This window comes from Lepisosteus oculatus, chromosome 13 (genome assembly GCF_040954835.1).
Source record: "Lepisosteus oculatus isolate fLepOcu1 chromosome 13, fLepOcu1.hap2, whole genome shotgun sequence".
Classification (NCBI taxonomy): Eukaryota; Metazoa; Chordata; class Actinopteri; order Semionotiformes; family Lepisosteidae; genus Lepisosteus; species Lepisosteus oculatus.
In genome coordinates, this window is record NC_090708.1 from 30,292,115 (window position 1) to 30,364,203 (window position 72,089).

The window sequence follows — 72,089 nt, forward strand, 5'->3', positions numbered from 1 at the left end:
CTGACTCTCAATAAGGAATGTGAGGGAAACATATGTTTTCAGCACACTAATGGTCTGCACTTGGTTGGATGGAGTCGTTGCCAACTTACCATCGCTGCAAATATATCCACCTCTACCTTCCAAATTCCAGGATGGGATCGGCACACCCCACAATTCGGTATAAGTTTCTTATTTTCAGAGGCATGGTGAGCGCCAAACGGAACATATTTCATTTGTGGAAAACGAGCCTACCCATGGTTTCCAGCCCAGTGGTCTGGCTCATGTTATTTAGGATATGGGGTTCCTCATATCCGTGTTCAAACCCACAGCCCCTTCGGACCTAACCACAGACCACAAAGAAAATTGGCTGATTGGGAATATTATATAGGTATAATATTTCCACAAGCCGGCATGAACTTTCTGAGTCGAGAGTTAATTCAAATGGCCTCGACTTTAGAAGAATTAGCAAATTCTACCTCATCTAGTCTGAAGGCTGTTAATGATGAGATGGTAGCCCTCAGAACAGTGGCCATGCAGAACCTACTAGCTTTAGATTATGTACTGGCGGCCCAAGGAGGAACTTGTGCAGTAATTGGCACTGAATGCTGCACATATATTCCTGATAATTCTGAGCACATCTCAGATCTGGCCCAACACATTTACAATGAGGGACAGAAATATCAGGACTATTATACTGAAAATTGGGGAATTGGGTCTTGGGTAAAGTCTGTGTTTGGGGCCTGGGGTGGAACCTTTTTATAGTGTTTATCTGTAGGAGTAGTATTGTTTATATGTATAATTGTAATCATCACATTCACAAAAACATGTATCACATCTTGCTTTAACCGTGGAACGTACAATGTCATGGCAATACATACCTGTTCGCCAAGAAAGGAAAGATCTGCCCTGACATTGTATGTATAAAAATAGGCTACACTGACGTATGCCATATTTTATAAGGGGGGAATGAAGAAAGATGTGAAGACGGGGGTTTGAATTTAATCCTTTCTGTAGGGGGTTTAGACTTCCAAGTCACAAGCAGGGGTTTATGGCAGGAAAGGGGGTTAACTGATAAGGATTGCAGATGCCAGCTAGGAACCCCCCTGGGTGTAATGTTAAACTGACCATTTGCCCAGAACATCGTAAACTGGCCAAATACCATGAACCCCCCTCTTTACCATCATACCGAGTGACGTCAGAAACGGAGAAGAAAACACTATATAACCCAAAAGTTTGTAACAGTACGTTGAACAATACTTCGGTTTTGTTGTTTCTTGCGGGAAACAAGACTTCGGCTTTATTGTTCCTTGCATGCAATAAACTCATCTGTTTTACTTCATCTCGGGATCAAAAACCTTATTTCTTCTGTTACAACAACAGTATGAAATTAACACATTTTATGTTTTTAGTTTTCTTTGCAGTTTTTGCTTGCATTTAACTTTTTCATCCATAAAATTGTTTGGTTTGAACATTTGTATATTGATTGAAAAAAAGTGTAAAATTTCCATTAAAATCATCTGTGATTAAAAAAATTAGGGTATTATTGAATGGTGGTTAATATTTGTATAAAACACTGTAGATTTCCTTTAGAATCTGTTAGACTAAATTATGCCTAAAAAAGGAATAACTCAAAATACGTCAGCAAATAAAGAATTTTGTGAAGCCTCTAATATCGCAGTTGAAATTAATATTAGCCCTGGAGATGCACAACTGTGTTTTTGGCTGTAAAGATCTATTCTTTTTTCTTGCTCCCCTCAACAGACCCATATGTCCAGTGGACAGTATGTTTGTTTTATTCTATCCTTTTACTACATATGACATATGAGCATTCTGGGATTTTTAAACAGCTGCATTGGCTACATTTATATATAAGAATTTTTTGTGTTGCCTACAGGCAGTTACAAAAGGGGGCATTCAGACACTGGCATTAAAGAGACAACATACTAGTTGGTGACAAGGCCATTATAAAGATGAGCCTCTGCACTTTAGAAAATAAACAACCTCAGACGCAGAGTCTTTAGGGAACACTTATAGGCTTATTGAAAACTTATAGAACTATGATTGTAAGAGGTGACTGTTCTACCATCCAAATTCAAAACTGCTTCTTTCTCCTCACTCATAATCAATATGCGTTTTCTTGTTTCTATACTGTGATTTCTACATGTATACAGAAATGTATAGCCTGAGAAAGATTGCTCATAGTGAGGACACACTCATAACCACATCAAACTTCTCAGGCATTTCATACCATTTTATAAATGATAGACAGAAAATGTACAGTAACTACTGTGACTACTTCTGCTGAAGCTTTTGATCTTAATGCAACTCCATGAAAAGTAAGTGTATCTGTCCCATTCTGAATTCCTTATCACTACCTGGGCTGCTCACTATCCTTTCAAAGGACAGTCTTTGATCATACAAACCTGGAACTCAGCAACAGGCTTGGCAATACTGGACTGTTTTAATATACACTGGAATACTCTTAATCTACTTTTGAAAGACTGCATACAAATACAGTTTAACACTTTGTTGTTCACACAAATACACATATGAAAGGTCTCCAGAATCATATTAAGAACAACAGATATAGGTTGTAAAAGTATCTGTGTAGATATTTTGACTGTCAGATATGAAGCCACAGGTGCCAAGCTGAGGAAACATATGCTAGATGTAATTTCCAATTAGATGTTCTCACAATAAGCCAATTAACAGCCTGCAGTATTGTTTGCACTTGTTTCATTATGTTCGTACACATTTCTCCAAATGTATTTGCAAAATAAGGTATCAGCTATAATTGTTTAGGAACTGAAACATTTACTACACTACAAGATTTCTAAAGATTGTTCTTTAGATAAAAAACATTCAACCCCAACACCTGAAGCAGAATAGCTTTGTATTCTTTCTGTTCAACATTTTTCATTGTTTGCATAGGATATTGAAACATATTTCTTTATTTGTTTTTGGATATCATTTTTTTCTTTCTTCAGTATGTTCTTTCACTTTTCTTTATATCAAGTCCATATTTTATGAGAAATCCTACTCAGGAGATCCCAAGAGCTTTAGAAACCTTGAATAGTTATAAACCTATCTATCTTGATTATTTAATAAACTGCTGCTCCCCTATAGTTATCTCTTAACAGAATGATAAATTCCTCTCAGAATCAATTAATGCTTTAGGGACTGTCATATCTGGATTAAATCACAAAATTGACCTGCAAATTTCAAAATAAATATATGATGGTGGATATCCCAGAGGAGCACTGCAGCTCAAAAGAGACCTTCAGATACAGTAGATGGAATCATTTTCAACATGTTCCAGCCATGTTTTGTGGAGACGCAAAGAGACACAGTGATAAAGAGAAAGCCATGGCATTGTTGTTTAGTGCAGTCACTTGAACATATTCTTTAACATAAATGTTTAGTTTCACAAGCTATTTCTTGAATAACTTGAGCTTTCTTTTCTTTCTTATGAAAATAGTGAGGTGCCTATTATCTAAAAATGAATGCACTTTGCTAATCCTGATGAGAAAACTCATTCACATAACCTGGGCCACTGTCTTTTTATTTAACCAATTTTCTTTTTACATTTACTTAAAACTATAAGTAGAATATAATTAGAATACTAATGTCAAAAAAGCTAAAGCCTTTTCCAGTTTAAACCTTTTCCCTTTTTGTTATTTGTGTTATTAATCTATGTTGCATTACTAGATTTAATACAAAAATACATTGTCATTTGTTAATTCTATTTTCTATTAGAGATTGCACTGCAGAGATATGCCATTCTTTAGGACAGGAATCAGCAACCTATAGCACACATCATTACTGGCACACAAAGGAATTTTTAACGGCATGTGCAATGAAAGCACCAAGAAACTGAGTTATAAAAATGATTAATCTATACTTGACTGTTACGTAATTCTCTACAACATACTGCCAAATGAAAGCTCTTTGGCGTAGAAAAAAAACACAGTAAAGTTAGTTTGAAGTTCAATATTCACTCAAATGTCATATTTTGGAACATCGATAGCTTCTAAGCAAAACAACCTATAGATATCACACTTCTTGCATTTTGTTGAGTGTAAAGTATGATTTTTTTCCCACAACTTCCATTTGACCATTTAGGCACCTATTTTTTTAACTCAATGATTCAAATGTCAAATACCTTCTGAGGAAAATAGTTTCCAAAGAACTGATGTTTAAAGGATTTTAATATTTTTTAATTAAATGGGGAAGTGAACTTGAACTTTATTGCCATATGTAACCGGTACTGGTACAATGGAATTCTTACTTACAGAAAGTCTCTTGATTGTAAAACAAGTGTAAAAAACAAAACAAAGTGCAAACAGTGCATCAAGACAATGTACAAACAAACAATAGACAATGTCCAAGTTAGCATGTAGACAGTTTGAATGTAAACAATAAAGACGTGTAAACAATGACTGGAGATGTGCAATAGATAAGAAATCATAAAGAGGTAGATGGTGATGGTGTAGGTGTGGTCCGAGGGGGATGGCTAAATGTGTTCGGCAGTCTCACTGCTTGTGGATAGAAGCTATTGAAGAATCTAGTGGTAAGTGTCCGTATGCTCTTATATCTCTTGCCTGAGGGTAGTGGGGTGAAGAGCTCATGCCCGGGGTGGTGACTGTCCTCGGTGATGGCCAGAATTCTACCACGGCAGCGGTCCTCATTGAACTGTTTAATCTCGGTGAGACCGCAACCGATGATCTTCTGGGCCATATTGACCATTCTCTGCAGTGCCTTTCTTTCTCGCGAAGAGGTGTTGCCATACCACACGGTGATCCCATTGGTGAGGACGCTCGATGGTGCAGCGGTAGAAGTTCACCAACACATGTATTGGCATCCCCCATCGCTTGAGGCACCTCAAGAAATAAAGGCGCTGCTGAGCCTTCTTCATGATAGAGTCAGTGTTCACAGTCCAGGTTAGATCTTTAGAGATGTGAATTCCCAAAAACCTAAAGCTGGTGACTGTTTCCACTTCCGCTCCATCAATACTGAGAGGGCCGTGAGTGTATGGCCTGTGTCTCTGAAAGTCCACTATTAGCTCTTTCGTTTTCTTTATGTTGAAGTCCAGGTTATTGCTATGACACCACCTAAGCAGCTGTACAACTTCATCCCTGTAAGTGGACTCGTCATCATCACTGATCAGTCCTATTATAGTGGTGTCATCTGCAAACTTAATGATGCGGTTATTGCTGTGTCTTGCTGTGCAGTCGTGAGTAAATAGGGAGTACAACCTTGGACTCAGACAGCAGCCTTGTGGGGTTCCAGTGCTCAGGGTGAGTGGTGTTCATGTTTTATTGCCTATCCGCACCACCTGTGGTCTCTCGATAAGAAAATCCAGTAGCCAGTTGCAGACAGAGTTGCACAGATCTAATCCCCTGAGCTTTGTCACCAGTTGACTGGGTATGATGGAATTGAATGCTGAACTGTAGTCCACAAACAGCTTTCTCACATACGAGTTCTTAGTGTCCAGGTGTTCCAAAGTTGTATGCAGAGCCAGGGAGACAGCATCATCCACTGATCTGTTGTTCCGGTAGGCAAACTGCAAGGGGTCCAGGGACTCTGTGATGGAGGAGTTGATGTGTGACAACACCAGCTTCTCCAGGCATTTCATCACCATAGATGTTAATGCTACTGGGCGGTAATCATTCAGGCATGTCACTTTTGTCTTTTTGGGGCTTGGAACAATAGTGGTTTTTTTAAAGCAGGTGGGGACCATGGACTGTGACAGGGAGGAGTTAAAGATGTCCGTAAACACTGTGGTCAGCTGGGCTGCACATGTCCTCAGGATGCGAGGTGGTATCCCATCAGGCCCTGCAGCATTACGGATTTTCACCCTGCTCAGAGTCTTTTGCACGTCCTGCTCTGAGAGTTTCAGAACAAACTCACCCTGCACACTTGGGGTCTTCTCAGCATTGCCCGAGTTCAGAGCACTAAAGCGGGCATAGAAGTGGTTCAGCTCGTCAGGCAGGGATGCGTTGTTCGTGTCAATCTCCTGGCTGCAGCCCTTGTAGCCTGTGATTGACTGTAATCCCTGCCACAGCCTCCGGGTGTCAGCGCACTGCGTTTCAAGCTGCACTCTGTAGCTCTGTTTGGCGCGTTTTATGGCTTCTTCTAATGCATACTGTGATTTCTTGTACAGCTCTTTGTCCCCCGATTTGAACACGGTGGATCTATCTTTTATTTTATTGTGAATGTCGTTGTTGAACCACGGTTTCTGATTGGGAAATGACCTAATTTTCATTTCTGGTACACAAATGTCGGTGCAGTATTTAATATAGCTGGTGACCGCGTCCGTATACTCATTTAAATCTGTGTCGGGAGCTCTGAATGTGTCCCAGTTTGTACTATCAAAGCAGTCTATTAACTTGCTTTCCGCCTCCTCAGACCAACAACGCACTGACCTGTTCGCAATGGGGGAGGTCTTCAGCTTCTGTTTGTACTCAGGAAGCAACAGGAGAGCCATGTGGTCCAACTTACCGAAACTCGGTTTGGGAAGCGCTTTGTATGCTCCTTTTATTGTTGTGTAGCGGTGGTCCAAAATATTGCCTCCTCTTGTTGGTACAGTGACATGCTGAATGTATTTTTGCAGTACTTTCCTCAGATTGCAGTGGTTAAAGTCCCCAACTACAATTCAGACGGGTTCTGCGTGGGAGTTTTCGTGCTTGTTGATAATGTTGTGGAGTTCGCTATGTGCTGCTTCCGGATTCCGGCTTGAGGTTGAATGTAAACGGTTGTGATAATAGTGGCGGAAAACTCCCTCGGCAAATAAAAGGGTCGACATTTTATGGTCAGGTGTTCTAGATTCGGCGAGCAGGATTTAGAGATTATCTTCACGTCGGTGCACCACTTGCTGTTGACCAGGAAGCAAACGCCTCCGCCTCTGTGTTTGCCGGTTGTTTGGTGGTTTCTGTCCATGCGGTAAACGGTGAACCCCTTTGGCTGGATGGAGGTGTCCTGGACGCATGCATTCAGCCAGGTTTCAGTGAAGTACGCCGCCTCGTCTCCCCCGGCGTCTGCCCACCTGTTGTTGTTGTTGTTCGCCGCATATTTGTCCGATCCAGCAGGTGGGGTCCGGTACATGAAAAAAGTTGTTTGATGACATTAAGGAGTCTGTCCTCAGATTTAAAAGCATTTGTCTATCATAAGTAATGACAGACATTGAGCGTCCAACACAAAACAAGAGTATTAACGTATAAATAAATATTAAAACAGACACACAACGAGAGAGCTCTGTAAACCGTCGCCATCTTTCCGGCGCCGGAAGTCTAACCCATCTTTCCGGCGCCGGAAGTAGTGATATTATTGGTATTAAAAGGTATCAATTGCATGCTAGTCCATAAATACATGTGCATTAGCTAACTCTTGGAATGCCCCTCTGTTTGGTATCTCATGTGAACTATGGTCTCCAGAGTTTGTGTATACAGATGCAGCCATTCAAAGTTCGCGGCACAAACACGTACCGCAGGCATTTGGCTGCGTCATACCGCGGTACGTGATTGATTGGCCAACGTGGTGCGTTGGCCGGTTGTGGAAAGTCTTTACTGTGCACGTTTTAGTATTGAATATTTATATAGAATTTTACCACTGAAGGGAAATTTTAGTAGGTGACCATAAAAAGAACAGGAGCATAACGCATGTGAAGGCCATAAACGATATTAATTTTGGAACATAAATATACAGTATTATGTAAATGGTATACCTGTATGGCTGGTCTCGGTTTTCTAAAGACAAAATACACACAAGTATTCCATTTCTCCCTAAACATTTTAAGCATCAAAGTCTTTAACTAACATGTGAAATAACATGCGTATATAGTACTCTGTGAGAAAAGTGGTAGTTTTAAGCTTTTCTGTGAATACGCTCGATACCGGAGTAAACAAGCATACTTTTAAAATTTGATAAATAGGGAATATAATCGCTTATCTAAAGAAATTAATAATGATATAATTATATTCATGTACTGCAACACAAACAGTAGCATATACTGTACACAATGTCTATTGATATGTGTAGGGCTGTTTCACCACTTACCACGTGACCGTGTGAGTGGCGTGACCGTCTGAAGTGCCTGACTTCTAAGTGAGAGGTCGGCTGTTCAAATCGAGCTAGTGCCACTTATTTTCTTTTAACAAACATTTCTTTGAAAAAATAAAATAGCAATATTATGGACAATTAATTGACTTTTTTATATTTCTAAATATCACAACATGCTCGAATCTAAGTCATTTTTTAATAACAACAAATAGTCACCATCTTTCCCTCTGATACCGTATGGGGATCCCTTTAGAACTCCCTTCAGATTTAAAAGGTTATTAATAATATCTTCCCAGTTTAGCTGATCTTTTGCTGCCTACGCATGCTTACACAGCTTCCTGGGTAAACTATCATACTTGACTGAGAAAGTTTTATAAAATTAACATTTTTATCAACAAATTGTAAATACGACGTTTACATTGGCATTATTGATTTTTCACTCATTTTTCAGGAGTGTCAGCTGTCAATGAGAGCAGACCCCCCCTCTTAGGCTGCACAAACGATTTTTCACATTTTTATAAAGAAATGGAGGCTGTATGCATTACAATATAAACATTTACCGTCAAACTTTAAATCAACAATTGATTTAAAGATGATCTGTCAAATTGCAATGAAATACAATATCGTTGTTGTTGTTATTGTTGTTGCTGTAAAGCACTTTGAGAAGCCACCTTTAAAGGAGCTATATAAAGGTGCTGATTCTTATGGAATGTGTTTTCTTTCTTCGCTTTTTCAGCATGGAATAAACCTATTACTTGATTTTTATGGAAGCCCATTTCCGCCAGGGATTAAAAAAAAAACACACACCCTCTTGTTTAAGGCACCACTTCTCTTCCCGTTAAAAAGAGAAAACACTTTACACTTTAACTCTTCGGTTCACAACGAAATTTACCAGAGCCACTCACTAATAGTTTATGCTAACACCTAACTTTCTTAACACCTAACTTTCCCCTCGGTTTCCAGTTAGTGTGTGATTATGCATCAATGAAAAACCGGAGGTTTAAAAAAAGAGAATTAGCTCACTGATAGTTTTATGTGGATGCAGTGAGCATTTTTACAAGTCATGGTCTTCAAATTGCATTTGGTTTGAAGGCTTTCTGTTTCCCTTCCAAAGATATGGACAGAAGAATATTCGAGCGTGGTAAAAAAAATGGCTTAAACACGACATAGTGAAGGCTGTGAACAAAGCAAGTGTTTTCGTAACTCTAGGAGGTTTCGTGAAAAAGCTACAGTAGTGCCAATTGTAATCTTTTTTATTTTTAAATACATTTTAGCAAAGTCATATATACAAAAAAGTTGCATTTAATACCACTCAACAGCCGGCTGGCTGTGCCTAAAAATAGATAAAAACTGGTTTTAACAACTCTTTAGCAAACTTGTGTTTTTGTTAACACAAGTTTATCAGTGAAAAGCCCATGGGCATTCTCAGAGCCCTTGATAGTTTGGAGGCAAGGAAATTCTGACAACAGTTGATTTAAAGACGATCTGTCAAAGTTCAATGAAATGCAATACTGTTGTTGTTATATGTTGTTTTTATCCCATAAAGCACTTTGAGAAGCCACCATTAAAGGTGCTGTTGTAAAAGAAAGATAAGGTTCTGGATCCCGAGATGAAGTAAAACAGATGAGTTTATTACATGCAAGGAACAATAAAGCTGAAGTCTTGTTTCCCGCAAGAAACAAAAAAAAACAAAGTATCGTTCAATGTGCCGGTACAAACTTTTAGGTTATATAATATTTTCTTTTCCGTGGGCTGGGCTGGCAACCATGGGTAGGCTCGTTTTCCACAAATGAAGTATGTTCCATTTGGCACTCCCCATGCCTCTGAAAAAAAGAAGCTTATACCGAACTGTGGGGTGTGCCGATCCCATCCTGATATTTGAAAGGTAGAGGTTGATATATCTACAGTGATGGTAAGGTTGCAACAACTCCATCCCACCAAGTGCAGACCATTAGTGTGCTGAAAGCATATGTTTGCCTCACGTTCCTTATTTAGAGTCAGGTATAGTGGTGTATGGCTTCTGTTATATTTAGGAGTGTAAGAGCCTGTGAAACACGTGGGCTCTAAGCCTCGCTCCTGTAAATATTGCAGTGTTGTGCAGGTTAAAGTTGTGTTATGGCAACCCCCATAGTTTGTCATATTAAAATCCCCTATATCATCTCTCCAAATAATCATGCCTATGACCTCCTTGAGACGCCAAGGAATGGCCCCCATAGGAAGTCCTCCCTGTACATATTTGGGAAATGCGGCACACACCCAGCAGGCACTTTGGTTGGTTTTCTTGGCTGTCAGATATGAGAGGCCTAAAAAGGAATTAACTCCATGTTCTCCTTTGTGGGAATGATGTTCATTAATCCCTGTGAAACATAGTCCTACAGCAACCATTAACATCATTAACAGTAATGACTTTGTCCTGTGTCTGCAACTGGAGATGAGGCTCGTTGGCAGTGTGAAGCGTGGATCCAGCGATCTTTTCCTTCTACTCGAACTGCAGAATCGGTCGTCAACAGGATCTGGTAGGGTCCATCCCACCTGGGCTGGAGAACCTGTGACGGAACTTTCCTGATCCACACCCACTCTCCTGGGATGAGGTCGTGTCCTCCTTCAGGTGGTGGTCCCCACGCTTCCCGGACCTGTTCGCGGGCACCTTGGGTGGCCTCTGTCAGCAACTTGCAATACTGTAACAGAGAATCAGTTAGTATACTCAAGTCTACTCTGTCATGTCCTGGGGAGTCACTCAGTCTCATTGGGCACCCTGTGATCACCTCAAACAGGCTCAGCCCCACAGTTCGATTTGTCCCCACATGGATGCTACACAATATGGTGGGCAATGCATCCACCTAGGGGATCACTCCCAGGTGGTACTCTGTCAATTTAGCTTTCAAAGCTCGGTTCACCCATTCCACCATGCCGGAGGACTGCGGGTGATGAGAGCAATGCAGGTCTCATTTGATCCCCAGTAGGTCTGCCACCACCTGACACACTTTTCCAGTAAAATGTGTGCCCTGGTCTGAGTCTATGCGACATGGGAGTCCCCATCGGGGAATTACTTCAGTCACAAGATATTTGGCAGTTGTCTGCGCAGTCTCTTGTTTGACAGGGACAGCCTCCACCCATCTAGAAAACTGGTCCACCATCACCAGGAGGCCTGTTTTCCCTTTACAGGGTGGCAGTGAACAATAGTCTATTTGCCAGTGTCTAAAGGGTCCCTCAGGTGCAGAACATCGTAGATTAGGAGCACGAACCGGCGGCGCTCCAGAGGCTTTTTGGCACTCTCCACAGCATTGTATCAGCCGCGAAGGGTGCGAAACATGTCCTCACCCAGCTCTGAGCAAAGCGTCGAGTCATTTGGCTTTTTCCTGGGTGCCCTGTGGAGTGTATTTCTGTGCCAGGTAGGGCACTAGCTGCTTGGGGCAGGCGGGTCTGCCTGTTCGCTGGCACCTCCAGGTCCCATCCTTCTGCAGCCCCACATTGTGTTCCATCCAAGTCCATTTCTCAGTCCTTGGGCCCTGGGCTCGCTGAGCTGTTCCGTATGGAGTGCCTGTATGTTCACTGTGCAAACTGAAACAATCTGAAGAGGTCCTTCTATAGACCACTCCTCCCATTGCCCCAGGGCAGCTTGATGTGCTGTCCAATCTGCTCGTTTATTGCCCCTGGCTTCGGGAGTTTTCTCTCTGCTGTGGCCCTTACATTTGACCACAGCTACCTGCTTTGGGAGTTGGAGAGCCGCAAGCAGCTCAGACACCAAATCGGCGTTCTTTAATGGAGTGCCAGCAGAGGTTAAAAAATCTCTATTACTCCATAACCTTCCAAAGTCATGACATTCTCCAAACACATATCGTGAGTCTGTGTATATTGTGGTGGTCTTGCCTTTTGCTAATTTACAGGCTTCCACCAAAGCTTTCAGTTCAGCTCGCTGTGATGACGTGGGTAACTCAAATCTTCCCCCACATTGGATATCATGTTCTGTAGTCACAGCCCAACCCGCTTTCCTTTCCCCACTAGAATTTATGAATGAGGTTCCATCAGTGAAGAGGATGAGATCTTCATTCCCTAGTGGTTGCTCGGCTATTTTGATGCCCTCATCTTCTCCCATTGCCCAAACATCACAGCTGTGTTCTCAGAGATAGGCTTCTGAGGGGTCAGGTAACAATGTGCCTGGATTTAGAGCTTCTCTTCAAATTCAGTAGCAATATTTGGAGCCTCTAACAAGACCTGCCACTTGTTCCATCGTATCGCATTAACCTGACTGACCCGATTCAGGGACATGAGGGTGTGTACCAGATGTGGGCATCAAACAATCAGTTGCTGATCTAGCACTACTTATTAACTGCCTGCGCTGCTAGACAGATGGCCTGAACAGCACGTAGACATGGTCCCCAGCCCCTGGCTACCTCGTCGAAGGATCCAGAGTAATACCCTACCGGGCGGTACTTACCCCCATATTCCTGTGTTAGTACAGCTGTCCAAAATCCATTCTTTTCACATACGTAGAGGTAGAACGGTTGATCTGTCTGAGGAAACCCCAATGCAGGAGCCTGTAACAGAGCTTGTTTTAAAACATTAAAAGCGTGTTCAGCTTAAGGACTCCAAGCAATAGGATCAAGGTACCTCCCTCCCCCCTTTAATAGGCCTGTAAGTGGTTTGGACCTTTCAGAAAAAGCATCAACCCAATTTCTATTGAAATTGCACAGACCCAGAAATGATCGGAGCTCTCTCACCATATTGGGACTAGGGTGTGTTCGGATTGCCTGGGCCCGATCTTCTGTCAATTCCCTCTTTCCCTGACTAATCTTCTGTCCCAAGTAAATTACGGTGTCTAGGCGTAACTGTGCTTTGTCATAACTAGCTTTGTGCCCTTTTTTGACCAAATGGTTGAGAATAATTTGAAGGTCCTTCTTGTGGGTTTCCTCGTCGGGGGACGCGATTAAAATACCATCCACATACTGGATAACAATGGAGGACATTGGAGGCAACTCCCGGAGATGCCTCAGAAGTGCCATGTGATACACGGTGTGGCTGTTATGAAACCCCTGTGGTAACCTGGTCCAAGTATATTGATCTCCATCTACAACAAAACCAAACCAATCTTGTACCTCTGAAATGGACCAGAACCCATTAGCCATGTCAATTACTGAAAACACCTGGTGCTCAGGGGTCAGCAGTTGAAAAATAGCTGAGGGATCTGCTACCAAGGGGGTGAGACGGTTGATGTGTTGATTAGCTTTTGAGTAATCAACTGTGAATTACCATGCTCCGCTGGCTTTCTTTACGGGCCATATTGGACTGTTGCTTGTACTATGGGTTTTTCATACAATGCCTTGAGCCAATAGTTTTTGTATTACTGGTCGAACCCCTTCCTCCACCTCTTTGTTGATTTTATATGGTTTTGTGTATGGCAGGGAATTCCCAGTAAATGAGGCGGGTTCCATATCCAGAAGCCCGCATTTAACCTTATCAATAGTCCAAATTAAATGCCCTTTTAGTTCTTCGTTTTGGAGGGACCAAATCTTTACCTCTACCCTCTTCTCATGTGTGGTTAATGTAATCCCTTGTAGGTATTTCAGAGCATCCCATCCCAACAGATCTGGGGTCGGTCCTACCCACATGATGGCGTTAAATGTAACCTCCCCATCTCCTAGTCTAATCTCTCATTTTTTAGTTTCTTTGTCATTCGATTGCCCCCTACACCAGCGGCCTCCAGCTCCCTCCCTGTGAATATGATACCACACCGTTTGGCAGACTGTTCAGATAAACGAGATAATTGAGCCCCAGTGTCCCATAAAAGTGACATTTGAGTCCCATTAATTGTACATCATAATTTGAGTTCTTTTTCACCCAGCTCCTGCGATAGGCGTAGGGAGGCCACTTGGGGGAGTCCTAGTTTAAAAGATCCCGATAGCGCATTTCTCTGCTTCACTCAAATCCTGTAATTGTGAAAACAGGTTTTTTTGTCCCTCTCGATTCGAGGGATTGAATGGGCGATCGCAATATTTTCCAATCCTGCCTTCTCTGGCTAGTCGCTTTTTGCAATTCTTTTGTAAATGTCCAAAATGTTTACAATAATGGCACCGATTTGTAATAATTTCCCCTTTTGGACTAAGTCGGGTCTCAGGGCCGGCTCCACCCTTCAGTATGGGGGGTGTCCACCCTGTTTGTATTGCCCGCACCTTAGCTTGCATATTTCTTTCGATTTATCATACCATTTTAACTATTTCCTCGAACTGCTTGTTCGTAACTTGCCCTATTTTGGGCTCTTTTAACTGAAGGGCTTTGGCTATATCAGGCTTAAGACTGCTCAAATAAATTTGTTTAATCACAGCAGAGGTGTCGCTATTCACATCATCTTTGTCACTAAGTCCTGAGCATTCCAGCCAGACTGTGATGAAGCAGTCAGTGAAGTCAGCCACATCCTCGCTTTCTTTCTGCTGACACGAAGATATCTTTTTTCAATCTGTCTTTGGTGGATAATTTTGTTTAAGCCATCGACAAATCCATTCCCATCGCCCTCCCCTGCTGTTCTCCTCACACAATTATTTAAGTTCTCAGACACGCTTTTCTCCTGTCCTTCTGAGGATCATAGCAGCAGTCAGAGGGGTGATACCATAAGTATCTTTTAATTCCTGAAGCGCACTCCAGGTTCGCTGCATCCCTAATTTTGGGTACGGTACTTCTCTAGTCCACCTGCCAATATCTTCCGGTTTTGGATTTGATCGTATTGGGGGGTCAGGGAAGGTAGGTGTGAGAACGGACCCCCTCAGCAGGGTGCGAGACGGAGTTAGAGTAGCGCTGTCATCAACGGCGCCAGCCCATGCTACATCAAGTCCTTTCCCACTTTGGGTAAGAGTACAGATCTGCTGGTGCCCTCCCTCTAATAGGGGAGACCCTGATCCGTCTTTATCACACTCATACCAAGTGTTATCCCAATCAGACCCCCCATCTCCATATGGCCACTGTGGGAATTGATCCCAATTATTTTCATTTCCTGCCTGTCTGTTCCCCTGTGGAACATTAACCAGTGCAGCGTGACTAGGAACTAATTCCTCCTTTAGTTTCTGATTCTCCTGCACTGCCTCTTTTAGCTTTTTTTCTAGTTCTTCTTTTGCCACGAATAAATTATCTTTCCTTTCATTTAACGCTTTTATTTTTTCTGTGAACTCCTTCTCTTTTTTATCCCATTCTGATTTTTCTTTTACGCTAATCTGCCACCGCAGGTGTCGGCCTAGCACCAGGGCTGCAGCCAAATGTTCATACACTTTCTTACAGGCATCTTCGCCCCAAACTCCTTCTGACAGACTCAGCCTTTTTCTATATTTTTCTTCCTTTTCAGTTAACTTACACTTCCACCACTTTCTCAAACACCCAATTAGCACACGTTTGGTTTCTTTAAGATTTACTTTTGTCGTATGTGAGGTAACAGCTCATACATTAGGGGGATGCTTTCACCTGAAAAACCTGTGCATTCCTGCACTCATTCAGCTAAGGCGTCTGTTATCTCCAGATCTAAATGCCTCTCAGAGACTTTAGAGAGGACTTACACCGCACTGTTCACAGGCAAGGAACGAGACCTCGAAAACCCCCTTTCTTGATCAGTAATTCACCATCCCCAGAACGCCAGCATCGCTGCTTTTGCCCCGGGGTGGACTTACACACTGAGCTCAATCAAGGTGATTCTTAGGTCTCAACGGCTTTTAAATCCTGCTACTTAGTGCTTTGCTCTTTTATTATGAGGTGTGTTTATGTTAGTGTCGTGTGTGTGTATATGTATTCACAAACAAGGAAAACACCAAAAACATACATATATATCTTCTTATTCTCTCCTGTTCCCTTTAAAAAAAAAAAAAACACACCACGCCAATCTGTGCACGATCAAGACATAGCTAATCTCAGGACCCAGGGCGCAATTAAGGCCCACACCAATCCTGGATTATACGTGTATTTAATGCACCACTCAAGCTCCAGAACCCCGGGAGCAATTAAGGCCCACACCGATCCTGAGCCTCAGAACTCCGGGTGCAATTAAGGCCCACACCAGTCCTGAACTTCGCGGTAAAGGTCCAAAACCCATTCAAAAACTCCACACGCAATTAAGGGATACACCAGTTTCTAAAGCCTGTACACAATACCGCGAATCACTGCCTGCCAGACCAACTTCTGGGCTTACAGCAAACCAACCATTCCATACACCGGTGTCTTCCCCGGGCCAGAGGAATTCAGGAACTCATGTTTACTCTGTCTTCTCGGGCAATTCTCGCAGGGAGCAGAGATTTCCCAATCAGTCAGAGAGAGTCGGGACTTTTAAATAAAAAGAGTCCTTACCTCTTAGTAATGTGAGCGCTGACCGTCTCTCCTGCCGATGGGAAGTTCTGTGCCTTCTGGAGAATCCTCCGACTACGCCAAAATTGTTGTAACAGAAAGAATAAGGTTCTGGATCCTGAGATGAAGTAAAACAGATGAGTTTATTGCATGCAAGGAACAATAAAGCCGAAGTCTTGTTTACCGCAAGAAACAACAAAAAGAAGTATTGTTCAATGTGCCGGTACAAACTTTTAGGTTACATAGTATTTTCTTTTCCATTTCTGATGTCACTCGGTTTTATGGTAAAGAGGAGGGGGGGGGTCATGGTATTTAGCCAGTTAAGAGATCCTGGCCAAATGGTCAGTTTAAGATAACACCCCCAGGGGGGTTCCTTGCTTGCATCTGGAATCCTTATCAGTTAACCCCCTTTCCTGCCATAAACTCCATCTTGTGATTTAGGAGTATAAAGCTCATACAGAAAGGATTTAATTAAAACCCCTGTCTTCACATCTTTCTTCAGTGCTATATACAATAAAGTTCATTATTATTACTGTTGTTAATTTGCTGGACAGAGAGGTGAACATCATTATGCAGAAGACAAAGGTAGTGATTTACGTTGCATTGTGCATTGTGATGCTGTAATACAGTTTAAAATAATTTAAAGTCTAAACAGTATCAACTTGAATTCTTATCTCCATTAATGTAACTATCAAGTGGTATTGAATAAATACAGCTTTTCAGTATAGATTACTATATTTGGCTACAGTGAATGTGAATTCTGTCTGGCATTGCCAGATTTTGAAAAAATAACGCTTTCAGAGAAAATGTTTCAGGTGCGAAGAACACAGACCCCCAATGAAATTTGGGAACTCACATTCCCAAATGCCCCCCACCCCACTTAACAATTTTAGGAAGACTAAGGAAGGACTAAGGAAGTTGTCATTGTTGAAGCTCTGTGAGCTCGGTGACTTTGAGACCACTTGTTATCCTAAGTTACTTGAATCACCACAATTCAAATAGAGAAAAAAAAGCTGACTGACAAGATTTAAGATGTGGCTCCATAAAAAAAAAATGAATTAAAGCATGTGCAATTAAGTTTTTTTGTGCCTGAAAGATTTTCATCATCACCATTTCACTGATTCCCAGTTGTAGGTGCTATGGGATATGTTCAGACACAATCAAGTTAGTATGAGCCAGAAACCCAAAACTAATCTCTGAAGACATGTTGGCAGTGCACAAAATGTTGTAGCTAAAAATCATTTCTAGCACTCATGAGCTGAGAAGTATAACATGAAATAGGTGAGTATTTAGATCTGCATTTGTTCTGAAAGTTAATGCTAATTGGCATTAAATAAAATTTATACCTTTGTGTTTTTAGTAGCATATTCAGACATATTTAGTACAGCCTCAGAAAAAAAAACTACTTTGAGCTGTACTTAAAATCAGCACTGTTCAGATTTTGTTCACACAGGGAATCTTTATAAGAGGAAATGGCTCAGTCTTCGCATGAATGTGAGTTTTGCGTCAAGGAAAACAATACGAACCTTTTTCCCTTTGAAACTCATAAAAAAAGACACACTCACCAGAGCTTGCACAACTAAAACTAAAACAACTAAAACCTCTTCACTGTGTGAAAATACAACCTTTATAAGTTTATGCAGGTAAATAATTGTTCTTAGGAATGATTTTTTAATCTATCAATGTTAGATTAAAAAAAAACGCATTGCCTGACGTTAGAAAGCATCTTGCATTATATTGCTTGAAAAATAATTTTATTTTGAGAGACTGGATAAATAATTCAAGTGTTTTTTAACTTCCTGAAAAACAAGCCAAGCTATGAGTCATCATTACAAGACATGAGAAGAAAGAGAAGAAATCATGTTTTTGGATGTTGATGTAATGTGATTGGAAGACAGCAAGTGAGGTAAAAAATGTGGCTCTCTGACGAGCCTTGTTTTGTCAAAGAAGCAGAGATCATCTCGCTTTCAAAAAACTGCAAAGATAGACTTTCAAAAGACAGCAAAGATATGAGCAAAGGTTAATTGCACTATGAACCACTCAAAGAAATGTAAAATTGTCTTCTTTAGGTGTGAGGGCAGGAGTGGATTGCAGCAGAAATACACAGCAAATAACAGGAAAACTAAGAGCAGGTTAGGTGAGAAGAGTATCTGAACAGTGAGTGATCTGAAAAAGGAAACAATTGTTACGCTCAGCTTTTCAATGCAATTTTTTTTAACTTGCTAATGCGTCAGACACATTTCCTGGCGAATTGTGTTTTAAATAAGATGGGAGTGTCTTTCCCAGGTATTAGCTCATCAGTATAGTACTCGTTTCTCTGTGCCATACTGTATACCAGTACAGACAACACGCTGCACTACTGTATAGCTTTGGTAAGAAGATGGACTATGGCCAAAATCACGAAGACTTTCTCGCACCAAATAATGAAGATGAAAAGAAATGGGATGTCAAAATGAGACATTGTACAGAATTTGGCTTCCATGGACATCTTTGTTTGTGAAAGCACAGTGAGACAACATTATAAAGGAGAGAGGAGGCAAAGAGAATCTAAACCAAGGATGATTCAAAGGTAAAATACTTTTATTACATGTAAATACAACTACACACATTATTTTTATAACTAACTAACTGTTGATCTCTTTTTTTTTCAAGTCCTATTGTGCGAGCCATCAAGAGACTGATGGATGAAAATGATGAGCTATCGGCGATGCAAGTTCAAAGACAGCTGTGGGCTGACCTCGGTGCGAGTGTGAGTACGACATTGATAAGAAGAGTGCGCAGAAGGCTTGGATGGAGATATAAAAAAAACAACACATGCCCCATGATAAGGGTAAAAAACAAAGAGGAAAGGCTCAAACAAGTGCTTCAATGGATTGAACAGGGAGAGGCATTTCATGATGTAGTTTTCACTGATGAAACAACAGTGGCTCTGGAACAGTTTTCAATCATGTCATTTTGTAAAAAGGGGAGATATGTGGACAAGCCAAAGCCCAAACATCCATTGAAGGTTCACATCTGGGGGGGCATATCTAGAAGAGGCCAAGGACCACTTCTTATTTTTGAAGGAAATATGTAATTCTTCGAGGTAGTCGTGGTCAAACAGCATGCCTCCCCATATATCAGGGAGCACTTTGGATCAAGGCATCGTCTCTTTCAAGACAACAATCTGAAACACACATCAGCAAGGGTGAGGCTTATAGCAGAAGAATGAACTGGGTGAAAACTCCAGCCAAATCCCCAGATTTAAATCCAAAAGAGATATTATGACATTCCCTGAAAGACTATGTTCGGAAAACTGCTAAGCCCAGCACAAAGCAAGAACTTATCAATGCAATCTACAAGTTTGGGAGGAAGAACTGACAGAACAAAATTGCAACAATTTTATTAACAGACTGTTTCGTGTTCTTCCTAGGATTGTTGAGTGGGGTGGGGGGCATTCCAGAATGTAAGCCATGTGAGTCAGATTAAGAATGAATAAAAGCATTTTATTAAAAACACGTTTGCGTTTGTCTGGGTGCTGTACCAGCTGTACAGAAAATTAAAGTGCCCTTTTCCATTCAAGTGGTGTCTGAGTCGCTGTGTCATATCTTCTGACAGTCGCTGTTGTGAATGTCTGTAGAGTGTATCTTATTTTTAGTTTTTGTTTTGTTTCACGTAAATATTATAAGGGAGAGTGTCATAGATAAGACTCTCTTGCCCCCATCTTGATTAAAATACTTTTATTTTTTCAAAATCCGCCAATGCCAGACAGAATTCACATTCACTGTAGCCAAAGGGCCTTGCAGATTAGAATATCAAGGAATGAAACAATTATTGTGCCCGGATCCTCAATGGAATGGGTTTAAACCTGCTAATGCGCCGAGCACATTTCCTGGCCTGTTTTGTTTTACAAAAGATGGGACTTTTTCAAATACATTTCAGAAAAGTGTAATCTATTCTGAAAAGCTGTATTTATTCAATACCACTTGATAGTTACATTAATGGAGATAAGAATTCAGGTTGATACTGTTTAGACTTTTAATTATTTTAAACTGTATTACAGCAGCAAAATGCACAATGCAACGGAAATCGCTACCTTTGTCTTCTGCATAATGTTCACCTCTCTGTCCAGCAAATTAACAATAGTAATAATAATGAACTTTATTGTATATAGTGCCTTTAAAGGTGGCTTCTCAAAGCGCTTTACGGGATAAAAACAACAATAACAACAACAGTATTGTATTTCATTGCACTTTGACAGTGACATTGCACTTTAAATCAACCATTGTCAGAATTTCCATGCCTCCAAACTAACAAGGAATATGAGAATGCCCGTGGGCTTTGTGTTAACAAAAACACTGTCAAAAAGTCAAATAATATGCTTGAATTATCTTTTTATACTGTTGCTAAGCAAAAGGCATATGAGCTAATAAAAATAGTCACTATTTTATATACTTTATATACTATTTTTTATATACAAAAATTTGGATAACTCAAAACTTCCTTCATCTTAACTGTGACAAGACTGAAGCCATGCTTATTGGTACCCCCCATCAACTTTGTGAAGTCAGTCCTGTAACCCTATCTATAGATGGCTCTGTACTTGAGCTTCAATCAAAATTGAAAAACCTTGGGGTTATATTCGTCTCTGTCTTAACATTCGACCCACATGTGCAGCATACTGTCAAAACATCGTTTTTTCACCTTAGAAATATCGCAAGACTACGCCCTATGCTATCATTTACTGTGGCTGAAAAGCTGATCATAACCTTCGCTTCCGTATTGAAACGCCTATTTATGAGACACAATGTTTCAGATGTCAATAACTTTGTGAAAAATTACACAGAGCCTTCAAACCACAGGTATTTTAAAGATCATGATTTGTGAAAAAATTCACAGCTTTTATTTAAACAGTTTCTAGTACCTGGTTGCATTTTTAGAAACCTTAGTTTGAATAAAACAAATCCCAGGTGTGAATTCTGTCGAAGAAAAGTCTTCACTCAGGTTAGGTGTGGTCAAGAGGAGTTCTTTATTCATGCACATGAGGAGGATAGATCATGCAGATCTGAGAGCGGTCTCTCATACAGATCTACAAAAATCGAACTCCCCGAGATGATAAATGCAATGAGTTTTATACAGCAGACTCACACAGGAAAGCTCACTCTAAGTTTCCATATTAGGAGATGTCTTTTTTCTCTACAAACATTTCTTTGTAATTGACCACATTCTTCTAAAGAAGCAGTTCTACCTTGCATACAGACAAAAGGAAGTATAAAAATAAAAGGTGTGAAATAAACTAGACATTTATCATTATCTGCGGTTTCTAATATCAATGTCAAAAGGTCAAATAAAATGCTTGAATTATTCTTTTATACTGTTGCTAAGCAAAAGGCATATGAGCTAATAAAAATAGTCACTATTTTATATACTTAATAAAATAGGCAAATGCTAAACTTCTTCCTCAGTTCATAACGCGAGAATGGATTATGCTACATTTATTATGCATCAGTTGAAGTGTCATGAAGTCTCTCAAAAATGTAAAAAATGTAACAATATTGTATGACACGATGGGCAACTGATTCTTTTAATTTTTAAAGAAAATAAAAAACAATAATGTGTCCCTGCCTAAAACAAACATTGCATAACTTTAAAAGCCACAAAAAACGGGTTTAAATAATTAAAAAACAATTTTCATGCATGAAAAACAGGTGATTTTTCTTCTTCCTGATCAGGTTAGAATCTTTGTGTAAGTTGTAGTTTTTCGTTTTATTTTTTAATTTAATTTTGTAAATGCAACATGTGTTTTGTACACAAAAAATCACATTCTCCCCCGTCCCTGTGCTGTGAAAAAGATCATCGGGTCATTTAATAATAACACGAATGAATGAGCCTCTGGACCATCTCCAGGATACTTACATTATCACTCCGCAGTCAGGGGAAGGGAAGTGGGCTGTAATTTCAATCTCCATCAGTACACATTCCCAATAGTCACTGATGCAGCATTAGCCACGTAATTCCTAGTTTAAATTCCTGTTTTTAAGAAAAGGTACTTTTTTCTCGTGCAAACTCATAAAAAATATTTTTTATAATTCCAAAACTTGGATGATATGCCACAGGGACTCATTCATAGTACAATCAAAACACCCCAACCCCACCGGGTCTCACCTCCTACTGTTCCACACACGCAAACCCCATGAAGTCAGATCCACAGATATACCAAAACAGTAGCGCACACGGCAATGAACAGCATTGAGTTCATATACTGTATAAATATACTGTAGTGTAGTGCCTTGCCAGATGCTTTAGTGGCTACACTTCTGCATTAGCTATGCGCCCGCAAGACTGTCTGGGAACAGCTGCCGAGGGACTGGACTAGTGGTGTAAAAAATACTTGTAGTGTGTTACTGAGTAACCCTTGTAAATAGTTACTGGTGTGATTTGCTTTCCCCTTATGTCTCTGTTATCCACCTGTAGTGTGCTCTCTGAAGGCACCAGTTCTGAAGGGTTTGGGCATTTACTAGGACAATTTTATAATTGTAGCAGTAAATCACAAAATTGATACTTTTAATGGCCTAAGAATCCAACCATGCAATATAACTTAAACAACGCACACACAGGTACTAATACACGAGGATACATTTATTAATACATAGAATATGCATGTAAACCTAACAGATCTTATCGAGAGGGTTATCAGAATACAAAAACTATATATTCAATCAGTTACAAAGAGTTACATATATCAAGAGGACATACGTTCAGTAAATCATTCATTTAGACCGTTTCGTAATTGGACTTGGTTACAACTTCTACATTAGATACTCAAAACAAGTACATAACTCTTAGGAATTAAATTGATATCAACTGGTTGGGATAACAATTGAATTCTCGAGCTGTAATGCATTGAAGTTGAATACTCATCCAATCTCTGGGGATTCAGATCTCCTGCGGGCTCTCTGGCTCCGTGCCAGGCTGCGCTGTGCGGCTTGCGACGGTGCGCTGCTGATGCTCACTGACTGGCTAGTTAGTGTTGGCTTTAACTAGCAAAGTTTGTGCACAGGAGAAAAGATGACTGTGGGTCCCAGCAAGTCAGGAAGAGGACCGGTTCGTTCCTGATGAAGCGCTAGTTCTGAATAGTGATTCAGCTGTCCACAGTTCCGACCTGTTCATGAGGCTTGCTGCTGATGCTAACCTCGGGTGGATCCTCTGTTTACTCTCTGGCAACCTCCGCTCTAGACTCTTAGAACAGAGGAAAATTCTGGCACTCGGACACACTGGCCGTTCTGTGGTTGTCCGGGCTGAGTCTGAGGATGGTCAGGAGGCGTGCTGCGAGAATGTCCTGCCCTTGGGAGCCTTTTTGCTCCTGGCCGTCCTGCCCTGGAATTGTCTCGCACCCCTGGAATTCTCCTTAGAATTCTCCTTAGAATAGTTCTTCATGAATAGTTCTCCAGAATAGTCTTGGAGCTCTGTGTTGCCTGTTTTTACCTGGAGGAACTCGTTCATTGGCTGAAAGTTCCATGGGCATCAGAGTCCCACGTGGGTTACTCGGCCCTACCAGTCCCTGATTGGTTGATCAAGGTGAGATATGAATCACTTACTCCTGACACCTAGGAATGCAGTCCAGATGTTCCTCTGGCACTCCCTAGACAGATAGGCGCCAATGGATGACCATTGATCATGATAGCCAGGCTTAGCTAAGTGCATCCCCATTTGGGAGCTGTCCCTTATCAAAAGAAAACATCTTTAAATCAGCCTGCATGAATAGCTTCTCTGTGCCTGCACCACAGAGATGAAGAGAGAGATGGGGCCTCATTTGGGAAAGCACAGCAAGACTTAATTCTGTCTTATTAATAAGCATTGCCGCTACACGCCTTAGGCTGTCGTATCCCTTCCTAATTGTTACCCTGAGTGTGAAAACCCTATAGTTTTTGAGTTCCAAATCACTGACTGTTACATCTAACAGTTCAATAAATGTGGTGCCTGCACATCAAAGGTGTATGCTTCATTATGTGCAAACCCTCTGGTCATTACAGTACGTACAGTATGAATCCATATGGTTTCAAAGCTACTGCAGTGCAGTATGTGTGAAATATTTGTAATAGTTACATTTCTCATTTCTGAAATTTGTGTTAAGACAAAATATAGATTTTCTTAATGCAAAATGTAAACCTAAAAGAGGCACATTGCGTTCACAACAAGCTATAATTGCAAACTATTTTTACACCTCCAAACATGTAAAAAATATAGCCAAAAGGATCACTCTAAAGGTTAATTCCAAGCCAAGGTTAATGAAGACTCAGCGTGTCTTCTCTGTAACTCTTACAGCTTGTCCATGGTCATTCATTATTAATATTATTAATAATACATTCCATATTGCGCTTAAATTTAATAATTTTTACAAATATAAAAAGAGGTGATACACAATGTGTCTCCTCTATAACTCTTCAGTTTAAAGAATAATTCCCTCAGAGCCACACAACATTGTAACAACATAGTAATCAACAGTTGCTGGCTCACTTAAAGATGTAACACATCTGTCTTCACTGTCATGGTGCAGTTTCAACAAGTTCTCAGGTTACTGGCAATTGTAAATATAATCCTTCTACCCTCCTTTGTTTAATTTAAATTATTCTGTGAACAAATTCCTTAATCACAAAACCATCACTTATAATAATTCATCCAGATGCACACACTCACTCTGGAGCCATTTTTGCAAGAAACAACCTCCCAATAAGTCTTTGGAGTGCACAGTACTGTACAGTACAATATATGGTTTAAAGTTTTAAATTTAAAGTTAAATCATTTGCTGATTACTGGCTGCTAAAATATGGATTAAGACAAAATATAGATTTACTCAATTTGGATATAAACTGGAAAGAGGCACATTGCATTCACAAGCTATAATAGTGGACTATTTTACTATATTCGGCTATATAAGAAACAAACCAAAAGTAATGCTCTTATTGAGCTTTGAACTGCCTGGGTACAGTGTGCTACATTACAGTCCATGAGTGTTCTATTGTCCATTACCACTATAAAGACAATAAAATAAAAAAACAAAGGTCAAAATGTTTCCAAAACATCCACTTCTGATTTTGTTAGCTGCTTTGTTATACAATTCCATATTAATTTTACTTTTAAGTGGTATTAAATCAGTCCAATGTTTTTTTTACAATAACAGCAAGTTGTAAATGATAAAAACGTTTAACTTTTTATGAAGTACGGTATATAAAGATTATAATGTTAGAACAAACATTTTAAAACCATAACCCACTGTAAGTCACCAAGTCTAAGACTTTGATGCATAAAGTATTTATGATGAAGGTGGAATACCCTTGTGTCCTTTTTTATATTTAGCTACCACTACCATTTACAGTGTGTGCATTAGGTATGTATTACATTGAACTACTGTGTTTATTTTTCACTACCAAAATTACCTTTGGATTTTCTCTATGTGTATGTTAACCTGAAAGAGGCACATCATGTTCACAAGCTACAGTATAATAATAAACTTTTTAAATATCCAACTGAGCAATCTTGCTTTTATAAAATATACCTCCTTTTTAATTCGTTTAATATTTAACAGGCTGTAATACACAGTTTAAAATTAATGAAAGTCTAAACAGTATGAGACTTGAATTCTAGAACTGTAAAATGATTCTCCCTCAGCATTGACTGTGATTCAAAACCAAGCGTTTTCTGGAAACAGCCAAAATGCTCCACATGCAACGTTAAGCTTTCACTGCTCCAACTGGAAGTTTTACAATGTAGTGCAGTCCCACAACTGAGTATTTCTAAAAAGCTATGCTACCTCACAGACACTGAACTGCAAACTACTGCAGTATCCCCTGCACATTCTGAATGGCTGGATCTGTATATAAGACTGATTCAATCAATTCACAATAAATTGATTCTCCCTTATTCATATCAATAATTTCATAAAATTATATGAAAAGTACCATTATACCACTGATTTCAAACACCTGTTTGAAAATCATTTGAGAACAGGTTGTAAAAGAATATTTTTTTATCCAGAATTTTAACATCACTTGAGATAGTTCAAAGAGAACTTACAAGTGCAAGAGAATTTGAAAAAATGTTAATTACAATTAGTTTACTCTACTTGGCATGTCTTGCTCACTAAATATTTCAGTGTACTGTATTGTAAAATACAGTCCCTTCCTTAATCATACTCACATGAAATACTTAAAAAGAAAGTAATATCATTCTTACCTAACCTCATGGCGCTATGGCCCTTGCAGAGCCCTGGCCTCCTCCACGCATCTTGGTTCTGAGCCAGCCTTCGCCATCCTCTCACTCTCAACATTCTGAGGTCTTCTTCAACATCGTCCATCAATCTTTTGCGTGGACAACCTTGAAGCAGTCTTCCTTCTGGCTTTTGACAGAAGACCCCTGGTATCGTCTGTCCACTCTAGGTGTCCAAGCCAGCTTAGTTGTGCTGGTCTTACCTCGTGTGGTTATTGGGGATCCTCATACAGCTCGTAAAGCTTGATGTTGGTTTTTATTCGTCACTCTCCTCCTTCCTGGTCTGGCCCATAGATCTTTCGGAGGATCTTACTCTCCCACGTATTAAGGAGTTCCACATCTTGATTTGGCACCCATGTCTCCACTGCCTAGGTAACCACAGGGTGGGTAATGGTCCGATATATCATCCTCTTTACCCTCTTCAACATGGTCTGGTCTTCATCAGGTCCTGCACACTAAAGTACCATCAATTTCCTCCATTGATTCTCTCCAATTTCAAGACTGGATAATTTCTATTTTTCTCGGCGATCAGCAGACCCAGGTATTCAAAAGTACTGACTTTCTTGAACTGGTAGCCCTGGATTTCGAGCATTGCATTGGTGGTGATGGTGCCCTTCCTGGTCATCACCATTTATTTGGTCTTCACCATATTGGTGGTCAGCCCAGCCTTTGTTGATGCTTCTTCCAGCTGAATAAAGTTTTCTTTAAGTGTTCAGATGTTCCTACCCAACAAATCGATGTCATCCGCATAGGCTAAATATTGTCCCAATCTTTTCAGTAATGTTCCTCCTCTGTTGATATTGAATGTTCCATATCACTGATCCTTACCAGTTGTTTAGGTCATGGTCATCTTTACTAGCCTGATCAAATTCCGCACTACTCCTAACTGTCCTAGCGTCTGGTACAAGTATGCTCTATCAACACTATCATATGCTTCCTTGTAATATATAATGAGGTATTGATTTTGTGTAATGCTTTATGTTGAAAATTGAGGTGGATTTTGTTTATGATAAAGAGGATGAACTGGGATGGGAGGAGGGTTTGGTTTTGCATAAAGGGCGGGATTATAATAATTGGAGGGATTTGAGAGAGTTTGCGGGCTATTTTTGGTTTGTATTACCAATAATTCGTACAAGATATTGAGATTTGTTGATAATTGGAGGATGGTTTTGCTTTAATGGTTTGATATATTTGATTTTGTATTGTGGTTGTTATCTATGTTTTTGGTTGGTATTATGTTTATATGGTTGTTTTTGTTGGTTGGTCGTTATTATGGTTATTATGTTTATTGTGTCATTTTTGGTTATTGGATGTAATAATCTTTTCCGTATACCAGATTTTATGGAACCACTTCAGAGGTGTGTCAGCCTGTCAGATTCCAGGAATCGGCACTTTAAAGGAAAAATACACACTGGTATTCCATTTCTCCCTAACGATTTTAAGCATCGAAGTATTTAACTAGCATGTGAAATAGCGTGTGAAAAAGTGGTAGTTTTAAGCTTTTCTGCTAATATAATATGGAATCGCGTATCTAAAGAATTCGTGTACTGCGACAGGGCTGTGTAGGGCTGTTTCGCCTGCCTGTTCATGCGAGCTGTCTTGTAGCCTACTGGTCTAGGTGCGTGACTACTAACTGGCAGGTTGTGTGTTTGAATAAGCTGGTGCTGGACTTTTCATTTTTATTTATTAATTTTTAATCGCGTAACATAAACATATTACAGTATGCAAACTGTACTGTATACAGTATGTATATGTATATTTAATGTCTTAACTTGTGCCCGTTGAAGTATTGAATATTCATATCTAATTTTACCACTGAAGGGAAATCTTAGTAGCTGAGCATAAAAAAATAGGAGCATACTGTAACGCGTATTTGAGAGGTATGTCTTAACACCGATACTACAGTGCTTAAGTACTGCTCACGTATATGTTTCTAGGTTTATATTATGCATTTCATACGGTCAAATTACTTTTGAGCAACTAATAAGAAGCGTGAAACGGTATGCGTTTTAGTTTCGTTTTGTGCTGGGACCCGTGGATTGATTAGAGATATCAAGTACATACAAGTCATTTTTTAAATGTTGTAGTTCGTCTTGAAAAAATGTTACGAGTACATCATCTATCAACAATTACACAGGCTCTGTTTCCATATTGCGGATTTTGGATACGTAATATTATTTTCTAGATTTCACGTTGTGAATATATGATTTGGGCAAACAGAGCCGCAAAGAAGTACATTATTGGTTGGTTTTTTTTTTGCAGTTTTATCTAGAACAAGCGATACTTAAACCTTTGTCTGATTCTTGTGAAACTATCCACTCGACAGTTACAGTACCTAGGAGTTGACTTCAATGATGTCACTGATGGGATGTTTCTAAAAATCCATCCTCTGTAAAACGTCTTCTCTAGTTGTCCTGCATATGTATTCGCTAATGAAGCTGTGTGTTCTGAGCCTGGATCTCTACATTTCGGTATGAACCAGCTTAGAGGGCTAAAGACAGCTTGTGTTTAAATTGAGTGTAAGGCAATTTATGCTTCTAAAGTCATGGTCAGCATTTATTTTTGTACTGTGCTGTAAACTTGTTCTGTGCCAACTCACATTATTTTATAGCGTTTTTATAGCATTATCAAATACGGTGGCGCTGTGTGTTAATTTCCTGACTCCCATGTCACATGGTCTGTGATTGAAACCTGTAAAACCGGCTTAATTCGTCACAGCCAGCACTCTTCAGGTGTGAGGGTCTTCTGCTCAGAATGAAACGCTAAAATGTTTGTGTATATTCTAATGGTAATGGGGGCAGGGTGTGTGGGAACAGGTTTGGTTGAAATTGCATTGGAGATCTATATTCTTCACACCTGAAACATTTTCTCTGAAAGCATTTTCTTCGCAGTTTAACCTATCTTGTTACAGCATGTTACGGTTTACTATTATTAACCATATTAATTTTAAGTGCTTAATGTAAAATCTTGTAAAAATATATTTTCATTGTTCAAATATACATTAAGTCTGACTATCATATAATAAGTTAAATACAAAACTAAAGAAAAAATAGGGTTAAATATAATTCAAAATATTTTGCTAACAATGTTAACTGTTTATGAATAATAAAATGTATTAACTAAGGAGTAGGATGGCACAGTTGTTTGTATGTTTTTTGTTTTGTTTCTTTTTCATAAATACAACAGTAGTACCTGATGTCTCAGTGGCTTTCAAAATTAAATTATGCATGCAAACCTGTGAACTAGAAAGATAACTAAGATATCCATCCATTATATTCCATAATATCCATTAAATATATGGCGCTGAAATATGTGTGACGCAGTGGTGGCCTGGCACGGTGAGGTGCGCTGGCAGCTGTGTGATGCAGTGGTGGCCTGGCACGGTGAGGTGCGCTGACAGCTGTGTGATGCAGTGGTGGCCTGGCACGGTGAAGTGCGCTGGCAGGTGGGTGATGCAGTGGTGGCCTGGCACCGTGAGGTGCGCTGGCAGCTGTGTGGTGTGGCGCAGTTGTGGCCTGGCACGGTGAAGTGCGCTGGCAGCTGTGTGATGCAGTGGTGGCCTGGCACGGTGAAGTGCGCTGGCAGGTGGGTGATGCAGTGGTGGCCTGGCACCGTGAGGTGCGATGGCAGCTGTGTGGTGTGACGCAGTGGTGGCCTGGTACGGTGAGGTGTGCAGTTCATTAACCCTTGTATGTGCTGTCCGCACCCAAAATGCAATTTAAAAAAAGTCAAAAACCGTGCTCAAATGCAAGGGGGGGAGGGCGAGCGAGAGAGCCAGGACAGACAGGCAAATAAGATACACTCCACAGACATTCACAACAGCGACATATCATAAAATGTTTGCACAAATAGTTAAGTTATTACTTGGTTTTCAAAGTGCAATGAAATACAATATTGTTGTTGCTGCTGTTCTGGTTGTTTTTATCCCGTAAAGCGTTTTGAGAAGCCACCTTTAAAGGCGATATATGTTGTAGAACCGCTGATTCTTAGGGAATGTGTTCCGCAGGAGATTCAAATTTTTATTTATTTTTTAATCGGGGGGTTGTAAGGGGGGGTTGTACTTGCAGGGCATCGGCATAGACGGGAAAGCAAGAGCCGACCGCTACGCCGCCCTCGTGTTTCGAAATCTTGTGACTTTTGAAATTTACTGGGGGTGGACCACGTCTGTAAATTTCGATGGGTCCAGAAGCAAAAGTGCCTTGCCTTGCAATCTCCGGGAAACCATTAGTACGATGGTGAAGCGGAGATTCTCAACCCTTGCTGCGTACGACTGGAAAAGAATTTGTGATCGGATCAACAAAATGCTTCGTAGGAGGAGGCGGTCTTTTCCTCTTGTCTAACAGTCTGTCCACAAACAAAACATTCCTGTTAGACAAGAGGAATTGAAAAAAAAACAATTTTGTCAATGAAAACCGGTGTGTGTGTCTCTCCCTGCTGGATGTCCCGCTCACAAACTGCTGAATGAATAAAATAATTTTATTGAAAACGAGTTTGCGATTGTCTGGTCTTTAAATTCTGGAGATACGCGGTTCCATATTATATTCCCTTTTAATCAAATTCTAAAAGTATGCTTGTTGACTCCGGTATCGCGTTAGTTAAAGACTTCGATGCTTAAAATGTTTCGGGAGAAATGGAATACTGGTGTTGGTGTGTATGTTTTCTTTAAAGTACCGAGACCAGCCATATACTGTATTTTAAGTTCCAAAATTAATATAGTTTATGGACTTCACACGCGTTGCAGTATGCTCAGGCACTAAGTAAAAGGAGATGCTTCATATTGCTTGACTAATTTAAAAAACTAAGTTATAAATGCAGACGCTCCCTCGGTGCACTGCTCTGGTGCGTCGGCTCTTACACAGTGCCTGTCTACCGTAAGCGTTACAATATACGTACCCAACACTGCTTGTACCCTGCTTTTAACTTCTTGTAATTGAATTGAGGGGAGAAGGGGGGAATACTAAAGCTAATACTGGCTCAATGGGCTTTGACGTGCTAATGCGTTGGTTTAACAGTCCGGGTGTGGCAGGCTTCCAATGTCAACTCGACTCGATTGGAAGACAATGAACGTATTTTAGCCCTAAATGAATTAATAGCAAACATGGTTTACATAAAATACATTTTTCCAAGAAAGTTTATAATAATACGATCTATAGTTGAAATCTGAGCCTACTTTATCGAGCGTATTCACAGAAAAGCTTAAAACTACCACTTTTTATACACGTTATTTCACGTTAGTTAAAGACTGCGATGCTTAAAATGTTTAGGGAGAAATGGAATACTGGTGTGTATTTTTTCTTTAAAGTACCGAGACCAGCCATATACAGTTTACATACTGTATGTTTATGTTCCAAAATGAATATCGTTTATGGATTTCTTACACAGTGCCTGTCTACCGTAAGTGTTACAATATACATACCCAACACTGCTTGTACCCATCTGTCATGCAAATAAAACACCTTGAATTGAATTGAATTGAGGGGAGAAGGGGGGAATACTAAAGCCAAAACTGGCTCAATGGGCTTTGACGTGCTAATGCGTTGGTTTAACAGTCCGGGTGTGGCAGGCTTCCAATGTCAACTCGACTCGATTGGAAGACAATGAACGTATTTTAGCCCTAAATGAATTAATAGCAAACATGGTTTACATAAAATACATTTTTCCAAGAAAGTTTATAATAATACGATCTATAGTTGAAATCTGAGCCTACTTTAAAAATAAAGGAAAAGCATTTTCAGAGAGCAATCACGCTGTGTTTATGTAGAAAAAGCGATTAGGTTTATGAGCAATCTAATTACCTATTCGCTTAAAACTCTATATAAAATAAAGTTTATTTAGAGATGAATGATCAGTGTTGCAGTTTAAATAATGGGAGTCAGGAAACTAACACACAGCGCCACCGGATTTAATAACACAATAAAAACACTATAAAATAATGTGACTAGGATCAGAAAACGTTACAGCACAGTACAATAATAAATACTGACCATGACTTTAGAAGCATAAATTACCTTACACTCAATTTAAACACAAGCTGTCTTTCTGTATGAACCTCTAAGCTGGTTCATACAGAAAATGTAGAAATGCATTAGCCTGATCATGATTAAAAAACACATAATTAAACACGCGTTTGCGATTTAAATCAGAACACGATTTAAATCAGAACACGATTTAAATCAATATAAATGTTTATATTGTAACGCATACTGTCCAGCCTCCATTTCTCTATAAAAATTTACTCTGTTGCACACACACACACAATAGAAGCAGGAACCGCTGTCAGAAGGGAAGATATGTTCAAAATATCGCAAATATCGATCATGTTGCGATATTTTGAAATATAAAAGTCAAATGATTGTCCATAATATCGCTTACCTATTTTTTCGAAGAAATGTTTGTTAAAAGAAAAGTCCAGCACCAGCTGGATTCGAACACACAACCTACCAGTTGGTAGTCACGCACGTAGACCAGTAGGCTACAAGACAGCTCGCATGAACAGGCAGGCGAAACAGCCCTACACAGCCCTGTCGCAGTACACGGATATAATCATACCTTTATTAAATTCTTTAGATACGTGATTCCTTATTATATTCCCTTTTAATCAAATTCTAAAAGTATGCTTGTTGACTCCGGTATCACGTTAGTTAAAGACTTCGAAGCTTACAATGTTTAGGGAGAAATGGAATACTGGTGTGTATTTTTTTCTTTAAAGTACCAAGACCAGCTATATACTGTATCGTTTATGGCCTTCACAAGCGTTACAGTATGCTCCTATTCTTTTTATGCTCAGCTACTAAGATTTCCCTTCAGTGGTAAAATTCAATATCTACAACGGGCACAGTAAAGACGTTTACAGTAAGTCTTTCTACGACAGACCAACGGACCACGAGTGCCCCTGTCGGTCAACCAATCACGCACCGCGGTATTTTGTGTCATCGCGCGTCACGATGCACGACGCCGTAGCCAATTACCTCCGGTACGTGTCTGTACCGCGCACTTTGAATGGCTGCATCTGTATGAGTTTAAAACCATCTAAAACCGCACTCAAGATGCAATTTAGCGCTTTCTGGCAAGAGGAGACACCCAAATTAATAATGTAACATGCTACTGTTTGTGCATGAACATTGTTACTGTATACTGTTATTTCTTTAGATATGCAATTCCATGTTTTTCTTTAATCCCTGGCAGGACCGGGCGTCCATGAGAATCAAGTTATAGGTTTCATTGCGCTTTGACAGAAACCAGATTATATCGTTATTAATTTCTTTAGATACACGATTCCACATTATATTCCCTATTAATTCTAAAAGTATGCTTGTTGACTCCGGTATCGAGGGTATTCACAGAAAAGCTTAAAACTACCACTTTTTATACACGTTATTTCACGTTAGTTAAAGACTGCGATGCTTAAAATGTTAAGGGAGAAATGGAATACTGGTGTGTATTTTTTCTTTAAAGTACCGAGACCAGCCATATACAGTTTACAAACTGTATGTTTATGTTACAAAATGAATATCGTTTATGGATTTCACACACGTTATGGTAAAATTCCATATAAATATTCAATACTTAAACTGGCACAGTAAAGACATTAAATATACATATACATACTGTATACAGTATAGTATACATGTTCCTAAATCAATATATTCTATGAGCATGTGAAAGGCATGGTGAATGTGGACCAGGGCAATACTTTGAGTTTACAGCTTGTCTGAGGTCATTCATTATACTGTAAATACTATTAGTAATATCTTCGGTAAAGACTTTGATGGCGACAGCTCAAACATGAGAGGTTGAGCTTTATTAGCTCCACCTTATGGAAATTCAGGATACTATCATTTTATTTGCAGTATCATGTGGTTTCATGCGGCGCTATTCGAGAATATACGGTATTAATACCGTAACTTGCGGTATACTGCGTCAAGCGCACCAGAAAATAATGCGGTATCGCCTGCTTGTTTTGAATGGCTGCATCTGTACATCTGAGTAGCTTTTAATTTCCAGAGATTTTGCCCAAAATGAAACCCACTTGTGGGTTTCCAATATGTGATTGGTAAGTAAGTCAAAGTTGTATTTTCATGTAGGCCTGTATGACGGATTGTTTTTTTAGATATCTTTTATATAACACCATTATAATCTCCAAATTATAAAAATGCAAATATGACATTTTGTAACCTTATGCCTGTACTTTCTGTGTAACCCAGTGGTTACACCAAGTACCAATAACCTTGTATCTGCAAGTTTAAAATGCTTCTTTTGTTAACAATATGTCCTTGTGAGTCCGACATAATGCATAGACTACAGGTAGCTACAAATTAAGATTGGCAAGAAAGGGAAATCATCCAGCTGCTAGAAGAGGCAACTGCGTGGGAATGAGAAATGTAACTTCTATTATCTGGCTAAAAAGAGAGCTCTGCTGAAACTGACAGAAAGAAAAAGGATAAAAAACTTTTTCTTCCTCTCAAGGTGCTGTAGGATGCCTTAACATCAGCTGAAATAAAAGCATGATGATCTTTTTAGCTTTATATCCTGGGCTCCTGAAGAGGGGCACCTTCATCTATGTGCCTTCAGTATATCCTCTCAATATTTAAAATTCTCAATTTAATGAAAGACATCTCCATCTCTTTAGCATGTGCTAACAAACTTACCTATAGATGATTGAAAGACAAAAGGCTATGTAAAAGTAACAATTCTAATGAAGAGCAGTGTAAGATAAACACCACGTCATGATTGAAATACAAAGAGAAAGAAACATAGGAAGATCCTTATACTGTTTAAAAAAAAACATAAGCAGCATTCTAATTCAAGTTCTTGAATCCTACTTCTGTCCATGCTTCCCTCGTTCTGCCTACTTCCGTAAAAAATTAATTGGAGAAAGAAGTCTTGAATGGCATTAGAATTTCTTAGATTCAGGGATCTATTAACAAATGGTTGTAAAACCCAGCGAGTCTTGTCCATAGGGTTCTTTTTATAATAGGGTTACAGTGTGTGTTGTGTTGTCTCATTGTATCATGTTAAATGGAACAACAAATGGCACAGACAGTCCTGATTTCACATGGCTAAACCCTGGCTGTAGAATTCCTTCCAAGATACTAGAAAAACAAAAACACCATTGCTTCAACTGTATTTATTTGCAGTACCTTTTGATTTGAAATAAAATATAACAAAACAAATCATCAGTGAAACATAGTTTCTTCCTAGCATACCTTTTGTCTCTATTTGAGTTTTTATTTTTTTATTATTTGACAATGTGTTAACAAGAAGTAACTATGGATGAAAGAATCGTGTCAAATGATTCTGAATTTGTTTAGCAGTCTATTTATGCTTTTAAAAAATAGTATTTGTATTTTGAGTTGTACTGTTGAGTATTGCACTAAAACACCTCATTAATGAGAGTTGGTTGGGCTTAAAACTAGCTAAATATCGAGACTGGTGATAAAGAAAACATAGAAAGGAACTCAAATGGCTCACTTTTCCAAAGTAACAATGGAATTCATTAGAGGCTGTACTAAGTCAGTGCTCTGATGCTTACCATCTAAGATGTTCACAGCCAGACAATTATAATGATTGCTGGAAACAATTACAAGTGATTCTTTGATCCAGTCCTGGGATCTCACTTGCTACCCTTCCTGCAGACTTATCTGTGTGTGTAAGAGTGGGCTTTCTTGCAAATAAGAATGTGACAATAATGGACATAAACATCTTTTTTCTTAAGTGCCTCTTTTGTTGCTCTAACCTTTTAATTATTGTTTTTTTCAAAGGTTTCAAAGGTGTCCAGGTTTTAGGATATTCAGACTGAAATTAGTTTTCCACCTGAATTTGCCTGTACTTTTTTAAATCCCATTTTTCCTTGTCTTAGTGGTATGATGCCACTTTACCTTTTTAATTATCAACTTAACTGTGTTGAAATGGATATTCAGGATTTTTTAATATTCTTTTTCCTGATTTTTGTCCTTTGCAATGCAGTCAACTTGAAAATTCTTTTGTCTTCATGATTACATTTTTGCTTGAATTAAATTCTCAGTCACACTGAGTGAGACATTTTACATGCTATTGCAGTTATTCTGAAATCATGTGAACCACTGAGTGAAGAGGTCACTCAGTTAATTGTGTGACTTGACACATTTATAATCCATTGAAATAATGTGTGCAGCTAGACTCATTTACTTTTACTTCAGCAAAGGAGGTGAATCCATATAATTATTTCATATTTTTCTTTACAGTTCTTGCTTGGCAGTTTTACTGAAATTTTCCTTATTTCATCCATAAAATTGTTCAGTTTGAGAAATCCTCTGAAATTTAAAAAATATCTGGGGACATGGTAGTGTAGTGAGTAATTTTATGGATGCAAAACTAGTGAGCTATACTATCCAGTCCGTGCTGGAGTCACTACACTAAATGAGATGCCTTACCCCATTTACTCCACTAAATCCAGCTATATACTGTACATGGGAACACATATTGCTGGACACAGAACCCTGTTACTGGGCCAAAAGGAGAGTCACATGCTCTCTGTTTGCTAAATACCTAGAAACTAGGATAAACTCTGGTCTGACAGGTCACTATGTGTGGCTTGAATGCAATCACCTAACCTCAAAATTGGACTTAAAAAGGAAGCAGTGATTACTTTTGGAAAGCACGAAATGCCAATCTGAGCTAAGACAAAAGCTACAAGACATAAAAAACATAAAACACCCTTTGAGATTGTACAGATGCAGCCATTCAAAATGCGCGGGCGATACCGCATTACTTTGCGGTGCGCTTTACCCAGTCTACCGCGAGTTACCGGTAAATACCGCGAGTTACCATAAATTTTCCTATAATACCGCAAGCAAAATAACAGTATCCGGAATTTCCGAAGGTGGAACTAATAAAGCTCAACCTCTCATGTTTGAGCTGTCGCCATCAAAGTCTTTAATTAGATATTACTAATAGTATTAATAATGAATGACCTTGGACAAGCTGTAAACTCAAAGTATTGCCCTGGTCCACATTCTTTTTTTCATTGACCTACTTTGTAAAAGTAACACCACAGCATTTTGCAATCACGCATTTGTTTCCAATCATGCAAAGTACAGTAATTTTTGAGAATCGATACACCATGCCTTTCACATGCTCATAAAAGAGATTGATTTAGGAACATAAACATATTACCATATGCAAACTGTACTGTATACAGTATGTATATGTATATTTAATGTCTTTACTGTGCCCATTTACGTATTGATATTTATATGGAATTTTACCACTGAAGGGAAATCTTAGTTCCTAAACATAAAAAGAATAGGAGCATACTGTAACGCGTGTGAAGGCATTAACAATATTAATTTTGGAACTTAAACATACAGTATATGGCTGGTCTCGGTACTTTAAAGAAAACATACACACCAGTATTACATTTCTCCCTAAACATTTTAAGCATCGAAGTCTTTAACTAACGTGATATGGGAGTCAACAAGCATACTTTTTAGAATTTGATTAAAAGGGAATATAACATGGAATCGCGTATCTAAAGAAATTAATAACTATATAATTATATTCATGTACTGCAACACAAGAATAGTACACGCTGTACATTGTCTGTTGATAATGTTTCTGTAGTGCTTTTTCAGCAGCCTGCATGTGACCTTGCCGGTGGCGCAGTGGGTTAGGTTCCTGACTCCCATGTCATGCGGTCTGTGATTGAATCCAGCTAGAGCCATGAATTTCTTTTAACAAACATTTCTTTGAAAAAATGAATCGTTTCCCTGAGACAGAGATTAAATAAAACTTCACTCGCACCAAACAAATGTATATTTCTAAATATCACAACATGATTGAATTTAAGTCATTTTCATAACAATGAATAGTCACCTAGGCGTTACAATATAAACATTTATATTTATTTAAATCGCGTTTTGATATAAATCGCAAACGCTGGTTTAAATATATGTGTTTTTTTTTAACAATCAGACAAATGCAACATAAATTGATACTGTATCTTTGTCTTCTAAGTATCTTAATAAACTTTCAGCATAGCTTTCTCCCCATTTAGATTTCTTTTTCTTGGGATCTTGGGATCAAACGTGGAAAGATTAGATTGTAATCGTTTTTATTTTTTAAATACATTTTAGAAAAGTGTAATCTATACAAAAAGCTGTACACCACCTACTATAAAGATACATATTGTAATACTTTCGAGTTCGGATAGGACAGACACGAGAACTCAGACTTGTGGAGTTAAAGCAAGTTAAAGCCTTGATTTTATATATCACCTTTAAAAGTGGCATCTCAAAGCAAAGTAAATACCCAACACTGATTGTACCCATCTGTCATGCTAATAAAGCACCTTGAATTGAATTGAACTGAGGGAGAGAGGGGGGAGGGCGAGCGAGAGAGCCAGGACAGACAGGCAAATAAGATACACTCCACAGACATTCACAACAGCGACATATCATAAAACGTTTGCACAAATAGTTAAGTTATTACTTGGTTTTCAAAGTGCAATGAAATACAATATTGTTGCTGTTGCTGTTATTGCTGTTTTTATCCTGTAAGGCGTTTTGAGAAGCCACCTTTAAAGGCGATATATAAAAGCGTTGATTCTTATGGAATGTGTTCCGCTGGGGATTCAAAATTTGTTTATTTTTTTTAATAGCGTATCTAAGGAAATAGCAGTATAACCTTGTTCATGCACAAACAGTGGCATGTTACATTATTAATTTGGGTGTCTCCTCTTGCCAGAAAGCTCAAAATTGCATTTTGAGTGCGGTTTTTGGCTTTTTTTCAATTGCAACCCATAAATAAAGCTGATACTGTTTAGATTTTGAATTATTTTAAACTGTATTACAGCAGCACAATGGACAATGCAACGTAAATTGCAAAAATGCACTTGGAATCCGTCCAAGCCCTACTTTGTCAGGCATTTTCTTTTACTGCAACGGACATTAAAACTCCCTTGCTTTTAACAGAGCGTTTCATTTCCAACTACGAAATTTATTTAAACTGCGGCACTTATCATTCAACCAGAGCTCAAAATATCACAAGGATCCTCTAGAGCACAGCAAAGACTGTATTAAATGTATACTAGTGACAAACTAATATACTTTAGATCTTTTTATCTGAACCGGGGAAAATCTGATCATGTTCCTCTATAACAATAATAAAAAACATTATTTTACATATCACCTTTATGTGATATCACCTTAAGGACTGCACATACAAGGGTTAATTGCACAATGGACCGCACAAACAAATTTAAAATAATCTTCTTTAGGTGTGAGGGCAGGAGTGGATCGCAGAAGGCATAACAAGCAAATTAGGAAAAAAAAGAACAGGAGAGGTGAGACGTTTATCCAGATAGCAGCTGTTACGCCCAGGTTTTATGCTCTCTCTCTGCTGAATGAATAAAAGCATTTTATTAAAAACGTGTTTGCGTTTGTCTGGGTATTTACTTTGTAATCTGTGGTTTACATCTAATGTATTGCTTTGAGATGCCACTTTTAAAGGTGATATGTAAAACAAAGTTTTTTATTATTGTAATAGAGAAATATGATCAGATTTTCCCTGGTTCAGAAAAAAAGACGATTAAAATCTGTAATCTTTCCACTTGTATGTCATCAGAAAATACAAGAAGTTTCTGCTTTGTGTAAGGATGGTATCAAAAGTAATCTAAGTGATGAGAACGCTGTGCTCCTCAAAGCGCTTTACAGGATAAAATCAATTAAAACAATAGTGTTAAGCTGGGCAAACGATTTTTTTATAGAAATACAAATTGAGATATAATGATGTGTTCCGGCTAAGACATTAACGAGTACAATCCCCCTCTCTGCCGGAGTGCTGGCTGTGACGAATTAAACCGGTTTCACAGGTATTTTCAAAGTAGAAGGGGGTGAGATTTCAAGTGAAAGACACCTCCCCCCTCCAAAACCAAGGAAGTACAGTACTTACTAGTTAAGAAAGCTAGGCTCCTCAATGAAATTGCTTTAACATGCTAATGCATTGGTGTAACAGTCCGGGCGTGGCAAGCTTCTAATGTCAACTCGACTCGATTGGAAGACAATGAACATATTCTAGCCCTAAATGAATTAATAGCAAACATGATTTACATAAAAGACATTTTTCCAAGAAAATTTATAATAATACGATCTATAGTTGAAATCTGAGCCTAAATAAAAAGAAAAAGCATTTTCAGAGAGCAATTACGCTGTGTTTATGTAGAAAAAGTGATTAGGTTTATGAGCAATCTAATTACTTATTTGTTTAACACTATATAAAATAAAGTTTATTATTAATTTGCTGGACAGAGCGGTGAACATTATCATGGATAAGACAAAGATAACGATCCTGATCAGTTTAGAAATCTGTGTACGCTGTAAGGTTTTTATTTCTTAAACTTTTAAAATGCACGTTTTGAATAGAAAGAAATCATCTTCCTGGTACAGTGTGCATAGCAAACCAGCACGTCTTTTTTCTCCAATCAGAGGGGTTAGACGCTTGGTTAAAAGCAAAGGAGATTGTCTGTTATAGTGGACATAAAAACAAGAGTTCTCTGGCATTTTATCCTAGAAGACACAGACCAGCGCCAGACCGGGAGAATGCCCTAGCGTAAAAGAAAATGCCTGATGAACTAGGGGTTGGAAAATGCCTAACTAACTAGGGTTAGTTTCCAAGTGCTTGTACAATCGATGGAAATGTTCAAATAAATGTGCAAAAGAAAAAAACAAAATAATCATTTATTTCTTTATCATATTGGCTAGCTAATATCCTTTCTTTGCTAGTTATTGGCTGTTTTTCTGCGTTGGGTAGCAACGGGTGACTATGTTCTCAGGCAGAAGATGTAAACAGCTTAATTTTCGTGTTAAATATTTTTTTTTAATTAAAATTCATTCTATACAGCAATCGCATATTTTGGTACCGTTTCATAAAACTTTCATGCTTAAAATGTTTAGGGAGAAATGGAAGACTGGTGTGTATTTTTTCTTTAAACTATCAAGACCAGCCATAAACAGTACAGTTTACGTACATACATTAATGTTTATGTTCCTAAATTAATATCGTTTATGACCTTCAGATGCGTTATGCTCCTCTTCTTTTTATGCTCAGCTACAAAAATTTCCCTTTAGTGCTAAAATTCCATATAAATATTCAAACTAAGAGGATTAAAATGTGCACAGTAAAGATATTAAATGATTAAATCTTTTCACTACCAACCAATGCACCACGAGTGCCCCGGTTGGTCATTTTGGCCCGCCAATCACTTACCGTGGTGCCCTACGGTGCCCCGCGGTGGCTTGTGAGTAGATTACCGTACTGCGGGTTTGTACCGCGCATTTTGAATGGCTGCATCTGTAAGTGAAAAAAATGGATTTTGGACAGCTGTACTAACACAAGAACATGGAGGTAGGTACCGCCCAGTAGGGTATTACTCTGGATCCTTGGACGAGGTAGCAAGGGACTGGGGAGGATGTCTACACGCTGTTCTGGTCGTCTGTTTAGCAGTGCTGGCAGTTAATAACATAGTGCTAGATCAGCAACTGATTTTTCGATGCCCACATGCAGTACACACCCTCATGTCCCTGAATCGGGTCAGTCAGGTTAATGCGATACGATGGAGCAAGTGGCAGGTCTTGTTAGAGGCTCCAAACAGTGAACGTGAAGGAGCTCTAAATCAAGCCACATTGTTACCTGACCCCTCAGAAGCCTATCTGTTAGAACACAGCTGTGATGTTTGGGCAATGGAAGAAGATGAGGGCATCAAAATAGCTATTTGATTTTGAAGATCTCATCCTCTTGTAGCGGCGAGGCTTATAAATAAGAAAGAATTAAGTGTTTCTGAGCTTTCCCAAATTAGGCCTCATCTCTCTGTTTATCTCTGTGGTGCAGCCACAGAGAAACTATTCATGCAGGCTGATTTAAGGTTCCTTTGATAAAGGACAGCTCCCAAACTGGATGCACTTAGCTAAGCCTGGCTATCATGATCAATGGTCATCCATTGGCGCCTATCTGTCTAGGGAGTGCCAGATGGACATCTGGACTGCATTACTAAGTGTCAGGAATAAGTGACTCATATCTCACCTTGATCAACCAATCAGGGACTGGTAGGGCCGAGTAACCCACGTGGGACTCTGATGCCCATGGAACTTTCAGCCAATCAATGAGCTGAAGTTCCTCCAGGTAAAAACAGGCAACACAGAGAGCCTGAGAGATTCAGTGAGATTCAGAAGGGGAGATTCAGTAAGATTTAGGAGAATTCTGTGGACAATTCTAAAGGGAATTCAAAGGAGAATTCGAGGGCAGGACGGCCCAGGAGCAGAATGCTCCCAAGGGCAGGACATTCTCGCAGCGCGCCTCCTGACCATCCTGAGACTCAGCCCAGACAACCACGGAACGGCCAGTGTGTCCGAGTGCCAGAACTTTCCTTTGTTCTAAGAGTCTAGAGCGGAGGTTGCCAGAGAGTAACCAGAGGATCCACCCGAGGTTAGCACCAGCAGCAGGCCTCGTGAACAGGTCGGAACTGTGGACAGCTGAATCACTATTCAGAACTAGCTCTTCATCAGGAACGAACCGGTCCTCTTCCTGACTTGCTGGGACCCACAGTCATCTTTTCTCCTGTGCACAAACTTTGCTAGTTAAAGCCAACACTAATTAGCAGGTCAGTGAGCATCAGCAGCGCACCGTCGCAAGCCGCACAGCACAGCCTGGCACCGAGCCAGAGAGCGCGGATTAGACAGCAACAGCCTGCAACTGTTTCTTTGTGCCCGCAGGAGATCTGAATCCCCAGAGATTGGATGAGTATTCAACTTCAATGCATTACAGCTCGAGAATTCAATTGTTATCCCAACCAGTTGATATCAATTTAATTCCTAAGAGTTATGTACTTGTTTTGAGTATCTAATGTAGAAGTTATAACCAAGTTTATTTATGAAACGGTCTAAATGAATGATATACTGAACGTATGTCCTCTTGATGTGTAACTCTTTGTAACTGAATGAATATATACCTTTTGTATTCTGATAACCCTCTTGATAAGATCTGTTAGGTTTATATGCATATTTTATGTATTAATAAATCTATCCTCGTGTATTAGTACCTGTGTGTGTGCGTTGTTTGAGTTATGTCGCATGGTTGGATTCTAAAGCCATCAAAAGAATCAACTTTGTGATTTACTGCTACAATTTATAATTGTTCCAGTAAATGCCCAAACCCTACAGAACTGGTGCCTTCAGAGAGCCACTACATTACATTTTGGCTATGGCAACGTTACATATTTGGCATCCCTGAACGGCTATGATTACACTCTTCACTGATGGAACCTTATTCATAAATTCTAGTGGGGAAAGGAAAGCGGGTTCGGCTGTGACTACAGAACATGATATCCAATGTGGGGGAAGATTTGAGGTACCCACGTCAGCACAGCGAGCTGAACTGAAAGCTTTGGTTGAAGAATGTAAATTAGCAAAAGGCAAGACCACCACAATATACACAGACTCACGATATGCGTTTGGAGTATGTCATGACTTTGTAAGGTTATGGAGTAATAGAGATTTTTTAATCTCAGTTGGCACACCGGTATAGAACGCTGATTTGGTGTCTGAGCTGCTTGCGGCTCTCCAACTCAAAGCAGGTATCTGTGGTCAAATGTAAGGGCCACAGCAGAGAGAAAACTCCCGAAGCCAGGGGCAATAAACTGGCAGATTGGACAGCACGTCAAGCTTTCCTGGAGCAATGGGAGGAGTGGTCTATAGAAGGACCTCTTCAGATTGTTTCAGTTTGCACAGTGAACATACAGGCACTCTGTACGGAACAGCTCAGCGAGCTCCAGGCCCAGGCCCCAAGAACTGAGAAATGGACTTGGATGGAATAAAATGTGTGGCTGCAGAAGGATGGGACCTGGAGGCGCCAGCGAACAGGCGGATCCGCCTGCCCCAAGCAGCTAATGCCCAACCTGGCACAGCAAATACACTCCACAGGGCACCCAGGAATTAGCCAAAAGACGGGACGCTTTGCTCAGAGCTGGGTGGGGACAGGTTTCACACCCTTCGCGGCTGATGTGGTACAACGCTGTGGAGAGTGCCAAAAAGCCTCTAGAGCGCCGTCGGTTCTGGCTCCTAATCTACGACATCCTGCACCCGAGTGACCCTTTAGACACTGGCAAATAGACCATTGTTCACTGCCACCCTGTAAAGGGAAAACAGGCCTCCTGGTGATGGTGGACCAGTTTTCTAGATGGTTGGAGGCTGTCCCTGTCAAACAAGAGACTGCGCAGACAACTGCCAAATATCTTGTGACTGAAGTAATTCCCCGATGGGGACTCCCATGTCGCATAGACTCAGACCAGGGCACACATTTTACTGGAAAAGTGTGTCAGGTGGTGGCAGACCTACTGGGGATCAAATGGGACCTGTATTGCCCTCATCCCCCGCAGTCCTCTGGCATGTTGAACTGAACTTTGAAAGCTAAATTGACAAAGTACCACCTGGGAGGGATCCCCTGGGTGGATGCATTGCCCACCGTACTGTGTAGCATCCATGCGGTGACAAATCAAACTGTGGGGCTGAGCCTGTTTGAGGTGATCACGGGGCACCCCATGGGACTGAGTGACTCCCCAGGACATGACAGAGTAGACTTGAGTATACTAACTGATTCTCTGTAACAGTATTGCAAGTTGCTGACAGAGGCCACCCAAGGTGCCTGCGAGCAGGTCCTGGAGGCGTGGGGAGTACCACCTGAAGGAGGACACGACCTCATCCCAGGAGAGTGGGTGTGGATCAGAACATTTCCCTCACAGGTTCTCCAGCCTAGGTGGGATGGACCCTACCAGATCCTGCTGACGACCGATTCTGCAGTTCGAGTAGAAGGAAAAGATCGCTGGATCCATGCTTCACACTGTCGATGAGCCTCATCTCCTGTTGCAGACACAGGATGAAGTTATTACTGTTAATGATGTTAATGGTTGCTATAGGACTATGTTTCACAGGGATTAATGAACATCATTCCCACAAAGGAGAACATGGAGTTAATTCCTTTTTAGGCCTCTCATATCTGACAGCCAAGAAAACCAACCAAAGTGCCTGCTGGGTGTGTGCCGCATTTCCCAAATATGTACAGGAAGGACTTCCTGCCATTCCTTGGCATCTCGAGGAGGTCATAGGCATGATCATTTGGAGAGATGATATAGGGGATTTTAATATAACAAACTATGGGGGTTGCCATAACACAACTTTAACCTGCTCAACTTTGCAATATCTACAGGAGTGAGGCTTAGAGCCCACGAGTTTCACAGCCTCTTACGTTCCTAAATATAACAGAAGCCATACACCACCATACCTGACTCTAAATAAGGAACGTGAGGGAAACATATGTTTTCAGCACACTAATGGCCTGCACTTGGTGGGATGGAGTCGTTGCAACCTTACCATCGCTGTAGATATATCAACCTCTACCTTTCAAATTCCAGGATGGGATCGGCACATCCCACAGTTCGGTATAAGCTTCTTATTTTCAGAGGCATGGGGAGTGCCAAATGGAACATACTTCATTTGTGGAAAACGAGCCTACCCATGGTTGCCAGCCCAGTGGTCTGGCTCATGTTATTTAGAATATGTGGTTCCTCATATCCACGTTCAATCCCACAGCCCCTTCGGACCTAACCACAGACCACAAAGGAAACTGACTGATTGGGAGTATTATTTAGGTATAATATTTCCACAGTCCGGCACGAACTGAAGTCGAGAATTAATTCAAATGGCTTCGACTTTAGAGGAATTAGCAAATTCTACCTCATCTAGTCTGAAGGCTGTTAATGATGAGATGGTAGCCCTCAGAACAGTGGCCATGCAGAACCGACTAGCCATAGATTATGTACTGGTGGCCCAAGGAGGAACTTGTGCAGGAATTGGCACTGAATGCTGCACATATATTCCTGATAATTCTGAGCACATCTCAGATCTGGCCCAACACATTTACAAAGAGGGACAGAAATAGCAGGACTATTATACTGAAAATTGGGGAATTGGATCTTGGTTAAAGTCTGTGTTTGGGGCCTGGGGTGGAACTTTATTACAGTGTTTATTTGCAGGAATAGTATTGCTCATATGTATAATTGTAACCATCACGTGCACAAAAACATGTATCACATCTTGCTATAACCGTGGAACGCACAATATCATGGCAATGCATACCTGTTCACGTAGAAAGTAAAGATCTGCCCTGACATTGTTTGTGTAAAAAATAGGCTGCACTGACGTATGCCATATTTTATAAGGGGGGAATGAAGAAAGATGTCTAAACATATGTATCTATATAGCAGGTAGTGTCACTGTATTCCAGTTTCTTTGTAAACGCAGAAAAACAGATTCACAACGCGACGCTGTGTCACTGTGTAAAAAAAAGGTTTGAACACTCTATATTGTAATGAGCTGCTGCAGTGCTGAGCTACTGTAAGAATAGGGGTTCCTGCTGTAAGAAGGGCTGGAAAGTGCCCTGGGTCATTTAATTAGTATTACAATTCACACTGAATTGAACTGAATTGAACCCATTCAGAGCCTACATTACATTTTAGCATTTCATTCAGAGCAGAAATCCTCACACCTGAAGAAGGCTTGAGTTTTTTCTCTTCTCTTTTAAACGTGTGTACAATGCTGTAATACAATTTAAAATAAAAGTTTAAAGAGTATCAACTAAACTCCATTAATATAAGTATCGAGTGGAATTAAATAAATACAGCTTTTTAGTATAGATTACACTTTTCTAAAATGTATTTAAAAATAAAAATGATTACAATCTAATCTTACCACATTTGATCCCAAAATCTCAAGAATAAAATAATCTAACCAGGGAGAAAGCTATGCTGAAAGTTTATTACGATACTTAGAAGACAAAGATAACAATTTATGTTGCATTTGTCTGATTGTGAATACAATAAAAAAATACATATAATTAAAGAAGCGTTTGTGAATTAAATCAAAACGTGATTAAAATCAATGTAAGCAGGGGGGGTCTACTCTCAGTGACAGCTGACAATCCTCCATACACTCAAGTGAAAAATGAATAATGCCCCCCCCCACACACACACACACATGATAGAAGCAGGAAGCAGGAAGCAGATGCAGGAACCGTTGTCAGAAGGAAGGAAGGTGACTATTCATTGTTCTTAAAAATGACTTAAATTTGATCATGTTGTGATATTAAGAAATATAAAAAGTCAATTAATTGTCCATAATATTGCTATTCTATTTTTTCAAAGAAATGTTTGTTTAAAGAAAAGTCACGGTGCCGGCTGGATTTGTACACACTTTGTAAACTGCGGGTTACTTATCCGACACATAGACCACCAGGCTACTGGGAAGGTCACATGAGCAGAGGTGAAACAGCCCTACACATACAGAATCAACAGACATTGTATGCGTGTATTACTGTGTTGCAGTACACGAATATAATAATATCGTTATTAATTTCTTTAGATACGCGATTCCATATTATATTAGCAGAAAAGCTTAAATCTACCACTTTTTATACACGCTATTTCACATGTTAGTTAAAGACTTCGATGCTTAAAATGTTTAGGGAGAAATAGAATACCGGTGTGTATTTTTTCTTTAAAGTACCGAGACCAGCCATATACTGTATCTTTATGTTTCAAAATAAATCTTGTTTATGGCCTTCACACCCGTTACAGTATGCTCCTATTCTTTTTATGCTCAGCTACTAAGATTTCCCTTCAGTGGTAAAATTGCATATAAATATTCAATACTAAATGGGCACAGTAAAGACATTTAAATCACGTACCGCGGTATTGCGCGAGGACGTAGCCAATTACCCACGGTACGTGTCTGTGCTGCACAACTTGAATGACTGCATCTGTATTACATATGTTAAGTAACATTGTTATTTAAATTATCATTAAGAAAATATATAAATTATGTTAATTTGTTTATAAACTTGAAAAGAACACATTATATTCAAAACGGAGAATACATTTTTTTCACATAACTACCTAAGTTATATCTTTTTGTGAAACAGACTCAGGGTGTCACATTTGCTACAGTAAATGTGTTATTGCAGATCTTAATTTAATATTTAACATAGTGTGAAATATCAAAATAATTAAAATTTCAATATAGTATAAATGTTATTTATTATAGTTTATTATTAGAGAAAAAGTCTTGATTATCCTTAGGGGACAATTTGTTAAAAGTACATTTTGCATATTGGCTGGAATCAAATCCGAAACTCTTCTGCATGGTAGGCAAGAATTCTACCACTGAACCACCAATATAGCATCCAGCATGGATGAGCTAAATTAAAGTCTTGCATATTCTATACTGCATACAGTGTAGAATATATAACTATATATAAATATCAAATCATTAAAATTGTTAAAATTGCTTGCAAAAGAAGTCAAAACAAAATAATATGTTTTGGATAAAGAAATGCAGAATGAAAACTCACATGGAATTACTGAGAAACCCACTAAAAACAGCATATTATAAATCAAAAACAATTTTATCATTATTTTTCCAGCATTGTTGTGACAAAAGTGTGGCTTACGTAAAAAGACCTTGATACAAGTCATTCAGGCCACTACTAGTCTCTTCTTTTTTATGTGCTTATTTGCTTTGAATATTATATATTTTTAAAGCTACTATGTATAATATAGTTTCAACAATCAAAATCTAAAATAAAAAATCTGTTTTCTATTTAATGTTTAATCACAATTACTAATAATTCTGTATGCTGTATGTAATTTAAAAGAAAACTAAAAAAAAGTGTTAGTGCTACTATATGGTATGATTAGAACAGGAAACCACTAATGGGCTAGTACATAGTTAAATGGAGTTTTACGTAATGAATGTTCAGGAGGGATGAAAACCACCACGCTCAATCATTCCCAACCGTCAGTAATTAGCAATCCTTTCCTTTGTCTTCTCCACCGAACAATATAAATACCAAATGCGATATCCCTCTTCCTCATGTCCGACTTTTGCATCCCACCTCCACCCCAACTCTACCTCTGCAGCTACCCCTTGGTTACCTTGCTGGGGGGTCCTGACCTCCTCATCCTATGGCCAGGAGGTTGGCCCTCACCCAAGTGGGTTAAGCCAAATATTCACTCCACTGCAGTTCAGTACGCTTTGATCTTGGGCGTTGTCTTTCCTCATGAATTTCTATTATTAACATAAGATTTCCTATATGTGACAGAAACACTCACACAGCACATTAAGGGTTCAGTGCCCCACCTGGCAGTTTTACAGAGTAGTGCTATCCTGCATCCAATTATTTGAAACAATAAAAAAATGTGTACCTTGTGTACCCTGTAGCATACTGTGGCAAGCGTTGCGGTATGCCTCATTACACCTTTTGCATTCTGATTAGCTACATCTGTATGTTGACACTTTATGTACATCTTTTAAATAAGTTCAAGTAGCTAGCTTTGTCAGCATGTGTGTTAACCAAAGAAGACTCCACAGCTGAAACATTGTTTTTTTTTTCTCTTTTCAGCAAGGAATAAACCTTTACTTGATCTTTTAAATTACGTGGGGAAACAATTAAAAAGAAAAACATCATGGAGAATGTTTAGATATAAAAAGTAGAATTTAAATCAAGGGGTGTTATGTTAAAATTGTTTAATTGAATAGTAAGTGTCACAGAGTGAAAAGAATGGGTGTTTGTGCACCAGGTACGGGGAGCTGTATGGATGTTAAGTGTAGTGATGGGCCAGGGATTGATGCAGTTTTATACCTTATACTCTGCATTCCCTACCCTGATCCTACCCTCTTAGCACTGGGCAATTACCACACCATTCAAGGCTAACATGTGGGGTTACTAAGCAGATTTGACATTGAGTGTGATTTACAGGTAAGGGGCCTAAGGATAGGATGCAGTGGAACAGTGCATCATTACACCTGGCCATTTGTTTACAGCTATATCTTGAATGAGCCTGGATGAACCTGATGTAAGTCTGCAAAGGTATAAACAAAGTTAACCGTGCAGATTGCTTCAGAATAAACAGTGAAACATGAAACAGAGGATAAAAGTTGAAATTATGGGAAAGTAACATTTAAAATCAAGAACAGATATCTTCACAAATATTTAAACAGAAATACAATGATTTGTTTGTTTGTTTAAGGTTGACAAAACCTAATCAAAAAACAAGAAGTACACAATGAATTTGAAGTTTTGCAGCATCTTCTATAGCAAAACATCACAATTTTAGTGACAGCAAATTGACTTGTTGTTGTAATTTGCCTGTTTTTTTATTGTACTGTAAATACTGGTTCTTAAAGTACAAACTACTCAATTCAAGCTGGAAAATCTAGGTAACGAGGTAGGTATATTCTTCATCTTTTAACTCACAAAATTAGATTGTAACAAAATCAGGGAGTTTTGCATCTTGTGTAAGAAAATAACTGTCAATTTGTCTTGCAGTGATACATAGATAATTAATAAGTATCCCCAAATCACAATACTTTCCTGATAGATTCATGGAAATGTTGCTTTCTGCCTGCTGAATGTGTCCAATCATTGTGGTCATCTCATAGCAAAACAGATTAATTATTACTGTATTCCTTGCAACTTAAACCTGCTATACATTCCCAGAAATGTTTCACCTTTTAGATTAATTTTAATTATGATATATTAACATGATTTATTGGCAGTAAACTATAGTTTTGGTTTTCCCAAATGTGGACATGTTCATTCAAAAAACTCTGTCCCTTCTGAGAAAACTTCTTTTCCCAGACTTACCAACTTCTTTTCATAAACAGAACATGTTTTCAAATATTGATTTCATTATATACCAGTCTTATTCAGCATATTTTGTCCTTTTTCTTATGAGGTATTATTATTGTTGCATGTCAGGTTAAATGCTCTTTTAAGTATAGTAGGCTTTCATTTAGTTGATTCTGAGTACATTTTTCCTCTTATTGTGTTCTGACCAACTGCATGAAAGGCGTGTTCTCATTGGGATTGCCTGTGCAGGCCTCCAACTAACTGGTCAGAGTCTAAGCAAAATCTGTAGAATTTACACATAAATATATCTTTGAACTACATCACAACCAAGTAAAGAAAGACGTGAAATAGCTACAATAAATGCACAGGTTATAACCATTGATAACCCTTTCCATGGACACTATTATCAGTGTATAGGCAATTTCTTGATGCTTGTCACGTACAGTGCAGTCCGTACAGTGACGTATTTTGTTGTTTTTGCCCTGTACGCCAGCACATTGGATTTGACATGAAACAATGACTATGAGGTTAAATTGCAGAATGTCAGCTTTAATTGGAGGGTATTTACAGATGCAGCCATTCAAAATGCACGGTACAAACCCATACTGCGGGCAACTACGTGTGGGTCACCGCGCCGTACCGCTGGCCAAAATGACCGACAGGGGCACTTGTGGTGCACTGGTCGGTTTTGAAAAGATTTAATCATTTAATCTCTTTACTGTGCACATTTTAATCTGCTTAATTGAATAATTTATATTTTTGGAATATTTATATGAAATTTTACCACTAAGGGGAAATTTAAGTAGCTGAGCATAAAAAGAAGAGGAGCATAACGCATCTGAAGGTAAAAAATGACATTAATTTAGGAACATAAACATATAACTGTATGTAAACTGTATTGTATATGGATGGTCTTGGTAGTTTAAAGAAAAAATACACACCAGTCTTCCATTTCTCCCTTAACATTTTAAACATCAAAGTTTTATGAAACAGTCCCAAAATATGCGATTGCTGTATAGAATGAATTTTAATTTAAATTAAAAATTGAAAATTAAGCTGTTTATGTTCCTCCGCCTGAGAATATAGTCACTCGTTGCGACGCAGAGACATAGCCACAAGTAACTAGCAAAGAGGACATTAGCTAGCCAATATGATAAAGGAATAAACGAAGTAAGACGGGTTCCTTTCGCCAAAGTCGGGAGACATAAGAAGCTTGCCACACCCGGAGTGTTACACCAACACATTAGCAAGTTAAAGCAATTCCATTGAGGAATGTGAATTCTGTCTGGCATTGCCAGATTGTGAAAAAAATAACAAAAAGTAAAAACACGTATTTTAATCAAGATGGGGGGTAAGGGAGTCGTCTCTATGACACTCTCCCTTATAAAATTAACGTGAAACAAAACAAAAACTAAAAATAAGATACAGTCTACAGACATTCACAACATAGACATATCTTAAAACATTTACATATATTGTTAAATGATTACTTTAAATATATACTTTAAGTTACTGAAACAGCCAGTTAATAAAATTGTTGCAATTTTGTTGGTTTGGAGGACAATTGATTAAAAAAAATTCTGTCAAAGTGCAATGAAATACAATATTGTTGTTGTTATTGTTGTTTTTATCCTGTAAAGCGCTTTTAGAAGCCACCTTTAAAGATGATATATAAAATAAAGTTTATTATGAATTTGCTGGACAGAGAGGTGAACATTATTATGCAGAAGACAAAGATAACGATTTACATTGCATTGTCGGACATTTAATTAAGCACGGGTATGCGATTTAAATGGAAATGGGGGTGACGGGAACTCTAAAATAAATAAAACAGGTTTCGATAGTTAATAGCCACTTTTTATGCGCGAAACACAGGTGATTTTTCTTCCTCCTGATCAGCTTAGAAATCTGTGTACGCTGTAAGGTTTTTACTTCTTAATTAAAAGTTTAAAGTACACGTTTCGAAAAGAAACAACATATTCTGTTGTCTTCCTGGTATGTAGAACAGATCAGCAGGTCTTTTTTCCCAATCAGAGGGGTTTCAGATGGTGTCAGCCAATCACCATTCTGAAGCCGTACCATAATCTCTGGTATAGGCACACCCCAGAATTTTGACTTGTTACTGTGCGATACATTTTAAAGACTACATCTTAGCGTAGATCAGAAAGCGTAGATAAAAAAGCTTGGATTCTCATGTATCTGATACACGCATCTTTTTCTCTGCAGTCTTTGTTGTGCTCTTGAGGATCCTTGTGATATTTTGAGCTCTGGTCGAATGATAGGTGTCGCAGTTTAAATCATTTTCGTTGTTAGAAATTATGAAACTCTCTGTTAAAAGCAAGGGAGTTTTTATGTCTGTTATAGTAAAAGAAAATGCCTGACGAACTAGGGATTGGACAGTTTTTCAGTGCTTGTACAATCAATGAAAATGCTCAAATAAATGTGCTAAAGAAATAAACAAAAAAAGTCATTTATTTCTTTATCATATTGGCTAGCTAATGTCCTGTCCTTGTTAGTTAGATCAACGAAATGCTGTGGTGTTACTTTTTGTCAATGAAAAAATAATGTATTTTCGTTTAAAATAATGGTTGCAAAGAATGTGGACCAGCGTAATACTTTGAGTTTACAGCTTGTCCAAGGTCATTCATTATTAATACTATTAGCAATATCTTCGGTAAAGGCTTTGATGCATAAAAAATTTCTGCATAATTAAAATATTTATTATAAAGGTAGGTTGTGTACTTTTGCCCAACTGAGCAATCTTGCTTTCATAAAATATACCAACTTTACTACTACATCCTAGTAGTATAAAGCGACACCTTTCGTCAAACTTTTGACAAGTACCACGCCCCCTTTTCCAGCCAATGTTCGCCTGCGGTGTTTGGTTGTCCCGCCTCCTGCCATCCAATGGCGTGTTGTTATTTGTGCATGTCCCGCCCCCTCAGGAGCCAATGGTGTGGGTCGGAACCCCCGCCTCCCCACCGGCTGGTCGGCCCGGCGCCTCAGGGTCCCAAAGCCCCCAGCCGGGGCATCCCTGGGTGTGTGCGAGTGTGTATTGGTTTGGAAGGGTTCCATGTCTAACGCGGGTTGAGTGCGCTCTATTATAACCCTAGGAAATCGGGCAGTTACGGCGGCGCAGGGGGTCTGTTGCGGGCCGCGAGATCCCGGGATGTGAGCAGCGCCAGCCACAGCCGGGTGGTCGAGTGGTTGTCCGGCCAGACTGCTTATACGCTGCACAAGCCGTGTCTCCAAAACAACAGGGGTGCATGCACACACACACACGGACTGCGTAAAGTCTCACGGAAAGAATTTGCAGGACAAACACCAGGTGAAATGTGAACCGCTTTATTTCAACAGTGGGTTTTCAAACACAGAAACAGCGCAGCAGCACTTTTTACACAAGTTACAGACTCCAGTTTGCAAGTATGTGAAATGTGATCAGCTTTATTTCAACAGGGGGGGTTTTCAAACAGTGAAACAGCGCAGCAGCACTTTTTATACAAGTTACAGACTCCAGTTTGCAAGTATGTGAAATATGAACCGCTTTATTTCAACAGGGGATTTTCAAACAGTGAAACAACGCAGCACTCATGCGTTACCGGCTCCTGTTTGCATTCAACAATTATATGTTGGTGCGGAAAATTAGTTCGGTACGCGTAACCACCACCCCTACATTGCTGAGAAACTTTGCGGCATCTGAAAAAGCATTCATAACCCCCTTCCGCTCCCTGTGTCTAAAACCATGCGAACCACACTGGGCGATCCGATCTAGCAGGGCAAAAAAAATTGCCTGCGTAATCATCGGGATGGTGTTACCACAGGTTCTGTGCAAAACACGCTGTTTTTTGGAATACACACTGTAGAACCCCCCAGGCTTCCTTTTCTGATCTGAAAACATCAGATCTGTAATAATTTCACTCAAGTTCTCGACATACACATCTATCTCTTTAACAAATTTAAGGACATTAGCATTCAACTCTTTGTTTTGCATATCAAGCTTTGTAGAGAGAAGTGTGTAAAGCACTCTTAGTAAGAATTCAGATGTATACATTCGAAATTCTTCATTCTTCGGTCGATGGCACACCCGGGTCTGTAAAACAGAGTGAAATCTGTATTCACATTTTACATAGATCTTTTTTTTTGCATCTGTAAAAATAAGAATAGTGTTTCTTTTGCAACTCATCAAAAGTCACGTCTACTAATTTTTCATCCAGCTGTTCAAGGGTGGCGTGTACATGCTCGTATGGGGAGCGGTCCTCAATTATATTTTTTAGCAACTGTTTTATGCACCGCTCAGTGTCATTTGTAATGGTGTACGAACCCAGACACTGGGCGGTGTACAGAACAGCCGATAAAATTCGGGCTAAACTGAGAGACTTATAAATTTCTAAAGCGGCAAACGTCACATCTTCACACCCATCTGCGTAGCCGCCAGACAGGCATGTGTGACCACGCTGCCCGGGATGGTCAATCAAACAGGCCGGGCAGTCATCAACCAGGACCCCCTTTAAACATTGTTTGAAGATGCAATAAACTACTGCTTTCACAATCTGGGGCATAACATCGGGCTCATTAGGGACAGGGGCATCAGCTTTGTTAACATTTGGGCGAACACACAAGCATAGATGTCACGATCGTTACCCCTCCTCTTAAGAGCGCTCCAGCCCTTCCTCGTTCTGTCCCATTCCCCACACCTGTTCCTTATTCCAGCCCCTCTTTAGTTCCACCTTTAAAGCCAGACGCAGGCGATTGCTCGTGGCTTCTCATTGATTTCCGTGTCGTGAGAGCCCGGGGTCCTGCCACGTCTGGCTCCATTATGGTTTTAGTTTCCTGGTCCTGATTCCCTGCCCCGCCGTTCCGGACCCAGTTCTGGTTTTAACTACGGATGGATCCCCTGGTCTTGGACTAAACCTCCCGTCTTGGATTCCCCCTCTGGATTTACCCTTGGATTGTTCGCCCTGGATTCACACCCACCGGACACTAGCACTGCATGGACACGCCCCCCTGTCTCCTGACCAACTCCTGCATGATATTTTTCCCTATTGTTTCTTCACCTTTTGGATCGTGTCGCCCGCATAGGGCCCGGAAAGAACTGTTCCTGACAATTGACACGAGACATTCACATTCATGTGTCGGTAGGCTGAAGATTGACCCATCCACATTCTCTTTATTTTATTAAAGGAAAAAGAAAAGGAAGGCTTAACAAAATAGACATGCTTTGCACCTAAAATATTGAGCATTTAACGCACTTTTGAGTTAAGGTTTTTCGTTAATATTTACCATTTGTAGCGTGGTATCATCGCTAGCACCCGGCTGTTCTTCAACATCTGGTACCCCAGCTGAACTCACACCCCCGCCGTGTCACAGGGCGCAGAGGGTGGGGTCGGGTTTATCTAAAAAGAAGACCAAGTATTAAAATGACATACGCTAAGCACCGATACAACAATTCCACGAGCAGAAAAAATATTTTAGCCGCCTACCTCTTCACTTTGTAGAGTAGCGGACCCCGTTGTTTCTCCACACAAAGAAGCAATCTCACCAGCTCTGAGGTGTCTGACAGCTCCAAGCACGCACTGCGGCCCTGTCAGGTCGGAGCGTTTAACAAGATGCGCCAATGGTGTAACACGCCTACATAACACAAGACATTTTTCAATTGGTTGTGATGACCCCCCTGATTTATCGAGAGCGAAAAGTATTCGCTTATCAGTTTATAAGTTTTAAAGTATTAACACACAACGCAAACATAAATGATGTGTTTCACCCAAAAATAAATTTTAAACATGCGGGGTTGGTCTTAAAGTTTTTAAAATAACTTAATAAGACACAGTTTATTTTTAATAACACATTCGCGACAACTTTTTCGAAAGTTTGGGATAAATTTCCACACAGCGCCAGCATAAAAGTCTTTAAGGTGTTAACAGACAACAAATGGTGGGGTGTTGTTCTTCAGACTTTAACGGAGTCTTAAAGTTTTAAATTTTTTTCCCTGTAGAGATAATTTGTGATGTTATTGGAGACGGGATGTGTGGGGGGAGGGGGGGTTAGTTACAGGCTCTGGAATGCAGAGTGGGGGGGTACTAAAATTGACACCAGGGAAAGTTTACAAACATATTAAATTCATGTAAAGTTTTCTAATTTACAAGCACCACATGTATTTTACGCAAAAATGTTCTTAACAGCGCAGCGCGAAAAAATAAAACCTCAAAACGTCAAGCTTGGTTTGTGAACACGTCCCTATAAAGAACAGATACATAATAAAAAACATTTTGCTTGATAATATTCTTATCGGTCTGTTGGTGAATCAAACAAAGACACCGCGGCACATTTTTGCCACATTTTAACAGCTATGAAATTTTAGACACCGTTGTATGCCTTAAAATAATATAGATTTTAACATTATAACGGTCTAAAACGTTTTCTAAAATGTTTCTTAAAATAATTTCTACAGACCAGTACGTGCACCCCCAACGATACCTTAGATTAATGGTTTTATGGGGGGCCATGTGTGTTTCTTAGAAGAGAATGTTTATCGGATTGAGTATAAGTACCAGCGGTTTAACAGGCAAAGTTTTGGCTGCATTCCAATTCCTACAGTCTCACGTTATCGCCTAACTCGTCAGAATGGATCACGCCGATCAATTACAACAGTCTGAAGATAGTCTATTTACAGACTTAACACTGTTCGACTTGATTGACGAAGACGAGGATTCCACGAATTTCAACGGTATGTATATCTGGCTTATTGTGAGACAATTACAACATCACGGTGCATGTCTCGTGTTAGCTATAGTTACAAAACGTTGTATAATATTTGTATACTAGGCAATATTGAATGATTATAATGGAATTACCGGGGAGTGGTGCAGTAATGTGGTCGTGACTGTGTGTATCCATTCATTTCCATTAGCCCCGAAAACCACAACTGTAAAAAGACCAGTTACGGTGCAGCACAACACTGGTGAGTAAATACGACAATGTTTTGAATAACGCTTTATGCCCATGTGGGTCTTAAAGACACAGGGGTATATACTCCACACCAAAACTCGTATGTGTCTATTCTGCAGACGCGGGCAAAGGGACAAGTCGCCACACATTTAAAAAACCTCGTTTGGGGTTTGCATTACCAACCCAAAACCTTGTGGAGACACAGGCAGATGTTCACGTCATACCAGACAGTGCGGGGGATATTATCAGAGTGCCTGAGAGAAGAGGTCGGTATTATATAAAACATTCTTTTAGCGTGACCATTTAAATGTGTCTATAATAAAAATACCCACCGTTTTTCTATTTTTTCACTAATGGTATTTTCCCACTCCGTGCAGACCCCGGACCTTCAAAAAATAAACTGCGACGAGCCAACAAGTTAACTGGGGCAACGAGCTCAAAACGTCTGAAATCAACAAGCAAAGGTTAATATAATTTAAGCGTTGTCAAGATGTGTTATGATCCACTTACGGTAAACATTACTTCTTTTGTTAGGATGTTAATTCGCTGAAAGATCGTACTTTGCGTAGTTTTCTGTTTGGGGGTGTTAAAAAACCTTATTTTAAAACTGCCTAGCTTTTAAAGTTAAAAGCGACTGGTCTGTGCGAGGGTCTACAGGCCGTTAGCACGCCGCTTGACCCAGTAGCGCCACCACCGCCGTCAAGGAAACCGGTGTAACAACATGTCCGGGTAACTTGTTCCATTCACCCGCAGCCCTTTGTGTAAGGATGCACCACATGTGTGGCGTTTTTATCATAGTTATCGTAGTTTTCTGACTTTGACAGTTTAGATTTAATTGATTGTTGTGTTGAAAAGTCTTTTATTTTTATCACAGTGTTGTTTTCAGATTTTGAGATGTGGAGCATTGGCGTGGTAATAAAAAGTCTTATTTTTTCACACAGCAGCTGTATCGACGCGCGGCGAAACAAATGCGGCGGAAACGTCGGACCCCAAGGTGGTGACTGCATCGGAGACGGCTGTTAAGACGCTGACCAAAGCCAGACGTGTCAAGCCTGCGGAGCGAAATAATAACGCGCCTAAAGACTTTGTGTTGGGTGATGTGCTAGATTCACTGCGCGGTTTTACACAGTCACTATCAACGGTGATCACTAATGAGGTGGCCAAAAAACGAGCTTTAGAGCATCTAAAAGCGGTTTTAGCCGGTGTACAGACCTTGTTTCCAAAACAGATTCAGGTTTTCACCGCTAACGTCTTAGATATAATTTCTACAGAAGATGCCGCTCTAAACTTGGGATTTCAGCCCATGATGATGATATTTCATGCTTCATTGGTGCAAATCCCCGGTGATAAATGACTAAACATGCGGTCTAAAAAGTTCTTAAAAGACCGACTGCTTGCCAACCGCAAGCTTTTGTATATAAATAAAAGAATTAAACTGGCAAAAGCATGTTTGTTGCGTCATCAAAGATTCAGAGAGAGGCATCAGATTTCCCAAGGGTCGCCCGAGCCACGCAATGAAAATGCAGTGGTAGAAAATAACTTAAGGCCCGAGGTTGTTGTAGCAGAACAGGATGGCGGTAACCCAGAACTGCTTGTACTGAACGATCTGAATCAGGTTGATGGCGGTGCCGGGGCAAATAGAGACCCCATAGTTTTCCTGGAGCGTATATGTAGTTATAACAGGTCTTATAATAATTTTAGAGCAACAGAGCACCATGAAGAATTTCGTTTTGTTAATCTCGACAGAATAAACTCGTATGTACAGGCTATAGACGCTGTGCATGGTGCAGTCCAGAGAATATTGGCTGAACTTTCTCCAAACATCGGGGCGAATGATTTTGTACAGCTGCGTTTGACAGCAGGTGGTTTTAACAAACCCTTGTTCTCACACAGGAGACACCCCGGAGAATTAAATGCTGCGGATTTTTTAAGCCACATCTCGGACCTCTTACAGAGCCACACAGAGGTTCTCACCGATGACACCCTCCGCTTAGTGGTGACGATAGTTAGGAATATGCAGGGGGGTGCCCGCCGAAGATTTAAATCCGTTCTGTACAGCCGGGTAATTGCTCAGAAAAAAGCGCACCTTATCAATTACACGGGCGGTAATCTGTGTTTCGCCGGCAGTGTGTACGGTTTGTTGAATGAGGGTTGTACCGATGGGGAAATGTTACAGGGCGCTAAACGAATGCACAAAGAGTTGGGTTTTCCAGAGAATCTGAAAATTAGTTTGTCAGACATTACCGCTTTTGAAAAACATTTAAAGGTGGTCATTAAAATTTTGTACCACGACCAGGGTGATTGGAAATATTTTACAACGGGGCCCACACCACCAAATTCTAAAATACTTTTTGTTCTACTGCGTGAAGAGCATTTTTACAGGGTTTTAAATATTAAAGCTTTTGTGGGGGCGGCGTATTTTTGCACTAACTGCCACAGGGCGTATAGCCACAAGAACGCACACACCTGTGTTAAAGCTTGTAAAACCTGTTTAGATCCCCAGTGTTGCGAAATTGATGCTGAAATTCAGAATTGCCCGGCCTGTAAGGTCTTTTGTCGTAGCTCTCAGTGTTTGGCGAGACACTTGCGGAATGCGGCGACGGGTGTGAGTAAGTGTGAGTGCAGGGTCTTTTGTGAGAAATGTGGGGTTTATAACCTCGCAAGTCACAAATGTAAAGAGAAACTGTGCTTGTGTTGTAACAACGTGATCGACACCCCTGACACAAATTTGTGCTACATACTGCCTTTGGACAGCCCCAAAATTTCAAACAAGTACATTTTTTTTTACTTTGAATGCATGCAAAAAATGGGGACACACATACCAAATTACGTCCACGCCCTTCATATTGACAATAAACGAAGCTGGGAATTTTATGGTGAAACTTGTCTAAAGGATTTTGTGTGTAAATTTATCGATAGACGTTTCAAAAACCATACGTTCATATCGCACAATGGCAAGGGATATGACAATTACCTAGTGATCAGACAGTTGTTAGCTGAAAAGAAGGACATTGAACTAATTAATCAGGGTGGTAAGATAATGTGTATGACCGTAAAAGCTCTGAACATCAGATTTATCGATTATTTAAACTTTCTGCCTGTGAAATTAAGCAAACTGCCGGCCGCCATGGGGTTCCCCGGGTGTAAGGGTCATTTTCCACACTTGATGAACACTTCAGAAAACCAAAATTATGTCGGACCGATGCCTCCGCCTGAACTTTACGGCGTTAACTATATGCTGCCGAGCGAGAAAGCCGAGTTTTTGGTTTGGTATGAAGAATGCAGGGGAAGTGTGTTTAACTTAAAGAGAGAGTTGAAACGTTACTGCCAGTTGGATGTGGCAATTCTAAGAGAAGGCTGTATCAGGTTTTGGGACGAGCCATGAATATGACCAGACAGACACGCGTGACTGAGTCAGGGGCCGCCTGCGTTGTCTGCATCGACCCCTTTCAGTTTGTGACCATCGCTAGTGTCTGCATGGCCATGTTCAGACTTATGTTTTTACAGGAAGAGACGATTGCGTTGCTACCCCATGACAATTACCACTGCCAGCAAAAACGATTTTCTACACCCAGCATTCAATGGCTTATGTACATCGAACACACAGAGCACGTTAAAATCCAACACGCGTTAACCACGGCCGGTGAGTTCAAGGTTGGCCCATATTTTCTGGATGGTTATGCTGTAATTGACGGCGTGCCGACAGCCTTTGAGTTCAACAGTTGCTTTTTTTACGGTTGTAGCGTTTGTTAATGTGAAAACGATTTTAATCCGCTGACAAACACTACTTTTGGCTGGTTGTACAGAAAGACGATGGTGAAAATTAATTTTCTCAAAATGAGAGGTTTTAATGTGCGTGTTTTGTGGGAGCACGAGTTCAGAGACACGCTTGTTAAAAATGGGGGTTTGGCTAAATTTCTAACAGCCGCGCAATTACCAAAGCCTCTGCAACCTCGCGAGTCGCATTTTGGGGGGAGAACAAATGCGATTTGTTTGCATTACACAGCGCAGCCCGGTGAAAAAATTCATTACTATGATTTCACCAGTCTGTATCCGTTTGTGAACAAAACTAAAAAATACCCACTGGGGCACCCCCGAATAATATATAACAACTTTGGAGATTTAAAACGGTATTTCGGTTTAGCGAAGGTGAAAGTTTACCCACCCAGACGTTTGTACTTTCCAATTCTTCCAACCAAAATTGACAAAACAATGTTTTTCACACTGTGTCGTACGTGTGCTGAAACAAAACAGACCACCCCCTGTGAGCACGGTGATGAAGATCACACCTTGACTGGTGTCTGGTGCACCCCCGAATTACAGAAGGCCTTTGATCTGGGGTATAGAGTGTGTAAAATTTACGAAATTTGGCATTTCGAAAAGGCCTCACACGATCTTTTTACCGGCTACATCAAACTGCATCTGAAAGGGAAACAGGAAGCTTCGGGGTTTCCAGAGTGGTGTACAGATGTCGCGAAACAACAAAAATATATCAGTGAATATTATGAAAAAGAGGGTGTCCGGTTGGACACCGGCAACATTAAAAAGAATCCGGCCAAAAGACAGCTTTCAAAAATTGCCTTGAACAGTTTGTGGGGCAAGTATGGACAAAGAGACAATTTACCACAGACCACCATTGTGAGAAACCCCGATGAATTGTTCAGGTACTTATTTACACCATATCATGAGGTGTCAGCCTGCGAGTTTATCGATGAAAACACAGCCTGTGTTACGTGGAAACATACTAAACACCACTATATGGGCCATTCAAACACTAACATTTTCATCGCTAGCTTTACAACCGCCTATGCCTGCTTGGAGTTATACAATCTGCTAAATGCTTTGCAAGGCTGTTGTCTGTACCACGACACAGATTCCGTTATCTTTGTGAGCCGGGAGGGTGAGTGGAATCCGGAACTGGACGACTACTTGGGTGAGCTGACCAGCGAAATCGATGCTGGTCAACACATCACCGAGTTTGTATCAACAGGACCCAAGTCGTACGGGTACAAACTGTCTGGAGGGAAAGCCTGTTTAAAGTTAAAAGGCATTACGCTCAATGTGAACAATTGTGAAAAAGTTAACTTTGAGAGTCTGCGGGACTTGGTTTTTGACTATGGCGTATTAACTATTAAACTCAGAGGGCGCCGCGCCAGTCTCTCGCATGGTAGGGCATCACTGGGGAACACGCCTAGAAAACTGTCTCGGGTGTAGCGGTCTCGGGTTAGAAGGTCTTCCAGCTGTTTGGTGTTCATCTTTATGTGCAGGTTGTGTGGTCTCCCAGTGCTTTTTAGCTGAAGTCGTAAATGACTTGACATCTCATATCCAGCTCTATCACGTTGTCGAACAGCGCGTACACAACCATGTTAACTGTAGTGGGTAGCGGTAGCGCGAAGCATATTTCAGCTCTCAGATTACCCGTTTTGATAAGTGAATAATGTCCTGTGCACTCGTCGTCGGGGCTGAGGTTGAAAGCGAACAATGTGTAACCGCGCACGTACTCCTCGCGGTCTACCAGAAGTGGTTTGTCTTTCAGATGCTTCCCGGCTGTTTCCACCAGATTAAAATATTCACGGACGCAATGTCCATTCTGGAAGTCTGGTTGAAGAGGTTTAGTGGGGATTTGTTCACCGTCCGCGTAGAGAGCCAGAAAGTTAACGTTGTAGTGTTTAAAATTGAAGGCGTTTTGGGTCGGACAACCACTCGACCACGCGGCCGCGGCTGGCGCCGCTCACAGCCCGGGATCTCGCGGCCCGCACCAGCCCCCTGGGCCGCCGTAACTGCCCGATTTCCTAGGGTTATAATAGAGCACACTCAACCCCGCGGCAGACATGGTCCCCTTCCAAACCAATACACACTTGCACACACCCAGGGATGCGCCGGCTGGGGGCTTTGGGACCCTGAGGTGCCGGGCCGACCGGCAGGTGGGGAGGCGGTGGTTCCGACCCACACCATTGGCTCCTGAGGGGGCGGGACATGGACAAATAACAACACGCCATTGGATGGCAGGGGGGCGGGACAACCAAACACCGCGGATGACCATTGGCTGGAAAAGGGGGTGTGGAAAAGGTGTCGCTTTATACTACTCATGCTGTAATACACAGTTTAAATTTAAAAGCTCAAATGCTGTACATGAGAGGTTAAGCTTTATTGGCTCCTCCTGGCGATTTTACAAGGTGATTCTGGATACTTTCCGGTATGACGTCAAATTACATGTTGTACCACGTTTTGATGCGACACGCCCACAGCGTTGTACTGTGGCATACCCCACGTATTTTGAATGGCTGCATCTGTAGGTCTATAATAGCTGAACCATATTGGAATCACAGCCTGTTTTACAGATAAAAATTATGTCACTGTCCAAATACTTATAGACTGCACTGTAGGTCTGGGCCATTCAGTGATATTATTTCTTTAGAATTAATTCTTATAGTGACATATTACAACTTTTGAAGATGTAATTTGGTAAATATGCTTTTAAGACTGATGTAATTTTTGTTATATAATCGTCCTATTTGACTCACAGCAGCAACCTGGATTCTGAACAAGGAGAATAATAATAATTTCCTACACTTATATAGCGCTTCTCTGGACAATCCACTCAAAGTGCTTTACAGGTAATGGGGACTCCTCTCCACCACCACCAATGTGCAGCATCCACATGGATGATGCGACAGCAGCTACCAGTGGGGTGGAGAACAGAGTGAAGAAGCCAATTCAAAGATGGGGATTATTAGGAGGCCATAATTGGTGAAGGCCAATGGGAAATTTGGACAGGAATCCACCAGTTAACACCCCTAGTCTTTTCGAGAAATGCCCTGGGATTTTTAATTTCAGAGAGCAGGACCTTGGTCTTACATCTTATCTGAAGGATGGTGCCTTTTTACAGTATGGTGTCTTCGTCACTATACTAGGGCATTAGGACCCACATAGACCACCAGGGGAGTGCCCCCTGCTGGCACCACTAACACCTCTTCCATCAGCAACCTTAGTTTTTCCCAGGAGGTCCCACATCCAGATACTGAACAGGCACATACTTGTTTAGTTTCGGTATGCTGCCAGTTGTGAGTTACAGGGTGACATAGCTGCTAGCCAATTATGAGGCTCCAGTGAGAATAGGCAGATATGTTCCACCAACTTGCTCTCCCTGCCCAATCATTTTTTTTTACAATCAGCTAATCCCACAGTGCCTCATATGAAAGTTAGTACTGATTGGAGGAGTGGCCTTTCTCTCACTAACTTCACTGAAAGTTTGAAGCCCCACAGGGAGTTACAAATGAGCCAAAAGAGAGCCCTCATCTATTTTTCTAGCCCTTCCCCTAGTAGTTCTTTGACAGAAAACTGCCTAAAGTTGTAATTGAAAGGGTCTGAACAGAGACTTCAACTGATGACAATTTTCCATGAACAACTGTAATAGTGTATTTTCACTGCCTAATTTTTAGAAGATAAGATGAAAGCACAAACAAGCTTTTATTTACAGAATGATGACATACTTATGAAGATGAAAGCACAAACAAGCTTTTATTTACAGATTGATGACATACTTATGATGCTTGAGGCTTGCATTTGAGGTTAACACCTGCTAAAATTACATAGGTTCACAACATCATTGATACACAACTTTGAGCATTATACTGTTGTTGGTGGCTTAGCAATTTGTTTCTCTTCTTTTATTATAGTTTTTTTTTTCTTGAACACTTCTCCCTTGAATATTGCTTCACAACATTAATCTTCAAACAATATAAGAAAAAACCTCATTTGCACTCATTTGCACCATGACAAACTTTCATCAAAGCCATTCTCCCTCATCTATTAGAGAGCAGGTTGTAAAGCTAAATCTTTCGTGCCATTTATTGTTCGAGGAGAGCCTTAAATCTGACCATGTGAGAGAAGATAAATCCCCCATTTATTTCCTCTATTTCTGCTGCAGCAGGCACTTCAAGCTTCTGTCCCCACAGTGCATATTGTTCCACACATCCACCACCACATCCCAGAAAATTATCATTTATTTTAAGTGACAGCTGTCAACACATTAAATTCTCTCCACAGGGTCGAAATAAAATAAATAAAAGAAAGGAAAAACATTCTCAATATTGTTTCTAAGCAGAGGGCAAATGGAAATAATAAACTGAAGGACATTCACACACAGCTGGTTTTCTCTTCTTATCATATTCAATCAAGAAATCCCTCTATGGGCTTATTTCTATTGTCCCTGTTCATTAGCAGAATCTAGACATGATTTATGAAAAGCTCCATTATCTGTTACCTATCTGTCTACCTTCAAGGGTTTTGCATTAATTGCTGTTGCCTTCAGATGTAACCCACACACCAATGAATGAACTAACAAAGTTATGCAACAGGACATTCCAAAGTCTGGTTTTGATTTGTGTGAACTGCATTTTAAAGAGGTTAGCTACAGAGAATTAAATTAAATTAAAATAAAATATGCATAAAAGTTAGAGTAATGAGACCTAATTATTTTCATGTTAGTATTCCTATCATGCATTCTTGTTTCTATATAATTCTAAAACATTGAGCAATTTTATAAAATTAGGAATTAAAAAGGGTAGAATATTGCATATACACTAACAAGCATTTCTAAAGAATAACTTATAAATAATTTATGAAAAAATAATAACTATCATAGTAAATAGTACCAAATTTTCTATTTGGTGTATTTTCAGAAATAATTATATTGTTTAGGTATGAATTATAAATCATTTCTTGGTTATTGCAAGAAGTTTATTTCCTTATAAGCTTTGTATCAGATTAAGTCTCAGTAATTTGATATTTGAAACTAAACAAAAGACGTTTTGCAAATTCAAGCAGTTCTCACTTTGGCAGGATTCAGTTGTTCAATTTAATATATCAGTAAACACATTTTTACATTTTAAAAATAAGACAACAAAAATCATGACATAACATAATTGTTACCCAGTCATAATTCATCACAGCACTGGGTTGCTACTACTAAACTAAAGTGTGATGATGTGACTGAAGTGCAGTAAAAAGGTTCAAGTTTCCAAAAGGTCGATTGAGAGATGCTTAGTCACCTAAACCCAATGTACTGTATCTCATCACATGAAATGTTCACGTCAGGTGTTGAGAGGTGCTATACGTACTTCAGTAGAGAGACAAGACTTCAGTGAGGAAGTAAAATCAGAACAAGACTGCCAAGCTGAACTATAGAGGTGATGTCATCATAATATATACTATTGAATGTAAATGCTTCTTGTAGCAGTTTATTTATAAAAATGGCAATCAGGAACAAGCTATTTTGCTGTACTTACAGTATACAGCCTTATACAGAAAACATAGAATAATAAAGGAGGACACTTGTTTGAGTGCTTCACTGCTACCGAAAAACCCTGTAAATGTGTAGACTGATATCAGATGTGCTTTGTATTCTGCTGCATTAAGAATTGTAATGCCTTCAAAATTACCTTTCTTGATTAAATATCACTCTCTTTTCCTCTGTATTTGAAAACATATTTGTTCTAGGCCTGTCTTTGAAGGGATTTTAGTAACAGCCAATTTGCCGCTAAAGATGTTTAAAGGCCTTATGCACATGTAAATAAATGCACTGAGTGTCAGCTAATTTATTATAATATTGATAGGTAGGACATACAAACTCCACAAAGATAGCACCCCAGGTCCAGAATTAAACCCAGGATCTCAGTGCTGCAGGATAGAACTTTTAACCACTGCACCATTGTGCTATCTTAAATATAATGTATTTTTAAGAAAGTATTTTAAAAAGTAAATATTTTTTAAATAAAAACTCTCTAGGTAGTGTCATATATCAAACCTTAATTTCTATGATGCTGATGCTTTTAAAAAGGATCAGACTGAAAAAATAGTGGAGTGATGGAAAACAGTTACTTTTGCATTCAAGCTCTCTACATTAAAACTGTTTTGCAAAGGTAATGTGCAAATTGAAAAATAACTTTACTAATGATTTTAAATATGTGGCAATAAGGTATACTGCAAGAATCTAGAATAGTCAAAGCATTTGCTTTTCACTACAAATTTAACTTTCTTATTTATTGCTTATTTCATATATTATATGTGAATTTTAAAGAGAGATATATATGTCATATACACTGCCACTATACTGGGGAATTAGGACCCACACAGACCGCAGGGTGAGCACCCCCTGCTGGTCCCACTAACACCACTTTCAGCAGCAACCATAGCTTCCCAAGAGGTCTCCCATCCAGGTACTGGCCAGGCTCAACCCTGGTTAGTTTCAGTGGGCTGCCAGTTGAGAGCTGCAGGATGAGAGATATATTATCCTTAAAATTTAATTATATTAGTGATCTCAAAATATGGTATGATTTACTGAAACTGAAATGACTGGAAGATGTAAGGAATTTGAATATAAAAGATAAATGTAAGGATTTAAGCTTTATTTCAGATTTGAGACATACTGTATGTGTGTTACCCAAGGCCAATAGCAGGGTATCTCTGGCCTTTAACAAGGTCTCTGTAGAGAGTCCTTTCACACCACACCTTATCTCATCAACCTCACTTATGTTCTAATGCATAGAATTCAAAATGTGTTATTCAGAGATTTTAGAGATAAATATAACAGACTGGTGCCTTAAATTTAAGTAAAGAAGATAAAGAAATGTATTTACAAAATTTATTAAAATATCTATTCCCACTTTTATTCCTGTTTCTGTTTGAAATGACATTTTGATAAGAGCCATCAGTCAAGCTGTCATGCCTAAAAGAGAAGTATTAAAAGCAGGCTGTGATTTTTTTCCTGGATTTTTTAAGATCCAGGTGTTCAGGACACCTTTCAAGTCAATTCTTGGGTTTCATACAGCCAATGTAATATTACTTTCATTTATGTGCATATGTGTGTTTTTGCTCTGACATTCTCAAAGTAATTCTTAAAAATTGAGTCTTTTAAAAGATGTGAGTTTACAGATTTGAGCACTAGGATTCATCTGTGACAAAGCATGACATAGTTGAAACCGCATGAAAGAAATATTTTAGTTAAATAACTTCTTTTTTACCACAAATGGGGCACTGTTCATGAAGGACCTATGCTTATCAAAGTCTGTTGTTACTGAAGACACCTTCAGTAATATTAGATTGTTAGATTATTTTGGTGAGGGATCACTTATGGTATTGGTTCTCAAACTTATTGGACCAAGTACCACCACTGATAAAACCAAAACATTCAAGTACCACCTACAAGTCATCTTCTCATAGGAACCACAGAAAATCTTAACGGCCAACATAAGCGCGCACGCACACAGACACATATAATAAAAATAGCACAGGAGTGACACTGTTCCTTATGGTGGACTTGCACTGCTTCAGATCTTTAAGTTTCCTTTGAACAAATCAACATGCTTATCCTTCAAGAGCAAAGAGCTAGTGTTGGTGGCTTATTCCTCCTCATTCTCAGCAGTAGTGTGTGATCCATCGGAGCTGGCGTCAGTACACTTGGCATCTGTTCCTTTCATCCATGACATAATACTTGATTCATTTTAGATCATTTGCTCTATTAGCAAATATGGCTCTATGCTATGCTTCTGAAAGCTCGAGAGGAGTATGAACTTCCCAAGAATACTAATTAATTAATACACAAGTATTAGCACGCTGTATCGGCGTAGCTATGTGCGCAGGCTGCAGGTTTGACACAAAATAATTTAATTAAAATAGAAAATATGAAAACCCGTCTCAAGCTTTCTGAAACCAATTAAGTAAATCACAGAAGAAAAATGTACATAATTTTGAATTCCCAATTTTTCAGTGCACACAACAAACTTCCAGGGTCATCTGGTGTACCACCTGGGGGTGGTGGTATGCGTACCACAGTTTGAGAACCACTGACTTATGGCAAATTTAATTAGTTTGCCAGTATGAACTGCTGTTTCAGACATACCTGCAAGGATCTGACTTTCAAACTAGTATGATACTCCTTTACCAAATGACAATTGCTTTTGTTTTAATATTGCTGAGGAGAAATGACAACATAACAACTTTAGATTAGGAATGTCAGACAATTTCTTAAAAGGGCTAGTGCCCTCAGTTATTTTTGTCCAGCCCTGAACTCTCAAGCACATAGTGGGACTAATTGAATAAATATAATATTTGAAACTTGCTCTGAGGTGTTTTATAAGTAACTTTACTTTTAATGAAGTGTGTTGAGTAATGAACTCAAGTCATGTTCAAGTCAAGTTCAAGTTTATTGTCATTATACTCATTTACAGGTATATGGTATAACAAAATCCTATTTAGCTAGCTCTCAGATGATAAGTAGTACAAAAAACAATAATACAATTGTATAATTTTTTATAATTGTATAAAAGAAAGACAGAGACAACAGGCAGTGTGCAAAACAACAACAGGCAATGTGCAAAACAACATCAGATGTGTAAAAACATACAGATGGAGCCATTCAAAATGCGTGGGGTACACCACGGTACAACGTGGTTGGCATGTAGCATCAAAACGTGGCATGATACGATATAACGCGTCATAACGGAAATTACAATATGCAAATGAGAATGTGTTAATAGCATCAGCAGCGCACCATCGCAAGCCGCACAGCACAGCCTGGCACCTAGCCAGAGAGTGCGGACTGGACAACAACAAGCCTGCAACTGCTTCTTTGTGCTTGCAGGAGATCTGAATCCCCAGAGATTGGATGAGTATTCAACTTCACTGCATTACTGCTCGAGAATTCAATTGTTATCCCAACCAGTTGATATCAGTTTAATTCCCAAGAGTTATGTACTTGTTTTGAGCATCTAATGTAGAAGTTGTAACCAAGTTCAATTATGAAACGGTCTAAATGAATGATATACCGAACGTATGTCCTCTTGATATGTGTCACACTTCGTAACTGAATGAATATATATCTTTTGTATTCTGATAACCCTCACGATAAGATCTGTTAGGTTTACATGCATATTCTATGTATTAATAAATGTATTCTTGTGTATTAGTACCTGTGTGTGTGCGTTGTTTGAGTTATATTGCATGGTTGGATTCTAAGGCCATTAAAAGAATCAATTTTGTGATTTACTGCTACAATTATAAAATTGTCCCTGTAAATGCCCAAACCCTACAGAACTGGTGCCTCGTGAGAGCACACTTCAATACAGTACTAAAAGCTTTTGAGGTTTTTGTGCTGAAAGATTTAATAAGTGACCAACAGTAACAGTAAGCCAAAAGTAGGTATTAATTCTGACTGTTAAGTTATCATAAATGTATTCTGTTCGGTTTAAAGAGTCAGCAAAAACCTGTGTATAGTACAAGTTTCTGCAGTTTTGCATACATGAGGTAGAGCACAGTGTCAGTGAGCATTCCTGGGTTAAATGCGTTTGTTAATTGCTGTTTCTGTGACAAGAAGAAAGGACACGGGTTTCCAAACATATGTTATTCTTGATGTGAAACTGCAGAAACATGTACTGTACATGGGTTTTTACCAGCTCTTTAAACATTGAATGGAATACATTTACGATGACGACAGTCAACTTCACATCAAGAATAACATACATTATAGGAAACATTGTTCACAAATTAACTATTGTGTTTCAACGCAATAATTGTCTCGTATAAAAGTCTAGTGGCAAGGCTTATTAAAAATACAGGAATTAAGTTTGCTGGCCCCTTGCCAGTTTCTCTCTCCCTCATCTCAGTGTTGCTGGATACAGAGAGGTCATTCCATTTGGTTTACATTTAAGGTGTTTTTCTAGTTGATAGAGCTTTGTGATAATTACTCATCTTTCACCTCAATCAGCCAATCAGGAACTGGTAGGGCAAGGTAACCCCTCGTGGGTCTCGAATGCCCACGGAACTCTCAACCATTG